Raw genomic sequence first — 70,793 nt, 5'->3', positions numbered from 1 at the left:
ACTTACTTACATTCTTCAACTTTTCCTAAGAATTGTATTAAAATGGGGCAGCTAGGTGGTGCACATGGGGCAGCTAGGTGGCACAGTAGATAGAGCACCGGCCCTGGATTCAGGATGACCTGAGTTCAAATCTGGCCTCAGACACATAACACTTACTAGCTGTGTGACCCTGGGCAAGTCACTTAACCCCATTGCCTAACAAAAAAACCCAAAATGAATTGTATTAAAGGCTGTCATATGTTTTACTAAAATCTGAGCAACTTCCCACTCAGCTCTTGTCCTCATAGTAGTACTCACAGCTTGGGTCCCCTAGTGGGCCAGTGACCATTCCTAGATTAAAGGGTGCATTCTGTGAGTCTGCATTCCTAAAAATATAGCTCATAAGACCTACCATTCTTCTACCTTTAATAGTCAGCTAATAGACACATCCAGTACAAAATAAAGCTATTTTCTAAGATGACATGGTAAGAGTATAGTAGCTATACAACATTTCCTCATAAACCATAAACTCTCACAAATCCATACAGTGTCAATGAGAAGAGACAGTTCATTTAAGTGCCGTCTAAGTTAGAGTACACTGGTAGAGAGATTCACATATTGGGAGCACATGTGTAGGAAACATGTGGCCAGTGTACCCCTCTGGTACTGAAGGACCCCAACATCTCTTTGCACCACTTCTCCCTGGCCACTGCATCTTGGTGTTAGTTAGATGCAATGGCTACAGCTGAGTGAGTAATTCCGTTGCAAGGTACCATGGTCAGTAGTGGGGAAAGATGAGTAAATTTCCTTTCCCCTCCCCTTCATTGCCTTTTGGTAGCGTTGGAGGGTGGGGAGAACAGGAGGAAAGTGGAGACCACTCCCCACAGTCCTACTCCCTGCCTCAGGTGTGATGTTGTGGATGGAGTGCTGGACTTAGAGTCAGAAAGACCTGAGTTCAAATCCTGTTTCAAATGCTTATTAGCTATGTGAACATGAGAAAGTAATTTAATCTCTCTCAGCTTCAGTCTCTTCTTATGCAAAGTGGGTATAATAATAGCACCTACCTTATAGGGCTGTTGCAAGGATTAAATCAAATAACATATGTAAAATGTTTCAAAAACCTTAAAATTCTATGTGTTAGTTGTCATCATCATTGTAGTCATTGCTGGCATCATCATCATGTCCCAGAGCCAGCAATAATGGAAAGCTGCCCTTTCAATTTAATTAGGGAAATGCCTTCAGATTTCTTACTTCATTTAACACATTAACACCTTGTTAATGCTATCTATGAATCTGTTTATGATTTCCTTTGACCTCCTTTGGTTCCATTTCTGTGTGCCCCACCCTACTGTGGACTCTGGTGTTATCTACTTCTTGCATTGATAATTTATTTTATGCATCTCTAGAGAATCACTCATTTATTTTAAGTCCTCAAGTTTAACCCTTAGTTTAACACCATGTAGAATAATCTCTGATCATTTTCTTGATTTATTTTATCGTTGTTATCTCATCTTTCTTATTTCTAGCATTGGTAATTTGGATCTATTCTTTTTTTTATTAGATTATATCATTATGCACCAATTTTTTTAGTATTTAGGGAAAAAAACCCAGCTCTTTAATTCATATACTGTTTCTGTCTTCAGTATTGATCTGTGTTCTTATCTTGGCTACTTCTGTTTTTCTATTTTCTCTCGATTTGGGGGGGGCGCCTTGTTTGGCCGGGTTTTTGGCTTGTTTTGGATTAGTTCAGGAACTTCTCTGTCACTTTCTTGTTCTCATTCCAATGCTTCTAGCTTTCTAGTTCCTTTATCACCTTACTTGGCCTAGGAACTCCTGACTTCTCTAAAGCTTCCTCCAACTACACCTATCCCAGGACCTCAGGGTTATACAGGTCTTCATCCGGAGAAGTGAGTCTGGCTCTGTATAGCCCCTTTTGTCTTTGTCCAAGCTATCTATCTCTCCATCTTTCAACCCCCTTGGGGTCCCTTTTAAAATGCCAGGCCTAAGGATGAAGCTCAGTTTTTGAACTAGCCATGAATGTCATGATCAGTATGGTGTCAGGAAAGTAATAAGGACTCAGGATTACAATAATAGTAGCTGACATTATATAATATGTTAAAACTTAAAAGGCACTTTACATACATAATCATATTTGAGCCTCAAATTACAACCTGGTAAGGCAAATTCCACAGGTATTATTGTCCTCATTGTACAGATGAGGAATCTAAAGCTCAGAGAGGTTAATGACTTGTCCAGAGTCACACATCTGGTAAGTGTCAGAGGCTAAATTTGAACCCAGGTCTTCCTGACTTCAAGTCTAGTATTCAATTAACATGTAAAATTTCCTTATCAATGAAATTTTACACATGGCAGATTCTTCCTAAAATAAACAACACAGTGAAATCTTATAAGCCTGAAAACACACATCAAGAAATACAATATGTAAGTGTATTTCTGTCTGAATATTGAATAGGGAAAAGAATAAATCCTGCTGTATTGGTACAGCTCAGCAATTTACCAGGAGGCTGCATTAACTCTCCTGCAATGTTCTTTGAGATATTTCCCAAAGGAGTTCAGACAGCTGTTCTTTCCCAATTCTATTTAATTTCAGCCATTCATTTCCCACAGAATCCTTTAGCCTTTTTGTTAATCTTAGTATTCCTTTCATTAATGTCATCAGTCTCAGAGTCATCATTACAAAGATGTCTCTAGCTGCACTTTTCTCACTTTTCAACTTGTGTTACTATGTGGGTAACCACCCTATATCTGTAGAAGGTACATGTATACCTTTAAGGAACGCCATTAGTTGTCCATACCTTGTCAAAGAGTTGATCTTGTCCTAAGAATTCCTCACCTTATTCAGAAGACAGTAGAAGGAGATAGGGTACCTCTTTAGTCATATCTGGGTATACCTACCACATACTCATTATATAATATATTCTAACTATTGAATTATGATCTTTAAATGTAGCATGTGACATCTCTGTTTTTCTATATTTTCCTCTATCTTCTGTAATGCTTAGCAGCAATGATCAATTTTTGTGTAAATTCTACTTACTTACACAGAAGTGCTGTGGCCTTGGAACAGGAATACCCAGGCAGAAGTCCTGCTTCTGTCATAGACAGGACTGTGTGACCCTGGGAAACTCTAAGACATTAAATTGCAGAGAAGATGCTGATTTCTGCTGATTGGTAAAGGAAGTTTCTTCATCCTGTAGTTCTGTATACTAATGAAACCACAGATCCAGTCCTTCTCTTCTTCCGAACTTCAAGTTCAGTGTACTTTCCACTGCACCATGATAGCTCTATCTTCAAATACTTATCTTTTTTTTTTTCGCATAGAGGGTTATCATTATTCAAAGATTCCTTTGTAATGCATAGTTCCTTTTTTGATATGATCAATGTGAGAATGTTTTTCTTGACTATGCATATTTTTATGAAGGTTTTGTTGGGTTTTTTCCTTTCTCAATGGTGCAGGGGGGGAAAGGAAGAGAAAAAAATATATTTTTTAATTTTAAAAAAAGTTTAACTTGGGGGGGGCAGTTAGATTGCGCAGTGGATAGAGCACCAGCCCTGGAGTCAGGAGGACCTGAGTTCAAATCCAGCCTCAGACACATGATACTCACTAGCTATGGGACCCTGGGCAAGTCACTTAACCACAATTGCCTTGCCCCCCCCCAAAAAAAATAAAAAGTTTAACTTTAAAAAAATGTATACATCCATAAGAAAATGTTTTAAGTCTAAATATTTTTCACATGTATAATCTCTTGCCTTTATACAGAATGCTAAGATTTTCTTGATAGATAACTCTGGGCTAATGGCCTAGGCTTCTTAATCTTGTATATGTTGTATTACTATTTTTCCAATCTGCCCTTGTCCTACTTGAGGAGTCTGCTGTAATTCTGAATAACATTCCTTGGCATGTTATTTCTGTTTTTCTTCTTGAAGGTTGTAGCATTTTATTTTCTTATTCCTATGTTAGAATTTAACTAAAATATGTCTGAATGGGGTGAATCTTGGATTTTTCCTCCTCAGGGTCCTGTGGATTCTTTCTTTTTGTATTGTTATTGCATTTTTTATTCATTCTGGCAATTTTTCTTTGATGATTTCTTAGAATATTTCATTTATGTTCTTCTGTTTTTCTAAATTGTCTGCAATTTCAGTAATGCTGAGGTTGATGTATCTTGATCTTTCAAGTCTATTACCTGAATTTGCATTTTTTTTCCTTTAGATAATTCAGTGATTTTCTGGGCCCATTTGCCCCCCAGATGAACTACATTGAAAACAACTATGTTTTTTGCTCTGAGTCTTTTAGTGGTTGAGTCTATTATTCTTTCAGACCTTTTATTATATTCTCCACATTGGTCTTTAAATAATATTTCCTCTTAGTTTTTTTAAGCATTTTTTTAGTTTCGGCTTCATTTTCTCTTTTTTTAGCCTTTTAAAATATTCTGTGTTTTTCTTTTATTTTGGAGACAGCTTGATGGTACAGTGGATTGTTTGTTGTTGTTTGTCCTTCCTGCTTAAAGAGGACCAAAATGACATCACTATGTTGGAGTCAAGGTACAGTGTGTCTAAGTGCAGCTGATCAGACCAATGTGAGCTTGGAAGGCTCTACCACAGGTTGGACACAAATAGCCTGTATGGACATTTGGGATGGAGATGTCTCTAAATCGGCACATCTCACATTTCTTTTGAGCTACTGCAATTCTGCCTTGCTCAAAGAGCACAGTGACTTCTTTGATGTGAGTATGCCAAGCTGGATAATCCTGTGCCACTAGCTCCCATGTCTCACAATCGATTCCAAAGTTCTTCAGAGAGACCTTGAGAGTATCTTTATAATGCTTCTTCTGACCACCATGTGAGCACCTTCCTTGTATGATTTCTCTGTAAAATAGTCCTTTAGGCAAATGGATTTTTAGCATTTGAACAACGTGGCTAGCTCATCTAAGTTGCACTCTCTGAAGTAGAGTTTGAAAGCTTGGCTGTTCAGCTCGAGAAAGGACCTCAGTGTCCAGTACCTTATCTTCTGGATGATCTTCAGAATCTTCCTAAAACAATTCATATAGAAGCGGTTCCATTTTCTGGCATGGCACTAGTAGATTGCCCAGGTTTCACAGGCATACAACTATGAGATCAGCACAAAACCTTCAGTTTGGTAGGCAACCTAACACCTCTTCTCTCTCATACATTCTTTCAGAGCCTCCCAAACACTGAGCTAGCTCTGGCAAAACATGTGTCAACCTCATCATCTATGTGTACAACCCTGGAAAAATAAGAGTGCTATTAGACCTAGAATCAGGAAGATCTAAATTCGAATGTGGCCTCAGACACTTACTAGCTGGACAAGTCACTTAACCTTTGTTTGTCTCACTTTCCTCATTTGTAAAATAAGGACAATAATTGTATCTACCTCCAAGAATGTCATAAGGATAAAATGAGATGATATTTCTAAAGCATTTTGCAACCCCTAAATCACTATATAAATGCTAGCTCTCATTACTATTATTATTATTTGGTCTTATTATTTTCTTGCCAACATTAACCCTTACTTAATTTCTTTAAATTTACCCAGTTGAAAGGATCCCTCGGGATGTCTTGTGTTATTCCTCTTTCATTTGAGTTCTTTCTGGAACTTTTGCTGGTTCATTGCTCTGTAGTATTGTGTTTATCAGTACTTTTCTTCAGTTTGCTCATTTTCTATTTGTGGTACCATTTGTTTTTCAGTTTTCATGTGTGAATTTTGGGGGCTCTTTTCCTTCTCTTTGTTGTTGTTTGAGGGTGATGTTCCAGAAGCCCATTTACCTTCAAACTTCTCACTCCACCATCTTGACTAAAAATAACTTCAATGAAAAAAAAAAAACTGGGGGCGGAGCCAAGATGGCAGAGTGAAAGCAGTGACTTGCTTGAGATCTCTCCCAAAACCCTCCAAATACCTTTAAAAAATGGCTCTACACAAATTCTAAAGCAGCAGAACCCACAAAAAGACAGAGTGAAACAAATTTCCAGCCCAAGATAATCTGGATGATTGACCAGAAAGGTATACCACGCTGGGCTGGGAGAGGAGTGCAGTGCAGCGTGGGTGCGCAGGCCACAGTGAACCTGGAGCAGGCCTCAGAGGACTTAATCACAGGCAGCTGTGGTGGTTTCCTGACTCCTCAATCCACGAATGCCAAAAACAACTTAGAAGGTCAGTGGGAAAAGTCTGTTTCTGCAGTGCTGAGAGAGGAACGCGGGGTCTCAAATCCAGTTCCCTGAGAGCGCGGCCCTGGGGGAGGCAGCTGCATCCTGAGCTTCTGGCCCATAGACTGAGGGGGAATCCAGTGGCTGATCAGAGAGGGACTGCAGGGATCTCTTTGCCAGTGCTGAGGCAGGAATCTCTTGCTTTGCCTGTGCTTGGATCTGGGTCACAGTTCTGGGTGGCAGTCCTGGGGTGGTGGACCTTGTAGTGGCTGTGGAGAAGAAACTCTCCTCACAGTTATAGGACAGAAAGGAGTACTTGTGGTAACTAATAGACCAGAGCACAGGCCAGGAAAGGAGTAAACACCTCGCCCCTTACCATACCACCTTGGAAGAACTGAAAATTTACAGGTCCCTACAAGTATCTCTGAAAACAGCTGTGGAAACCCCCCAAGCTTGGGACAGTACATTCTCCACATTGGAAGCAGACTCTTACCTTAACAAAGAGTTTAAAACTCAACTAATTGGCCAGGATCATGAGCAAGCAGCACAAAAGGAGTCAGACTATATTACCTTACTTTGGTGACAAAGAAGATCAAAATATACAACCAGAAGAAGACAACAAAGTCAAAGCTCCTACATCCAAAGCCTCCAAGAAAAATATGAATCAGTCCCAGGCCTTGGAAGAGCTCAAAAAGCTTCTTGAGAAGCAAGTAAGAGAGTAAGGGAAGTAGAGGAAAAACTGGGAAGAGAAATGAGAGTGATGCAAAAAAATCATGAAAAACAAGTCAACAGCTTGCTAAAGGAGACTCAAAAAAATACTGAAGAAAATAACATCTTAAAAAATAGCCTAACCCCAAATGGCAAAAGAGGTCCAAAAAGCCAATGAGGAGAAGATTGCCCTAAAAAGCAAAATTGGCCAAATGGAAAAGGAAGTCCAAAAGATTACTGAAGAAAATACTTCCTTAAAAATTAGAATAGAGCAATTGGAAGATAGTGACTTTATGAGAAATCACAACACAGTAGAGCAAATCCAAAAGAATGAAAAATTAGAAAACAATGTGAAATATCTCATTGGAAAAACAACTGACCTGGAAAATAGATCCAGGAGAGAAAATTTTAAAATTATTGAACTGTCTGAAAGCCATGATCAAAAACAGAGCCTAGACATCATCTTTCAAGAAATTATCAAGGAAAACTGGCCTGATATATTAGAACCAGAGGGCAAAATACAAATTGAAAGAATCCACCAATCTCCTCCTGAAAGAGATCCCCAAAGGAAAACTCTTAGGAATATTGTAGCCAAATTCCAGAGTTCCCAGTTCAAGGAGAAAATATTACAAGCTGCCAGAAAGAAACAATTCAAGTACTGTGGAAACACAATCAGGATAACACAAGATTTAGCAGCTTCTACATTAAAGGACTAGAGGGCATGGAACATAATATTCCAGAGGGCAAAGGAGATAGGATTACAACCAAGAATCACCTACCCAGCAAAACTGAGTATAATCCTTCAGGTGAAAAAATCAACATTCAGTGAAATAGAGCACTTTCAAGCATTCTTGATGAAAAGACCAGAGCTGAATAGAAAATTTGACTTTCAAATATAAGACTCAAGTGGAACATGAAGAGGTAAACAGGAAAGAGAAATCATAAGAGACTTATTAAGGTTGAACTGTTTACATTCCTGCATGGAAAGATGATATTTATAATTCATGAGGCCTTTATCAGTATTAGGGTAGTTGGAGGAAAAAAATTATATGTATTTATGTATATACATAGATAGATAGAGGGCACAGGGTGAGTTGAAGATTAAGGGGTCATATCTGGAGAATAAAATTAAGGAATGAGAGAGGATTATACTAGGAGAAGAAGAAAGGGAGAGGTAGAATGGGGTAAATTATCTCAAAAAAAAAACCAAAGAAAAGACTCTTACAGTGAAGGGGAAATGGGGGAAGGTGAGAGAGAATGAGTGAATCTTATTCTCATAGGATTTGGCTTATGGAGGGAATAACATACACATTCAATTGGGTATGGAAATCTCTCCTACCCTGCAGGAAAATAAGGGGACAAGGGGACAAGAGAGCAGGGGGATGATAGAGAGGAGGGCAGATTGGGAAAGGGGGTAATCAGAAGCAAATACTTCTGAAGAGGGACAGGGTCAAAAGAAAGAATAGAATAAATGGGAGGGCAGGATAGGATTAAGGGAAATAGAGTTAGTTTTTCACAACATGTCTACTATGGAAGTGTTTTGCATAACTGCACATGTATAACCTATATTGAGTTGCTTGCCTTTTCAGTGAGGGTGGGTGGGGAGGGAGGAAGGGAGAAAATTTGAAACCTAAAGTTTTAAAAACATATGTTTAAAAGTTGTTTTACTCTTTCTCAGACAAGAACAAGTAAATAAAAATATAGGTATTAATACATTAAAAAAGAAAATTCTAAATATAAATAAATAAATAAATAAATAAATAAATAAATTAAAAGAAAATAAATAACTTCAATGATATTTCTGTGAGAACATTTACCATTTCAAGGAAAACTGACAGCGTCTGCTTGAGGATCATAGTTCTATAGCCAGTTCATTGGTCTGCTCTTTAGGACTCTGACCGTTTAGACACTAGACTCTGCCTAGCTGCCTAGACCTATATTATCTCCCTTAACTGGCTTCCTCAAACTTGACCTCTGGTCTGCCTAGAACTATGGCAGCTTCTACAAAGATGTTAGACCCTCCTGGTGATACCTGTCCTAATGATTAACGGTGGGCCTGCAAAGCTAGGCTGAGGAGTTTTAACTGTATCTTATAGGCCATAGGAACATCTGCTGGGGCTTTCTCTTTGTCAAAAGCAAAGCACTGAGAAATTAATGATTTGCCTTAATGATGATGTCGCCTTTCAAAAAGTAAAGGAAGCAACAAAAATAAACTGTCCATCCGTACCTGTTTCTCAACAAGAAGCAGAAAATGCCCACTGAAGTAGAAATTATAAGAACCTTGGGAAAAGTGACTATTCTATTACAGAGATCATGATAGGGAAGAAGAAGGAAGCCAGGCATAGTCTTCAGATTTGGGAAGAATAGATTTCAGGGAAAGAATTAGCCTGAAAGCCTAATATTCTGCAAGGAAGTCAGCCCAGGAGGGATGGTAAATGTTCAAAAATGAAAGCCTGAAACAAAGATGATTCCATTTCTGGGGCCACCTACACTGAAGAGGACATAAGCACCGTTGCCACTACCCCCCAACAATGATCCTTAGACCTTAGATGTAATTCCAAAGGAGGACAGAGGAGTGACATGGCTTTGAGTTGCTGGGACTGTAGGTATCCTTAATCTCCTGACCCTCCTGACTGCCACTGCTATTATTCCTCTATCCCATGCTCTGTGCTTCTGAGCACCCTGATAATTTTTCCTATAATTCTCTCCAGCTATCATCTAATATTTCTTCTTTTGACTCTAAGACACTTAGAAAGAGTCATTTATGCTCCCTCCTCCACTTCCTCACCTCAGTCCCTTGTAATCTGATTTCCATTCCCACCACTCTAATGAAATCATTCTTTCCAAAGTTATCAGTGATCCTAGAATTGTGAAACCTGGTTGCCTTTTCTTGCTCTTCATTCCTCTTGACCACCCTAGTTAGGACTTTACTAAGCACTCTTTTCTTCCTGGATGCCATTTCCTTTTTTGGCCCTTGTGATAACATACCATTCTTCTGAATCTCCTTCACTTGAAGAACAGCTGTTAATCCTGGGACTTTTTCTCCTTTCTCTTTACACTCTTTTCCTTGGAGAATCTCATTTGCCATCATGTTTATATAATTCTGTACAGAGGAGTCTTAAATCTGTATATCTAAATCTAATCTTTCTCCTGAATTCTAGGACTGAATCTTCATTTGCCTATTGGATATCAACGCCTGGATGTCTGTTGGACATCTCAAACTCAATTTGTCTAAAATGAACTCGTCTACCCCCTTAATTTCTCCCCTCCTCCAAATTACTCACATTAGTCCCCAACCATGGGTCTTGGGCTAAGCTGACTTTCTCCCTAGTTGTTCCAGAGACTGGAAATAAATCAGAACTTCAGTCATTGGGTAGCAATCAGAGATAGTCTTTTTAAGGAGGTACCAGGAGCAGGTCCATATTATATAGGGGGAGATGTATGCTCTTTGAGTTGATTGGAGAACTCCCCTGATCAGCCTACCTTCTGGGGGGTATCTAAAAGTCTAAGACATTTGGCATACCCATATGAGAAACTGAATTTATATCCAAAACTTTCAAAGATGTTTTTCTCTATAATGTTATTGTTATATAGATTGTTCTCATAGTTCTGCTCTCTTCTCTCTGTATCATTTTGTTGAAGTCTTCCCAGTTTCCTCTGAAACTACCTATTTCATCATCTTATAGCGCAATAATATTCCATTATTTTTATATATCACAATTGTTTTAGCCCCTTTAGTTTCCAATTTTGGACTACCATGGAAAAAGCTGCTGTAAATATTTTTGTACATATAGGTCCTCTTACTTTCTTTGATTTCTTTGAGGTATAGGCCTAGTAGTGTTAGAACTGGGTCAAAGTTAGTAAAGGGTACAGTTTAGTAGATTTTTGGACATAATTCCAAATTGCTCTCCAGAATGGCTAGATCAATTCACACCAAAAGTGTAGTAGTGTACCTGTTTTCCCATAACCCTGCCAATATTTGTCATTTTCCCCCTTTGTCATATCTGTGAGTCTGATAGGTATATGATAGAATCTCAAAGTTGCTTTAATTTGTATTTTTTCTAATTATTTGTTAGATTATTTTTCCACATATTTTTTGATAGCTTGGATAGCTTTCTTTTGAAAATACCTGTAACGGCCCTTAGTCTTATAAATTTGAATCAGTTCCTTATATATCTTGGCTATAAGACCTTAATAAGAGAAACTTGCTGCAAAGAATTTCCCCCAGTTACCTCTTTCCTTTTTAACTTTCACTATTAGATTTGTGTAAAAACTTTAAAAATCTTATATATCAAAATTGTCCATTTTACTGTATGTGATCCTTTCTATCTCTTCTTTAGTCATGAATTCTTCCCATCTTCATAAATCCAAAAGACAATTTCTTCTTTTTTCCTCTAATTTGTTTATAATGGAACCTTTTATAACTAGGTCATATATCCATTTGGACTGCTGTCCAGTTTTCCCAGCAGTTTTTGTCAAATAGTGAATCCTTTCTCCAGTAATTAGGATATGTGGATTTATCAAACACTGTGCTACTGTGTTTGTTTGCTTCTATATGTTGTTGACCTAATCTGTTCCACTGATCAACCTCTTTTTTTAAACACCACCAAATCATTTTTATAATTATTGTTTTATATTACAGTTTGAAATCTGGTACTGATAGATACCTCCTCCTAACTTCATTTCCACTTTTTTCATTATTACCCTTGAGATTCTTTACCATTTTTTCCTTCATGTGAATTTCATTATTTTTTTAAGCTCTATAAAATATTTCTCTGGTAGTTTGGTACAGCACTGAATAAGTAAATTAATTGAGGTAGTATTGTCATTTTTATTATTTTGGCTCAACCTACCTATAAGTAATAAATGTTCATAAAATTATTTACAACTGTCTTTATTTCTGCAAAGAATGTTTCGTAGTTGGATTCATATAGTTTCTGGGTGAACATTGGTAGCATATACTCCCAAATATTTTATAGTTTTTTTTGGTAGCATACACTCCTAAATATTTTAGTTTCTCCAGGTTGCTTTCCAGAATGGTTGTATTAATTCATAGGTCCACTAGCAATGCAATAGTGTGCCTTTCTGTAAACAACTGAGGAGGAATATTTGTCAATGTTGAAGGTTTTGTAGAGGGATATAGTGGAAAGAATGCTGAAGATCCGGGCATCATGACTTCCAGTACCAGCTCTGACATTTAGCTATATTATCTTGGAAAAGTACAAATTGGTCAGGTCTTCCCCAGGCCCACACCCCGTTGTGTCTGGCAAAATGATCTCTTGGGGAAATCCTTTTCCATCTAGAACTAAACCTGATGGAGGCCCAGGTGTTTTACCTGGGCTTTTATCGCCACCTGCTGGCAAGAGCATTGTGGTGCTAAAAACAAGTTGGAAATTGAGGAAAAGCAGCATCGATTGAGAGTTTAATCAGAGATTAAATTAAGTAGAGACTTAATGTCTGGGAAATGGGAAAATTTAGAGGAGAGGGAAAGATTGGGTGTACAAGTGCTAGAATTGTAGACCTTTGAAACTAGAAGGAGACCAAGAGATCATCTAGTCTAATTCCATATTTTAAATTTACAGTTGAGTCTCAAAGAAGAAAAGAAATTTGTCCAAAGTCACACAGCCAATTAATTAGTGGCAAAGCAAAAACTTGCAACTCTTTGCCAATGAAACTATTCTCCCTCTTTCTTCCTTACTGGAGGAAGGCATATATGATGTTAGAGTCAAAAAGGGGTCCTTAAAAACTGTCTAGGAAGCCTTTCATTTGACCAAGAAAGAAACTAAGACTAATTTTTCACGTTTTTAGAGTTCCCTGTGTCAGATGCTGAGCAAGATACTGCAACATTCTGATGCCCATCATGAAGCACTCCTTTAAGGGTAAGCTAAGCTCAGACTTGAAGGATGAGATACCCAGAGCTTCCCTCTCCAGAGCTATGTATCACCTATGCCCAGCTAATTATAACACAAAGAAGGCCAAAAGTGTGGATGAACATGGAAGAAACTGAATGCCTGGGTCTAGGCTGGCCTTTCTCTCCCCATCCTACCCCCTTGATCTGACTTATAACTAGGTGAGGATGAAGTTGCCAGAGAAACATAAGGAAAGTCAAATGTAGTGGTAGATATCTGTAATTCCAGCTATCTAGGAGAGGCTGAGGTTGGTGGATCTCTCGAGCTTGGGCATTCTGAGATACAGTGTCCTAAGCTGAGGGGATGTCCACACAATTTGGCATAGTGAGTCCCTAGGATTGGGGTGCCACTAAGCTGCTCAAAGAAGGGTGATGTGACCCAGGATCAGAAAAAGAGCAAGTAAAAGCTACATGCCAATTAGAGAGGGATTGGAATACCCATAGCCCTTGTACTTCTGACCTGGGGGAAATAGGGAGACCTGATATTAATAAGCAGACATAAATAAATAAATCTATATTTTTAAAAGAGGAAATATAAGGAGGAATCAGAGTTTCAATGGAGAAAAGAGGTGGGTAATTAAGTGCAATTATATAGAGGCTAGCTGGCAATTGACTTCCTACTTGAAAACTAGGCAGAGGAAAGTATGATGATGGTGTGAGGGCTTGGAAGGAGTATGTTAGTGGCTAATCAAAGGTGGCTGAGAGAGATAGCGTAACCACACGCAGCACAGCAACAAGCTGGGTGTTTATTGAACAGGCAAGTTGCCACAAAAGTTAGCCAAGAAAGATGTCAACAAGAACTGCAAAATGCTGAGTATCTGGTTTTCAGCAAGGAAGTATGGTGAGGTAAATGTGGTAGTGACCTTCTGGGGATGTGCTTTGCTTGTTGTCCTGCCAGAATCATGTGACAATGTTTGTTAAAAAAAAAAAAAAGTAAAAGTAGCTTTCCATCACAGAGCAGAAAGTGAAGGGGCTAGCTAGAATCTATCCACCCTTCAGGTTGTCAGAAAGAATGAAGTCTTCCATGAAGGAATGGAAGAAAAGTTTCAAGGAGGAGAGAGAAGAAACATCAGCTAAGGAGTCAGAGGGAATCTTAACCTGTATCCCAACCAGCATGTTAGGCAGCAGAAGAATTTATGACAGGAATAAGGGGAAAGTTGATTACTGAACATTTGTAGTTAAGTAACACATTCGGGGCTGTTACCGCAGAGATTGTACTAGAAATGCTAGCTGTGCACTCAGTGCAACCACCGAGGCTAAGATGCGACAAAGTATGGACTTGACTCTGCTGCTTATTTTGTGCTTGTGCTTATTTTGGCCTAACAATTAACACCAAAAAAACCAAAAGTTCTCCACCAGCCAGCACTACACCATCCATATATAGAACCATTGTTACAGCAAATGGGGGAACTGTGAATGTTGTGGATAAATTCATTTACCCTGGCAGTATCTGGGATGTATACATACATGATGAGGTTGACATATGCATTGCCAGAGCTAGCTTGGTATTTGGGAGGCTCTGAAAGAATGTGTGGGAGAGAAGAGGTGTTAGACTGCCTACTATACATGTCTATAGAGACGTTGTGCTGACCTGACTGTCATATGCCTGTGAAACCTGGGCAGTCCACCAGTGCCATGTCAGGAAACTGACTTGTCTTAGAAAGATTGTGAAGATCACCTTAAATACCTTTCTCAAGCTGAATGGCCAAGCATTCAAACTCAACTTCAGAGAGTTCAACTCAGATGGGCTGGCCACATTGTTCAAATCCAAACATACATTTGCCTAAAAGACTATTTTTTCTTTTTTTTTCTTTTAAATACCATTTTATTTTTTCCAATTACATGTAAAGATACATTTTTACCATTTATAAAATTTTGAGTTCCAAATTTTCTACCTCCCTCTTTCCCCTCTTTCCTCCCTAAGATGGTAATCAATTTCATATAGCTCTTATTTATATGTGTATATATATAATATACATATACATAATCATGTAAAACATATCTACATATTAGTCATGTTGTGAAAGAGGAAAGAGAACAAAAGGAAAAAACTATGAAAAAAAAAGTAAAAATAGTATGCTTCAGTCTGCATTCAGACTCCATCAATTCTTTAGCTGTGGATAGCATTTTCCTTCATGAATCTTTTGGAACTGTCTTGGATTGTTACATTCCTGGGCAGAGTTAAGTCAATCATAGTTGATCGCACAATGTTTCTGTTATTGTGTATGATGTTCTCCTGGTTCTGCTTACTCTACTTTGCATCAGTTCATGTAAGTCTTTCCAGGTTTTTCTGAAATACGCCTGCTTGTCATTTCCTCTAGCACAATAGTATTCCATTCCATTCATATGCCACAACTAGTTCAGCCACTCCCCAACTGATGAGCATCCCCTCAATTTCCAGTTCTTTGCTACCACAAAAAGAGCAGCTAAAATTTTTTTGTACATGTCAGTTCTTTTCCATTTTTTGTGATCTCTTTGGGATATAGACCTAGTAGTGGTTTTGCTGGATCAGAGGGTATGCACAGTTTGATTGCCCAAATTGCTCTCCAGAATGGTTGGATCAGTTCACAATCCCACCAACAGTGCATTAGTGTCCCAGTTCTCCCACATCTTCTCCAATATTTATCATTTTCCTTTTCTGTCATATTAACCAATCTGATAGATGTGAGGTGGTACCTCAGAATTGTTTGCATTTCTCTAATCAATAGTGATTTAGAGCATTTTTCATATGACTATACATAGCTTTGATTACTTCATTGAAAACTGCCTGTTCATATCCCTTGACCACTTATCAACTGGGAAATGACTCATTCTTACAAATTTTACTCTGTTCTTTATATATTTGAGAAATGAGGCCTTTATCACAGATACTTGCTGTAAAAATTGTTTCCTAGCTTTCTGCTTTCCTTCTAATCTTAGCTGCACTTGTTTTGTTTATGCAAAAACTTTTTAATTCAATATAATCAAATCAATATAATTCAATATAATCATATCTCTCGTTTAGTCGTAAATTCTTCCCTTTCCATAGATCTGACAGGTAAACTATTTATTGCTCTCCTACTTTGCTTATGTATCACCCTTTATGTTTAAATCATGTACCCATTTTGACCTTATCTTGGTATGCAGATGTTGGTTTATACCTAGTTTCTGCCATACTGTTTTCCAGTTTTCCCAGCAATGTTTGTCAAACAGTGAGTTCTTATCCCAGAAGCTGGTCTCTTTGGGTTTAACAAATACTAGATTACTATGATCATTTACTACTGTGTCTGGTGTGCCTAGTCTATTCCACTGGTCCATCACTCTGTTTCTTAGTACCATATAGTTTTGTGACTGCTGCCCTAAAAGACTATTTTACAAAGAACTCACACAAAGCAAGCACTCACATAGAATTCTGAAGAAGTCATACAAGGACACTCTCAAGGTCTCACTGAAGAATTTTGGAACTGATTGTGAGGCATGGGAGACACTGACACAGGACCACCCACCATGGTGTGCATGTATCAAAGAAGGCATTGTGCTCTATGAGCAAAGCAGAATTGCAGTAGCTCAAAAGAAACATGAGATCCACAAATTTAGCAACATCTCTACTCTAAATGTTCACATGGGCTATTTGTGCCTGACCTGTGATAGAGCCTTCCAAATCCTATCGGTCTGATCAGCCACAGTGGGACACACTTGACCCCAACGTAGTAATGTCATTTTTGTCTTCTCTGAGAACAAAGGACAGCAACCAACCATAAATGCTAGCAATAGCAATAAGAGAAGAAAAAGAAATTGAAAGAATCGGAATAGGCAACAAGGTAATAAAACTATCTCTTTTTGCAGACAATATGATGGTAGACTTGGAAAATCCTAGAGATACAACTAAAAATTAGTTGAAACAATTAATAATTTTAGCAAAGTAGCAGGATATAAAATAAACCCATGTAAGTCATCAGCAGTTCTATATATCACCAACAAAGCCCTGTAAGAAAAGAGAATAAAAGATTTTTCTATTAAAATAACTATAGACGATATAAAATGCCTGGCAGTATATATGCCAAGACAAACCCAAGAACTATATGAACATAATTATAAAATGCTTTTTATACAAATAAAGTCAGATTTAAATAATTGGAAAAATATTAAGTATTCTTGGGTGGGCTGAGCCAAAATATAACAAAAAGTAATGATTCTGCCTAAACTAATCTACTCATTCAGTCTCACACTAATTAAATTACCAAAAAGTATTTTATTGAGCTAGAAAAAATAATAACAGAATTCATTTGGAAGAACAAAATGTCAAGAATGTCAAAGGAATGAATGAAAAAATGTAAAGAGATCTAGCAATACTAGATCTTAAACAGTATAAGGTAGTAATTATCAAAACTATGCGGTACTGGATAAGAAACAGAAAGGTGGATCAGTGGAATATAGTAGACCACAATACACAGTGGTAAATGATTATAGTAACTTTGTGTTTGATAAACGTAAAGATCTAAGCTTTTGGGATAAGAACTCACTATTTGGTAAAAATGACTGGGAAAACTGGAAAGCAGTCTGGCAGAAAGTATAGACCAATATCTTACACCAAGATAAGGTCAAAATGGATACATGACCTAGACATAAAAGGAGATAGCATAAGTAAACCAGAAGAGTATGGAATATATTGTCTATCAGATTTGTGGATTGGAGAAGAATTTATGAATAAATTAGAGATAGAAGGCATTACAGGATATAAAATGAATAATTTTGATTACATTAAATTAAAAAGGTTTTGTATAATTAAAACCAATGTAGCCAGGATTAGAAAGAAAGCAGAAAATTGGGGGGAAATTTTTATAGACAGTTTCTTAGATAAAAGCCTCATATCTCAAATATATAAAGAACGGAGTCAAATTTAAAAGAATATGAGTCGTTCTCCAGTTGGTAAATGGTCAAAGGATATGAACAGGAAATTTTTGGGAGAAGAAATCAAAGCTATCTACAGTCATATGAAAAATGCTCTAAATCATTATTGATTGGAGAAATGCAAATTAAAACAACTTTGAGGTACAATCTCACACCTGTCAGATTGCCTAATATGACAGAAAGGGAAAATGATGGAGGGGATGTGGAAAAATTAGGACACTGTTCACTGTTGGTGAAACAATGAACTGATCCAACCATTTTGGAGAGCAGTTTGGAATTACATGCAAAAAATTATAAAATGGTATATACCCTTTGACCCAGCAATACCACTATTAGGTCTGTTTCTCAAGGGGACCAGAGAAAAAGGAAAAGAACCTATATGTTCTAACATAGTTATAGCAGTTCTCTTTGTGGTGGCAAAGAACTGGAAATTGAGGGGATGCCCATTAGTTGAGGAATGGCTGAATAAGTTGTGGTGTATGATTATGATGCTACCATGCTTTAGGAAATGATGAGCAGGTTGGTTTTAGAAAATAATGGAAAGACTTGCATGAAATAATGTGGAGTGAAACAAGCAGAACCAAGAGAACTCTGTATACAGTAACAATAATATTGTTCAAAGACTTACTGTGAATGACTAATCTATTCTGAGTAATACAAGCATTGAAATCAACTACGAAGGACTTATGAAGGAAAATGCTGTCCACCTCCAAAGAAGAACTGATTTATGGGAGTACGTATTATATGGTTCCATATGTGTGTGTGTGTGTGTGTGTGTGTGCGCTCACAGGTGTGCATGCATATGTGTAAATGTTGGCTTTCTCTAATGCAGGGTTGGCAGGGAGGGAGGGAGACAACACAGAACTCAAAATGTAATAAAAACCAAAATTTTTAAAAAAGAAAGATCATGGTAGATATAAAAGATTGCTCCAAATCATTTATAATAGGAAAAATACAAATCAAAACATCATGCCTAGCAAATTGGCAAAGATGACAAAAGATTAAATAGTTAATATTGGAGGGAAATACTGTTTGTGGATTAGAACAATCATTACGAGGGGCAGTTAGGTGGCACAGTGGGTAGAGCTCCGGCCTTGGAATCAGGAGGGCCTGAGTTCAAATCCAGCCTCAAACACGCAACACCTACTAGCTATGTGACCCTGGGCAAGTCACTTAACCCTGACTGCCTAGCAAAAAAGAAAAATATAAGAACATTATGTAAAGTGATATGTAACTATGCTAAAAATGAATTGAAATATCTATTATACCCTTTGACCCAGAGATCCCCACTGCTAGGCATCTATCTCAAGAACATCAAAGATGGAAAGAAATGTCACATTTATACCAAAATATTCATAGCACTTTTATAGTAGAAAAAAAAATGAGAGCAGAGTAAATGCCCATAAATAGTGGAATGGATAATCAAATTTTGGCATATGAAGGTAATGGAATATTTAGGAGATGAATTCAAATCCTTCCTCATTTTATGGTATGCATATCAGATTAAAAGTTGTGACTGCCAAAATAATTATGAGGCCCTGATTAGGAAAATTCCTAACATTTAGGCACAGGTTTTGCTGTCTGTTCTCATTTAAATTCTTGTTTAGCCCCTGGCCTCTTAATGTTTGAGGCAAAATGAGGATACAGGAAACATTTAGGTAAAACAAGCAAGTAGAGCACATTACATTGTCTGTTGCTGGATTGGCAGGAGAAGCAGAAGTTGGGAAAAGAACAGGCCCTTTTTAAATAACTTCCCTCAGTCCTTGAAGAGATGGGTATAACATGCAACTTCAGCCTGAGTCTCATGCTCTGATATCTGGAGGGGCCTAATGGCCCTCTTTGCTTTCTCACTTCTCTGACCTATTTCAACACTCCTTTCATTTTCTCCTTTCAGCTGTGGTCCTGGTGCCACGTATTCTTTCTGAGTTAGTTCCTTAGGTCCTGGGCAAGGCTAAGGACACTTGTCTCCCCAGTGCTTAGCTTTTGAAGTACCCACTCTTTCCTTTCAATCTCTGTCTCAAAGAGTGTTTCAGAACTCTTAGACATGACTCAAGTCTGCCTTCTGTCTCAAAGATATGAAGAGTCCCAAATAACTCTCAGAGCTAAGAAGAAATGCTTGTCCCTTTGAACTATAAATCATAGGATGCCAATCAGTTTTTAAACCTCTATTAAAGAAAGAACAAAAGGAAAAAAACTGAATACTTTATAATTATAATGACTAAGCTTAGCTCCAGAAAAGACCTAAGAAAATGTAGCTCTCTCCCCTCTTTGCAGAAGTGAGGGGCTATATGTGTGGATTAATGAAGGTACAACTAGACACGGTTGACATGTTGATTGGTTATACTGAAATGCTTTTTTCCCCTTTCTTTTTTGACCTTTGAAGGAATCTCCTGAAAGGTAGAAGAAAAAGAGGAACATATAGAGAAATGAAAGTGATATAAAAATAATATCTATCAATGAAAATAATATTTTTATTTTAGAAGAAAGAGAACAGAGACCCATTTGGGACTTCCAGGTCACATGAGCAACAAGATAGAGGACTAGACATTTTGTTTGATCACCCCTAACTCTCAAACCTCTCCAAAACAGAAATTATGCACCAAAGATAAAATCATCTTCAGTTGTATCCATGGTCTAGAATCTAAAGGAAGTTTGAAAAAAAAAAGTATAAAAACCCCATGAACTCGTCCTCACTGAACATGAGCTCATTTAGTACCACTCCCTCACCAACTAGATGTTAGCAACAAGGCTACACTAATAAACCAAGGCTGGGACATAGGCCTACAATGAAACCCACCCGTATACCAAAGATCTCAGGAGGAAGAAAAGTCAAAGACCTTGAACATTAAGTAAATAAATCAATAGGGAAAACATTAATAACAGGAGGAAATATGACCTCCAGATCTAATAAACAAGTTTAAGTATATATGAATAAATACTACAAAACAAAAGAAAATGATCCAATCCTTGATAAGATGGAGGACCCTGTGAAATTTGAGAACATGCAACCATAATGTGTTGTTCCTGAGTGGTTTAAAAGAGAAATGATAATTATGAGAACAAAAATTGTAGCCTGCACAGCAAAAATAATAGGCAGAATACAAAAAGTGGAATCTGTGACAGCAAGTCTCACCAGAGAAACAAAAGTGAGAACAATGGATTGGGAATACAAATGTGGACAATCTAGAAGAGAAGCAAAAAGCAAGAATATTAAAAGAAAATACACTCACCATGCAAGCATAACATATGAATCTTGAGCACAGGATGCATAGAGACAACCTAAGGATCATAGGTCTCCCAGAAAAACACGACAAGACAAAAACCCTTTACACTATAATTCAGAAAATAATAGATGAAAGCTGCCTAGAACTGCTAAATATAGAAAATGAAATACCAACTGAAAGAATTCACAGATTACTTCTGGAAAAAAAAACCAAAAACAACAAAAAACAAAGCTACAAAGTCCAAGGCACATTGGGGTTAAATTTAACAATTCAATTCAGAATCAAGAAGTTATTCTTGAAGTGATCAGGAGAAAGATCCTCAAATACAAAGGAAAGGAAATTTGAGTAACACAAGACTATTCTGCACACACCCAAAATATAGTAGGGAATGGAATAAGGTGTTCCAAAGAGCTTAGTTTAGGATGCAGCCTGGAGTGATCTACCCTGCAAATCTGAGCTTAACCATATGTGAAAAAAGATGGATATTCAATAATAAAGGGTTGTTTGAAAGATTTTGAGAAAGAAAACCAGATCTGAAGAGATTATTTCTTGAACACCCCAAACAACAGAAATGCAGGAAAAGTGACTAAATGCATCAGCCCAGGACGGCAAAAGTAACAGAGTAACGACAGAGACCATTAAGAGAGTTCTTTCTAAATGTACACAGAGAGACAGAGGTGAAGGCAGAAGTCCAGTGGAGATAACCAGGAGGATGCAGGCATGGGGCATTATATGGAAAGGACCAGGTGACACTCTGCCTACAGGTTAATCAGTGTTTTTGTTTTATTGTGGTGGTACATTACAGTTTAGGAGAGTGCATGGAAGGGAGAGAGGGCAACAAGGGGTAGACAGGGATGTGTGATCCTCAGGAAAAACGGAGGGATAGCAGTGAGAGGAAGGTGACCCCTGTGATATCAGAAAGAGAAGAGAATACAGAAGAGAGTGGGTGAGGAGGAGGAGGGAAGGGTTAAAAAAGGGGGAGATGGAAGAAGGAGGCTTTACTCTGGTGGTGGGAGAGGGTTGTACTGATGAATGCTCCTATGGGTGAAGAGAGATGGTCTGTGAAGGGAGTTGGGGACTTTGCACTGGGGATGGCCTGGGGAATTTGGTGCTTGAAAAGTCTATTCATCCTACCTCAGGAGGGAGAGAGTTGGAACTCCTAGGGGCAACTGGCATCTGGGGCAATGGGAGAGCATGGGTAAAGGTAACCAAGGAAGGGCTACATAATCAGGAATGTCGTGGGGAAGGGCCCTACCATAGGGCAGTATCCTCTGCAATAATTGGCATTGTTCTGGGAGTAAGGCACAATGGAAAATCCGTGGGGCAAATTCTACAAGAGCAGAAACTGCCTACAGGAAAAAGTCTAGAATAGATACCTTGGAAGCTTTGATTAAGTGAAGAGTACAGAGAAGAGAGACCAGATAATTATAGGGATCATAAATCAGAGAACAAGGCTCTAGAGTAGACAGAGAGGATAGATAATGAAGAGAGTGAGAGAAATCCTTTTTGGAAAGGGATGCAAAAAAAATGAAGTTAAAAAAACAAACAGGATAGTTGAAGGGAAGGAGAGGAAGGGGGAACTGTTTGAAAGGAAAAAAGGGGGGGAGAATTTTATATGACTGCATAAAAGCAGGAAAGAAAAAGGAATTAATAAGCAAAACCTTAAAGAGAAAAGGATAAACTCAAGGAGGATTCAGGGGGAAGAGAGACAGTGGAAATAAGGTCACATTAAAAATGATTAAGGCAGGGGGAAGTGAGGTGGCAGAACTTAAAAGACTTGCTCAAGGTCATTCAGCTGGTTTGTCCAGGGTTCTTTTTTTTTAATTTTCTTTTATTTTTTTTTTAAATTTTATTAATTTATTTTGATTTATCAACAATCACTTCCATATGCTTTTGGGTTGAAAATTTTTCTCCCCCTTCCTCCCCCCCACCCTCCCCAAGACGGCGCACAATCTGATATAGGCTTTACATTTACATGCCCATTAAACATATTTTCACATTAGTGAAGTTGTAAGTAAAAATTAAAACCAATAGGAGGAACCATCAGAAAGAGGAAACAAAACTCAACAGAAGGTAAAAATAAGTGATAGCAATTCGACTTCCATAGTTCTTTCTTTGGATGTGGACAGCATTTTTCATCCCGAGCGAGGCCTCTGGAGATGTCTTAGATCCTTGTAATACTGAGAAGGGTTCAGTTTAATAATATTAGTCATCGCATAACATGGCTGTTATTGTGTACAAAGTCCTCTTGGTTCTGCTCACTTCACACAGCATCAGACCATATAGGTCTTTCCAGGTTTTTCTGAAGTCAGCCTGTTCATCATTTCTTGTAGCACAATAGCATTCCATTGTCCAGGGTTCTTAATGCAACATTTAATTCAAGTAGATAGTGAGCACCTGTGAGCTAAGCACTGCATTTTGGAGAGGAGGCTGCATTAAGCACCTTAAGTTGAGTGTGTTCTTTTTCCTCTTGGTATTCCTGGCACCTACCACGGTGCCTGGCAAATGGTATCAATCAATCAACCGACAAGCATTTAGTAAGCCTACTATATGCTGAGCGCTGTGCTAGGTGCAGGGGGTACAAAGACAAAAGAGAAAACAAGAAGTTTGTCAAGACAGTACACACATGTACACACACACACACAATTGGTGCAAGATGCCTGCTCCCTAGCTTTCATCGTAAACTTTTTTTCTAGTTAGCATGTCCGGTAGGTAGTTGATGATACTGGGGAGTGAGACTCAGGTCAGAAACAGGGCCTTCTATCTAGAGCTGGGCGTCATCTGCATAAAGATGATAACAAAACCCATGTGAGCTGATGAAGTCACAGGAAGAGAAAGTCAAGAAAGAGCCCAGGGCAGAGCCTGGGGAGACACTCACAGCCGAGGGTGAGATGGATGAAGGTCCAGGAAAGGGGACCAAGAAGCAGCAGGCAGACAGGTGAGAGAAAAGGAGAGGAGAGACCGGAGAGGGGTGGGGGGGAGAGACGGAGACAGAGAGGAGACAGAGAAACTCAGGGAGAAGAGAGTAGGGAGACCCAGAGAGGAGACACAGACCCGAGGAGAGCAAACAGAGACACACACAGTGTGAGACAGAGAGAAAAGAGCCACAGAGGAGCCAGAGAGAGACAGCAAACAGAGAGGGTACGGAGAGAGAGGAGACATACACAGAGAGGAGGCAAACACAGAAAGAGGAGACAGACAGACAGACAGGAGATGAAGAGAAGACAGAGGAGGGACAGCGAAGAGAGACACATAGAGGAGGGACCCAGACGGGAGAGAAGACAGAGAAGAGAGACGGGGAGGAGCAGAGAGGAGAGTCTCAGACACAGACTCAGGATGGAGCCAGAGACAGGAAGGGTCGCAGGAAGACCGAGCGTCCGAGGCCGCAGAGGTCAAGAAGGCTGAGGACGGAGAGAAGACGCCCGGCTCCGACCCGAGGCGCTCTGGACCGAGCAATTTCGGTTTGACCGAAGAGGCCTGAGAGGGAACGATTGTTCAACTGAAGTGAACTGAATGGAAAGGAATTGAAGAATGGAGGAGATGACGGCCATCTCCGAGGGCCGGCAGGGTGGTCTGGGAGAGGTCCCGAGAGAAAGCGTCTCTGGGGAACGAACCCCAGCCGGCTTCCCTTAGGGCCTTGGGCTCCCCAGCCCATAACCCTCCCGAGTAGGCTCGGAGCTACACTCAATTGGCAGGGACCTATAGGATCGAGGCCTCGCCGCCTCGCTCCTCCCTCCCTCTCCGCCTGCCCCTCCTCCCTCTCCCACGCCAGCCCAGTCCGAGGCCTGCACTTTTTGTCCCACGGCAGCCACCGTAGTGGGCGTTGGTGCTTCCTTGGGATGGGGAGACGGAGTGAAGGAAGGAAGGCGGGTTCAGCGAAGCGGGATAGGGATTGGGCCAGGCTCGCGGGGGTGGGCGGAGCCTAGAGGGAGAGGTCAAAGGGCAGTAAATAGTGGTGATGTCAGGCGGGCAAGATGGCGGAAGGGTGAGATCCCTATCCCGGCGCCGGGGCCCAGGGGCGGGCGGGGAGGCTGAGACGGAGGGCGGTGTGTGGAGGCCGGAGGGGGCCAGTTCGTGGCCTCTGGAGGCGAGACGGAGCCGGGCGAGGGGCACCCGGAGGAAGGAGAAGGAGAGAGAGATTAGGGGGGAAGTCATAGCTGGGTTTAACGCCTCCCGTGTGCCCCGCCCACCCCAGGTCCAGGCTCTGCCTGTCCTCCCCCTTTTCCTACAGTATTCCTGTTCCCCCTACCCCTGGAGATATTCATGCCCCCCAACTATTCCTGTCCCCCCAAGGCAGGAGATATTCACCTTCCAACAATTCTTGCCCCCCCCAAGCCCAGGGGAGCTTCAACCCCTCCCCCCAACTATTTTTACCTTCCTCTAAGTCCTGGAGATATTCTTACGTCCCAATATTCCTGATATCCCAGTTCAAGGGCCATTCCCCTCTCAGTACTCCTGTCACCTTAGCTTCAGGAACTATTCATCCCCCCAGTATTCCTGCCTTCCCGTAACCAGAGTATGTCTACCACCCTAGTATTCCTTTCCTCTCCAATTCCAGGAAATTCCTACCCTCAGGTATTCTCCTATTTCTGACCCCATTCCCCAAGTCCATGGAATGTCCACCCCTTGCTAAATCTGTGGAATGGTCGCCCCCCATTTCTATTTCCCTTACCAAGTCCATAGATTCCCCGCCCAGGTGTTCCTGTCCCCCACCAAGACCCATGGAATGTTCACCCCTACGATGTATCTATTTCCCTCTTCCCACACTGTTCCTCTTTCCCAGGCATGGCATATGGAATGTTCCTCTCCTTCGTGTTCTTGTTCTCCCCCTCCAGTGACAGTTCACAAGAACATTTACACCTACAATCAGACTAATTTCTCCCTTAACCAATTCCTGTCTCCCTGTTCCCACTCCAGCTGTTTCCCCCACACTCTGTTTTTGTTTGCCCACACTCCCCCTAAACATCCCCCCTGCCTTACAAATATGAACATCAGGCCCAGGAATGTTTTCCAGGCACCCAGCACCCACAAGCAGCCCCGTACATAACTACTCTCTGGAAACTGCTTCAGTGCCTTTGGAGTGGGGTAGGAAGGGATGGGGTGGGAATTTACTTCTCAAACTTCCTGTTTCCTCCACAGGGAGGATGGAGGCTGGTGGAGAAGCTGGCTGCAGCAGAGCTACCAGGTTGTCAAAGAGAAGGTAAATGGGGACCAGGGTTCCTCATCCTTTCTAGGCCATAATTGTGGAGAGACTTGGACACTCCCTTCTCTATAGGTAGGAAATTCTGGCCTAGTTATATGACATTTGTAGCAGATGTTTATCTAGTGTTTTGAATCCAAAATCTTTCTTGATCCCCACAACAATCCTGTCAGGCAATGTAAGCATTGTTGGCCCCATTTTACAGAAGAAGGAGTCTGAGAAAAGAAGTGACCTGCATATGATAATGTGACTGGTAAATGGCAGGTCTTATGATTCTGCTATGCCAAAGGTAATTAGGTATATGACCATTTCCCTTTTCTGGGCCTCAGTTTCCTCATCTGTAAAATAAGGGGGTAGACTAGGTGTGTGTGTGTGTGGTGGCATCTTCAAGCTCTGACAGTGTGTAATTCTATAAATTATGCAGGGCCCAGTATGATGACCATGTAGTTAGAGAAACAGCATAAAAGTATACTGTGGTGTGTGCCCAACACCCGGTGTTTGACAGAGAAAACAGTAAATACTGCAGGAGGGGAAGATGATGAAGTACTGGGCCAATCATCAAAGGCCTCTTTGAAGAGGTAGAGCTTGAGCTTGTCCTTGAACTTTGGGTGGGCTTCAGATTGGGAAAGAGAAATAAATAAGAGCATTCTAGGCAGGGACATAGCGTGAGCAAAGACAAAAAATCAGCAATACGGCTGGCATGGTCCTGGAATGGTCGGTGGGCCACTCTTTTTGTAGTGGACCACTTTGGTAAAAGAATAGCAGGGAGCAAAGGTTGGATAGGTAGAATTAAAGGATTTAGAGATGGGATTAGACCTTGTAGATCAGCTAGTCTACTGTCTCATTTTACAGAAGCCTAAGGAAGGAAAGAGACTTGCCCAAAGTCACATGACAGGTAGGAAATAGCAGAGCTGAGATGTGAACCTACTTCTCTGACCAGCTGCCTAATGGGACGTAGGTGATTCAGTGGAGTGGATAAGGAAGACCAGAGCTCAGATCTGGCCTCAGACACTTGACTAGCTGTGGGATCCCGGGCAAGTCGCTTAAAGTCTCAGTTTCCTCAATTTAAAATGGGGATTATAGGGGGCAGCTAGGTGGTGCAGTGGATAGAGTACCAGCCCTGGATTCAGGAGGACCTGAATTCAAATCTGGCCTCAAGATACATAACACTTACTAGCTGTGTGACCCTGGGCAAATTACTTAACCCCCATTTCCCAACCAAAAACAAACAAATAAATAAATGAATGAATGAATAAGTAAGCAAGCAAGCAAATAAATAAATAAATAGAAATAGGGATTATAATAGCATCTACCTCACAGGATTGTAATGAGGATCAAATGAGATAATATTTGTAAAGTACCTGGCATATAGTAGGAGCTACATAAATGCTTATTTCCACTTATTGGCACTGCCATGTTATGCTTGGGATGCCAAGTGGTTCAATAATGTGTATACTAATGCCATTCCAAGATAATTTGTCAAAACTGACTTCTGAGTTGACTATGAAGCTAATTACTGTTTACCTAGGCAGGAGACAGGTAAGACCAGTTTTGTTTCTCCAGAACAGGTTTTACTTCCTGGGAGCCTGTAACTCTTAGTTTGATTAAGTCTTGGGAGCATTTGTAATTGGTAAAGCGACCTTTGGCATTGATCCAGACACAGTCCCTGATCCTGTCCTGAGCTATTCCTGTTGGCTCTGGAGGAATGAATGATAGGATTTAACTTATAACAGGGGCCTCTGAGGTGCTTCCTTCCCACTTAAGGGCATTTCCGGAGATTGAATGTGAAAAGCTGTAGGTCATTTCATCCAGCAGCAGGCTAGGGCCTCCTGTAGGAGTAGCACTGTTGGGTTGGTTATTAGCATCTGATGCTATCTCATTTCCCCTGTCCTGAGCACTGTGGGGAGAACAGAGGGAAGACAAGACCTGGTTCTTGTCCTCTGCCCTTGAGGAAGGAGACACCAGGTCCATTTGGGGAGACAGAACGTATCCAGAGGGAAGAGGTCCTAGAAAACAAAGTAAGAACAGAGTGAAAAAAATAAATGAGTAAATAAAAACAAAACAAAACAAAAAATAGAATAGGCTGGATTTGGACAAGAAGATCTCCAGAATCCTTCTGATCTGTGAAACTAATGTAAATTATTATAGCCTTACCTAATTACATACATAATTCCTAAGGGAATGATGGAATAACAGAAATAAGTAGAACTTGTTAGAATTAGTCCTAGAAGGCTTCATGGAGGTTGAGTACATGGAATCTGATTCGAAAAGGAAATATGTAGAAAGAGCTGAAAGGGAGAGCTAGGAGATGAGAGCCTGAGGCATGGCTAAAGGGAAGCCAGAGGCCAGTGTGATGTAGTGGGCAGACTCCCTGGGCTCCTTCCTGGCACTTAGCTTTGCCTGAATAATGTGTGACTTCCTACTAGTCACTTCTTAACAAGCCTGTCCCCTGGCTTTGTGCCCGTGAAGATAATCTTTGCTGTGCCTGCATCGTAATGCTCTTACTCAAATTCTCCAGTGAAGCTGGTTTTATCAATCTGGATATTCCCTCCAGTGATACAACACCCCTCCCTCCTCACCGCCTATCCAGTTGCCCGTCCTATATGACCTTTATGTGTGTCCTTCCATAATAGGACTATTTTAAGGATCAAAATAAAATCATGTATGTGGTTTGATTAGAGCATTGTTTCTGAGGTGGGGTGTTGGATGGTAGAGAGACCTGAGATTCCTGATTGTAGGAATTTGGATTTTGATATGAGCCTAGAATTGTAATCTTTGGAAAATTGCCTGTGATGTCTAAGTTCTAGATTGGAGTTTGGTTAGTGAGCTCAGTATTCAGATGCAGCAGGGCCTGGAGTGTAGCCATTTGGGCTTTGGGGGGAGGAGGATGGAAACAGGGTTGAGGGGAAAGGGAGAGAAAAGTGGAGAGAAAGACCTAAAAGCATAAGAGATGCAGAGGTTGACCCTTGGTTTCCCACTCCCCCCAGTCCACAGAAGCCCTGGAATTCATGAAACGGGACCTAACTGAATTCAGCCAGGTGGTACAGCATGACACAGCGTGTACCATCGCAGCCACTGCCAGTGTGGTCAAAGAAAAGCTGACTGTGAGTATCTTCTTTGTGGGCAGAGCCAACTGCCCACCTCCCACCTGCTGACCCCAAGTGCTTGGGGGAACTCATCGCTCTGTGACCTCAGGACCTGAGACTTCAGGACATTATTTGTTTCCTTGAAGCCATTTGCTTGTTCTCACCCTACTTCATTGTGGCCATATGCCCCTGACTGCTCCTGTTTAACCACACGCCTTTCTCTAGGAAGTGCTTGGTCTTGTTGATAAGATGTTGGGTGTTTGTTTGTTTGTAAGCGAAATCAGTATGGTGTGGAGGAGGACAGTTGGAGAGGCCTGGAAATGTACCTCCACCCCTCCCCCCAAGCAGCTGTGACCACCATTGACCTGGCTTGCCTTGAAGGTGAACCAGTTGCTTGTGATTGGCTAGTTGGAGGCTCTTTCACAAACCCCTTGTCCAACTCTGAGCCATGCATTTCCCATCCCTTGTTCTCTTATGCCCTTTTCTTTCCAGTCTTCGCAGTCCCAGGGTCATCACCAAGCCCCAGCCAGGAGGGGTGACTAGTTCTGAATTGGCTTCCAGTACTCTCACTCCTTCTGTGCCTCCCACACCCAGTTGCGATGTGAGTTTGAACCAAAACACCTCTTTTCCTCCATTGACTTCTCTGCAGACTGAAGGTTCTTCAGGAGCGACAGAGAAGATGAAGAAAGGACTATCTGACTTTCTTGGAGTGATCTCAGACACGTTTGCCCCTTCCCCTGACAAAACCATTGATTGTGACGTCATCACCCTGATGGGCACACCTTCAGGAACCACGGAACTTTATGATAGTGCCAAGGTACGTGTCACATGTGCCCGGGGAACCCCATAGTCAGAGACCCGTCCATACGGAGCCCTGCAGCTAGGCTGTGGGGAGAGAGAGACTGTAGGGAGAGAGACGCAGGAGAAACAAACAGCTGTCTCCCTTTCGGTGTGCCCATAGAAGATGGGGACATCTGACAGCTCTGATGGTGATGGTGATGCCTCCCATTCCCGTGGCCTTTCAAGATTTACAACATGCTTTCCTTACAACCACCCTCAAAGGCAAGGAATAAAGGAATTAATATCCATTTTGCAGATGAAGAAATGACATCTGCCAGAGGTTTAATGACTTGCCAAAGATGGAGACATTGTTACTGACCTTAGGGAGTTCCTGATACGATAGGAAAACAGGCTATACCCTGAAAAAGACCCCAGTGATAGTAATCACTGCTAGCATTTCTATCTTACTTTGGTTTATAAACCGCTTCATGTGAGTGATCTCATTGAATCCCCAGAGCAGCAGTGGGAGGGAGGTACTCCTACCTCAGTGTATTGGTGATGGCTCAGGGGTCAGCCCTCCCTCCATCAAGGAAGACCACAGCTCATCCTGGGCATTTCCTGTCCTCCATGGCTTCCTGTGGATCTTCCCCAGAGGACACACCCAACATGCCAGGGTCCCTCCTCCAGACCAGAGGTTGGCAGACTATAGCTAGCTGGATTTAGCCCATGAGCTAAGAATGTTTTTACATGTTTAAATTCAGCAAAACCATTCTTAGCTCCCTGGCTGCACAGAAACAGGTGGCCATCAGTTGTAGGTTGCCAAGTACTTATTTAACTGATAAGGAAACTGAGTCTCAGAGAAATGAAATGGGTTCCCCAAGGCCACATAGCTGGCAAGCAGGGGGCCTGGATTCACCTTAACATGCCAGATAGGAGTCCGCTTCTTCTTCTCTTACATTAAGCTGTCTCTCCTTCATCCCCTGTATCTAGTCACTCTCATGGTCGCCCCTCCAGTAGAAGCCCTGAAGACCACTTCTCTGGGCGATTGTAATAACCTGCCACTTGATGTTCCTGCCGCTAAACTCTTCCGTTTTGTCCGCACGTACGAGTCGAGTTGTCTCCTTAAAACGCTGACCCCATTTCCTACCAAAAAAATCTAGCATCCTCATGCTGCCTTCAAGACCTTCTGTTATCTAGTCCCAATCCACCTGTCTGACAGTATCACTCATCTCCCAAGAGAAGGCTTCTGCTCTAACCAAGCTGGCCTTTGGAATTCCTTGTTGTATCTCAGCTCTGAGCTTTGGCCCAGGCTGTCTCGCCCTACCACACCCCATCCCACGGCCCTGCTCTGTCTGTGCTGCAAAGCTGGCCTCGCCTTCGGGGCCCAAGCCAAGGCCTACCCCTGCCAGAGCCGCCACTGCCCTTTCCCTTTTCTGACTACAAAGCAGCTGGTTTGGGCCCTTTCAGCTCATGCTGTGTCACGTTGCTACTCGGCAGTCTCAGTCATGCTGCTCCTGACCCGGCGAGACCATAAACAATAGGTGGCAGGAACTGTGTCCTACCAAGAGGTAGCGTGTTGTATGTAGAAGGAGCCCTAGACTTGGGAATCAAGAGCCCTGCTTCTAGCTGCCCGGGTTGGGCAAGTCACTGTTCTCTGGGCCTCAGTGGCTTCCACTCTAAAGTAAGAGGGCTAGAGTGTCCCTTCCAGCTCATAGAGGCGATGGCTCTTTGAGTCTGTGCTTCCGTCTCCCAGTTTCCCCTACAGTGGAAGGCCCTCAACATCTAGGGACTAAAGGAGCAGCTGAATGCAGCTTTGGGGAATTGGTTAAGTTTTCATTTGCATACTAATCACAGAGAAAAAGCTTTGAATAATTCAGAATTGCACAGATGTAGTTTGGCAGTGTGTTTTTTCTTTATTTATTGTTAGCGTGTTTCATAGAGCCATATGTTTAAACCTGGAAGAGACTTTTAGAAGTGAGGAAACTGAGGCAGACAGCCCAGGTTCACACAGCTAGTAAATATCTGAGTCAGTATCTGAATTTGGGTCTTTGTGACACGGATGCTGTGTCATCTGGCTGCCTCCTGGCGACTTTTTAGAATAAAATACTTCCTGCACTGATCGTGATTCCAGTAGCTCTTCATTCCTTGAAAGATAAAAATCCAAATCCTTTATCCTGCCGTTCAGGTTCGATTCAGTTTCTGAGGACATACTGGGACAGACAACCTGGTAGCATGCTAGGACCAGAGCTCCTTCACCAGGGGTGGGGCACCTGCGGCCTCAAGGCCACATGTGGCCTTCTAGGTCCTCGGGTGCAGCCTTTTGACCAAATCCAAGTTTTGCAGAATAAATCCTTTTATTAAGGGGATTTGTTCTGTGAGGTTTGGATGCAGTCTGGAGTCTATAGGCTAAACCAAATCAAGGGCAGTGGCTCTGGCCCATTGCTGTGTATATGTTTCCATCCCCTCCCCTGCTCAGTGCGTTATTAGGCAGTCAGTGACTTGAGGACGTAACTTGTGGGAGTGATGGCTCTCCAGCTTGTCACTAAAAATTCCCCAAGGCTCATGTACTTGAAAATCAGTCCTTAAGGGGCAGCTAGGTGGCATAGTGGATAGAGCTCTGGCCTGGGAGTCAGGAGGACCTGAGTTCAAATTCAGCCTCAGACACTTGACACTTACTAGCTGTGTGACCCTAGGCAAGTCACTTAACCTCAATTGCCTCATCAGAAAAAAAGAAAAAAAAATCAGTCCTAAGTCGCTCCCCGTCTTCAGCTTAACCTCTCTGAGGCTTACTTTCTTCATTTGTAACATAGGGATAATAATTCTGGTGTAACCCATGTAAAGACTTTCATTACTTCAAAGCTGTATGATTTCACTGGTGTGGGGTCTCCTGATGCAGATCACAGAGCCTCCATACCTTGGTCAAGGATCTTCGTGAATCTCTGGCTGAGTGAGATTCAGCCCCTGCTGACCAGTTTATCCTTTGATGGCTGCCCGAGCCTGTGACCAGACCCTTCCTGAAGCCTGGGCGGCCTCATGGCACTGCCTCCTGAGCCAGTCAGAGGCACGCAGGTTCTCAACTTGGATGATGGGCTGGGCTTGAGCAGCTTGGGCTGGCTCCTGGGCAGCCTTCAGAACCGGTCGAGGCCATTATCCAGGTGCTGTCAGATGTGCTGCCTATCACACAGCGCAAAGTGCCTTTCCACAGCAGCCTTGGGAGATGAGCAATGGGGGCAGCACTATTCCCATCCCCATTTCTCAGATAAGGGAGCTGAGGCTCCAAGAGGTGAAGGGACTTACCCAAGGTGCTGCCCGGACTCAAGGCCTTCCAGCCCCCAGGGGAAAAGGGCGGATCTGCCTCACTCCACAGCCTTCCACGCTGACCTGGGGCCTCCCTTGGGAGCCAGGGAAAGCCTGCCAGAACTCTCTCGTGTACTTGGTGAAGAATGGAGTATATGCCTCCTGAATGATGGGCTTCCAGAGGGAGCAGGAGGCAGACAGGCCCAGTGATTGGGGGACTGCTTCCTCCACAGGCGGGGCCCTGGGGAGGTGGGAGGGATCAGCCCGCTCCCCTCAGAGGCCTGTCTCACACTCTGTCTCTGTGCTTCTTTGTGTGTCTTGTGCCAGGCTCGTCTGTACAGCCTGCAGTCAGACCCAGCGACGTACTGCAATGAGCCCGATGGTAAGTGAAATGTGAGGGGGGCATGGAAGCCACAGGCTCTCCCATGCCCTAGCCTGTGGGGGTGTATAGGGATGGAGGAGCCAGGGTGCCGGATGGACTGGCTTCCTGTGCCATGCCGGTGACCAGCTTTGCTGCTGCCAGTAGTGTTTTGTGGCCCTGCTCACTGCCCTGGAGCCCTCCATCAGAGAGTCCAGAAGGGACCCAGAGCAGTGGGGCAGGGTGAAAAGAGCAGTGAACCTCAGTTTGGATCCTTGCTCAGTCTTTTGCTATCCTTGTGACCTTTTACAAGTCATTTACCTTCTCTGGGCCTCAGTTTGCTCATTTCTAAGAATGTAGACTAGATGACCTCTCAGGTGCTGGTGCCTTCTCACTCCTATAACCCTAGAGGTCATGTGAGCCAGCCCCCTCGTTTTGTAGAGGCGGGAATCCCCATTAAAGCACCACCCCCTTCAGGAAACTGACTGCATTTCCTTCTCTTCCTGTTTCGCCCCTACCTCCATGAACAATAAAGCCCTTTTTTGACCTCTTCTAGCCTCCTTTGTTTGCAGCTCTCTGATATACTTAGCATCTAATCCTATGTAATGTCTGAGTCTGTCTCCTTACTTTACTGAAGGAGATCTTTAGTAAAGTATATGCTCTATGAGGACACAAACTCTTCCCAAACTTTGTATCTTCCCCAATCCTTGGCACAGTTTTCTACACCTAGAGGGCACTTAGTTACATTTGTCATGTCATGTTGTGTTATATCATCCTGTGCTGTATATCTGTCCCTTTGCAGGGCCTCCAGAGCTGTTTGACACCTGGCTATCTCAGTTCCATTTGGAGGAAAAGAAGGAAGAGATCTCCAGTCTGCTCATCAGCAGCCCCTCCATCCGGGCTCTCTATACCAAGATGGTGAGGAGCCCTTTGGGCTAGGACTGAGCATGGCCAGCCCAATGTTAGAGGCTCCTGGGCAGTTACTAGCAGAGCTAGCTGATCAGGTGTCAGGGAACCAGGGGGGCAAGGGGTGACTCAAACCAAAGTGCAGAACCATTATGAGCAAGATTGAGTCTCTTGCCTTTCATCCATTCAGCAAACATTCAGCCCCTGTGTCCAGAGAGACTTGTTCTAGGTGTCAGGGGAGTCACAAAACGCAGGCCAGATACAGACCCTCTTCTCCTGGAGCTCACAATCTAGTACAGGGACCTATGGTTCACAGTATTGGGTGAGTGCATTCAGGAGTGTAAAACACAGTGAAGTCCCAGAGCGGCAGTGAAGAGGGGGGATCAAGGAAGGCTTCATGGAGAAGGCAGCGTTTGAATTGGGCTTCAAACATCCTGCAGGCATTCAAAGGTGAGGAGGAAAGTATAGGGCATGTTGTGGGGAGAGTGAATCATCCAGTTTTAGCTCCATTGCCCATCTTTGACATCAATGTTTTATGCCCCCTGAGTGCACTTTTACATGAGGTAAAGCTGGAAGTGGAACAATAAGCATATGTTGAAAGCTAAGGTGTGCTGTACTTTAGAGGAACTTAAATATCAGATGTGGGGTTTTGAACTTGACTCCCTGAGAACTAGGGTGCCAATGAAGGTGTGTGAGCGGAGGGGTAACACAGTCTGGTATTTATGACAATGCCTGATTGGGAGCAAAAGGATTCCTCCAAGGGCCCGATGAAATTTTTTCTCTCCAAACAAAATGTTTGAGGGGTTCCACATTGTTTTAAACCTTGCTGGCAGGTACTGCTTGGTACAGACCAATTGGTAAGCCCTAAAGAATCTTGGCACTTCTTGAAGGCAGCCTCTTCCCCTGTGGTATACACAGACTTTCACATTTCTCCAGGTCCCAGCAGCTGTTTCCCACTCAGAATTTTGGCACCGATACTTCTACAGGCTCCACCACTTAGAACAGGTATGCCTGTCCCTGCCTGCAAAGGGTGGTGGACAGAGTGTTGATGGGGTAGGGGGAGTGGAAGAAGGGGCTTGGGGGAAAGCATCTTGACCCCATCTGTCTCTTCTTTTTCTCTAGGAAGAGGCCCGGAGGGATGCTCTGAAGCAACGAGCAGAACAAAGTGTTTCTGAGGAACCAGGCTGGGAGGAAGAGGAAGGTAAGTGAGGAAGGGCTGTTTGGCCAAATGTGCCACCTATCCGTAGTCACACAGACTGCTAGGAATTTTGCTATACTGAGGTTCTGTCATTCATTCATTCATTCATTCATGAATATACCAGTGGTGTGAAGAGCGGTGAGTTATATATAAATTTTAGATGAGGTGTGATCCCTAGCCTCAAGGGGCTTACATTTCAATAGGAGACAAGTATATATGTGATGAGACACTACATGATAAATGTATTTTTGAGGTGCCAAGTGCTGTTTGAGGTCTGAGGGCCAAATCTGTTACTGACTTCCTGGAGGAAACTGCGTTGGAGTTTGGCTTTAAAGAATATATAGCAATTAGCAGGTGAAGAAGAGAATGAACAGCTTCTCAGGAAGCTCTACTAGAAGAAGTATTATTAGAACAGTTGTTACCTCTGATGTCTGCCGTAATCCATGCTGGGCTTGTGTTAGGCATATGTTGGGACCCTCTTCTGTCACAACGTTAACCCCTTTTTTCCCCTTTCCCCATTCCCCCACAGAGGGACTCTCAGTAACATCTCAACTGAATGTGCAGTCCCAAGAAGAGGAAAAAGCTGCTATGCCGGGCTCTGCCCCAACTTCTGAGGTCTGGCCAGCCATCCTCAGAGTCCTTCTGAGGAGAGTTTGGGAATTGTGGCTCCACCCTCAGCAGAGGTCACCCCATCGGAGAGTAGCGAGAGTGTCTCACTTGTGACCCAGGTCGTCAATCCCGCTTTTACACCTGAAGCCCCAGCACTGGTGCAGACAGCCTCTTCTAAGGACCTCTCCCAAAAGCTTTTGGAAGCGACATTGGAAGACCAGGTTCCCCCAGCTGATGCAGGAGAGACGGGCCCACCTCCTGTGGAACGGCCCAAGCCTTCAATCCCCAGTGGGCGTCCGAGCAGCTCTGAACCCAAGCCAGGGATCAGAGTAGAGACTCTGAGAGAGGAGGGACCAACAGACTTACGGGTGTTTGAATTGAACTCGGACAGTGGAAAGTCCACACCTTCCAACAATGGCAAGAAAGGTGGGTCTTAAAGGCTGGAGCCTAGGAGGGAGTTGGCGGGGCAGAGGGAGTTGGGAGTGTCCTTGAAACATACAGACCCATCCTCCTTTATTCTGGTCAGGTTCTTAGGGGCAGATCCCAGCTGCCTCTTTCTTACTGACTTTTGGCCAGTTCTCACTGACCCTGGGCTGGAAGCAGTGATTTGGGAGCACTTGTAATGGCAGTGTTATCAACTGAGGTGACACCATTGTAATGCTGGTATTAAAGGATAAGGTGAAGAAAGAAAAGGACTTAGCCAGGAGTCGCCAGATCTCATGGTGTATTCATCTGGTGCTAAACAGTCCATGTAGGGGATCCGAGTCAGAACCAGGAGCTTCCAGGGCAGCTGAGAAGGCCAAAGTCTGTCTGTCTGTCTGTCTGTCTATCTGTCTTTCTCTCCCGACACACACACACACACACACACACACACACACACACACACGAGAGTTAATGTGTGTATTATTCTAAATGGTACCCTTTAGTCTCTCATCACTCCCTAGTAGTACAACAGAAGTTAAATCCCTGTCAGCTCTAAATCCTAACATGCTAAGTTCATAGAAGGAAGAGATAATGTGGGAGTGAGAGTAATCATAACTCACATTTTGATAGCAATATAAGAATAATTGGGGAAGAATTCCTGGAGGGGTGAGGCTTGAGCTTTAAGAGTAGTGTAATTTGTCGAGAAGGGCCAAAGGTATTCTAGGCCAGAGGAATGTCCTGAGACAGAGAAACTGGGGTGGGGTGGGGAAGGGGATGCTGAAGGCCACATGTGGTAGAACAGTGAAACTGTCCAGGAAAGCCGATAGCAAGCTAGAGGGGAAAGGACACTAGCCTAGGAGACAGAAGGCCAGGGCTCCAGCCACATATCTGGCACTGACTTAATAGGGGACTAGTCCCCTTTATAAGTCTGTTTTCTTTTGTGGAAACTGAGAGTGTTGAGCTGTGGATCATAGGACTTCAGACTTGGGAGTGACCTTGATAACTATCTTAGCCACTCCTGGCTGAAAAAGGCTTTCCCTACAGCATACACAAGTGGTCATCCATGCATGATTGAAGACCTCGTATGAGGTTCCCTAAGCAGCCCAGCCCAGCCCAGCCTACTTTTGGATCAGTCTTAGAATTAAGTTCTTTGAACCTCAGTTTTCCACTTTGCAATTTCTTTTCATAGTTCCTAGTCTACCTCCTAATGGGATAATGTATTATAAGCACTTTGCAGACTTTAAAGCCCTATGTAAATGCCTAGTGATCGTTATTTTTAGTATTGTTGTTATTATTATTACCTTCTGGGAGGTGATGGTCCTTCAGATATTTGAAGACAGCTATCATGTCTGCAGAAGAGATCTTCTCTTCCTCAAGCTAAACATCCTGAAGGAATGAACTTGTGGCAGCTAGGTGGTGCAGTGGATAGAGCACCTGCCCTGGAGTCAGAAGGACCTGAGTTCAAATCCAGACTTAGACACTTAACTAGCTGCATGACCCTGGGCAAGTCACTTAACCCTGATTTCCTCAAAAAAAAAGAAAGGAAATTAACTCAAGGCACCCCACCTTGGCTACTCCTTCTGGTTGCTTTTCTTTCTGAAACGTGGCCGGAACAGAATACAGAATTATAGATATGGCTGCCTAGGGCAGAGTGAAGGGGGCAAGGGGATTACCCCCTTCCTCATTCCTGAGATGAGCCTTCTTGGCCACCTTCCTTCTCAGAGCTTTGTGAAGTTCTGGGAGCCTTGGCAGGCGTTCAGGCAGTAAGCATTTAGGTGTCTTCTGTGTGCCAGGAACTGTGCTATGTGCTGGGGATACAATGACATGCAAAAAGAATGAGAATCCCTGCCATCAGGGAGCTTCTATTTGGGGGTGGGGGGGTGGGCAGGGAGACTTGGTGGGTCTGGCTGAGTCAGCAGCACAGCCAGGATGGGGAGGAAGCAAGGCCAGCCTGGGCCCATCCCCTTACTGCAGGGTGGACGCCAGGGAGCAGTTAGAAAGGAAGCGGGAGTCAGGGCCAGATTTTGGAAAGCTTTGACTGCCAGGCTAAGAAGCCTGGCTGCTAGAGAGCAAAGGCTTGACTTGTTTCTATGGGCATTCGAAGAAGAGTGTTCTTGGGGTTGCTGACGGGAGATCGGAGGCAAGGAGAACATGAGATGATGATGAAGGTAGGCTCAGTGGTAGTGTGGGAGTGGGAAGGAGAGTTCTCTGAGGTTGTTTTGGAGAGATGTGGGCAGGAAGGGCGGAGTTGGAGGTGGTGACACGGTGGAGCCATTTGAAATGGCTTAGCCTGAGCCCTCTCCATCCCAAGCCTCAGCAGGCACTCAGAAACTGGCCCCTCAGACAGGATGGCTGGGTCTTCTCCTGCATCTCGGCATCAGCTCATTGACTGCGTCACTGACTCAGGGTGTCCCCATAGGGAAGCCACTTCAGTTTCTTCTGTAGAATAGGTGTGAGGAGATCTGCCTTTTTAATTGCAACCCCATCCCCATGCGCACAAGAGTGTAGCAGCTGCTGGGTGGCACCAGAGGACACAGCACTGGGCCTGGAGTCAGGAAGACCTAAGCAAATTTGGCTTCAGACCCTTACTAGCTGTGTGACCCTGAGTAGGTCACATCTGCCTGCCTCAGTTTCCTCATCTCTACAATGGGGATAATAATAGCACTTACCTCCCAGGGTCGTTGTGAACATCAGATGACACATTTGTAAACAGATCAGCACAGTGCCCGACACTTAGTGTGGGTCCTATAGAAATGCTTATTCCCTTTCCCCCACTAAGAGTGTGTTGTTTCCCTAGCCTACCCTTATTTCTGTCTCGAGGCTCATGAGATTACTGCCTTTACTTATTCCCCTGTGGATTGTGTGAGTGATGAGGCAGATTGACACCATGGATTTGGTGTCAGGAGATCTGGATCTGAATTCTGATGACCATTTGCTAACATTAAGCAAATTAATTCACTTCTCAGAGGTTCAGTTTTTTATCAGAAAAACCAGAGTCTTGAAGTTAATGAAGGTTCTGTCTAGCCCTGAGTCTTTGATGATCCTGTGATAAAGACCTCTCAAAATCCTTTCCAGCTCTGATATTCAACAAACATTAAGTAACGTCTGTGTGTGAGGCCTAGTGGATACAAACATAGCAAACACCTGCCCAGCTCTTAGGGAACCTGCAGTCTGATGAAAGACCAGTGCCCAGGTGACTCTAATTGAAGGGAGTGTAACTAGAGACTGAAGCAAACTACTTGGAGAAATTGCTCAAGGGAGAGAGGCTGCCTTCACTTTTGAGTGGGGAGATGGCATCGTGGCTGGGCCTGGGAGGGAAGGCAGAGGAAAGTCCATTGGAGGCAGAGTGAGAACTCGGGCAGGACAGAGCTGATTTGGCTAGAACACAGAGGGCACCAAGAGAGGATAGAACTGCACGGGGAAGCTGCAGCCACCTCCTGGGGAGCCTTGAAGGCAGGTCAGGAGGTGAGGCTTTATTCAGCAGATAACAAGGAGCCGAAGGGGTGCTGAGCAAAGGATCAGTGTATTTGGAAGATTCCTCTGCAGTAATGTGAAGGATAGATGGAGGAAGGGCCCAGAAAATAAGTTCTTTGAGGGCAGGCACCGTGCTTTTTAGCTTGGTATCTTAAGCACAAGGCCTTGGCTGTCAAAGCAAAAACCCACTTCCCACTTCCTCATATCCATCGTCCTCTTCAGCCCTGTCTTTCTCTGGGCCCTTTTTTCTTCTGCCCTTACCTTCCATGACACCCTGTGGAATTTCCCTTCTCTCATTAGAAACTTCCCTTTATCCTAGACTTTTCCTCTTCATCCTAGACCTTTTCCTTTCATGTGACTTACATTTTGCAATCCTGGAAAGCTGGTTCTTTTCAGAAGACACTAAATCCCTGACCACCCTCAGCTGCATATGTGCTTCTTGTCTCACGTGCACCCAGACAGATGAGGGACACACGGCCACTCTATCTGTGTCAGAGAGTGGCTGCGTGCCAGTCTGTTGGCATAACGTGCCAGATTTGTGTTACGTAATTGTAACTGGGCCCCCACTGCTCCTTGGTAATCTTTTTGTCCTGCCTCGATTCACTCACTCCCGAAGGTGGATTCTCCAGACCTTTTCTCTTCTCCTCAAGACCCTCATTTGGTCCATTCTCTTTGCTCCCTGCAGGCCTCAACTCCTGCCTTGCTGACACAACGGAAGCACCAGCTTGACATTTCTTCCCATTTCCCACTGCCATGTCTTTTTTCAGGCTCTTCTCTTACCTGAAATGCTCTCCCGCTTCCCCTCTGGCCCTTAGACTCCTAAGCTCCTTTGAGGGGTTCAGATGCCTCCTCTTCCTCAGAGCCTTTCCCCTTAGCCGTTTGTGCTCTCTCTCACCCCTCCTCAAGTGGTCAGTGGTTTATTTAGTTGTAGTAAGTTGTTGTCTCACCTTCTGTAAAAGGGAAGGATCCTGGGGGGCAGGGACTGCTTTTCACTTTGTCTTTGTGTCTCCTGCCTAACACAGAGACTGGCACATAGTGGGCAGATTAGTAAATGCTTGTTTGAATTAATGGACTCCCCTTTTCTCTGCCTTTTCTTCCCCACTGAAGACCTCAGAGCCTCTTGACCTTGTTCAGCTCTCTTCTTTCTGGGATTCAGCCAAGGCTGGTACTTGGGCCCTTGATCCTGTTTCCTTGGAGTCTCTCATCTTTAATCTCTCCCTATTTCCTGACACTTTCCCTGCTGGCTGCAAACACATCTAAGTCTCCCCTGTCCATTCAGAATCCTTAAACTGCTGGCTTTTTTTCCTTTTACTGCCAGACTCCTAGGGGAAAAAAAAGAAAACCACCTCCCCTTGTAGCCACTTGTTCAGCTCCTGCTCACTCTTTCTCAACCCCTGGCCTCCAGCCCTACTCTTCACCTGAAAGTGCTCTCTCCAGAGTTACCAGTGATCATGATGATTATTGAATGCAGTGGCCTTTTCTCAATTCTCCTTCTGTTTGGCCTTGGTGTATCTCTTGATAGCAGGCATCTATTAAACACTTACTATGTGCCCGGCACTGTGTTAAGCACTGAGGATATAAAGACAAAAACAATCCCTCCCCTCCAGTAGGTCACATTCTTTTTTGTTGTTGTTGTTAGGCAGTGGGGTTAAGTGACCTGCCCAGGGTCACCCAGCTACTAAATGTTATGTGTCTGAGGCCGGACTTGAACTCGGGTCCTCCTGAGTCCAGCACCGGTGCTCTATCCACTGCGCCATCTAGCTGCCCCTGTAGGTCCCATTCTTAAGAGGCAGGCCTGTGTGACTTGATGAAAGGTAATCCCAGAGGAAAGACACTAATAATACCCAGCACTTCTATAGTACTTTAATATTTGCATAGTGCTGCACAAATACCTCATTGGATCTTCACAACACCTCTGGGAAGGAGGTGCTATCATTATCTCCATTTTGCAGCTTTCTGATGCTGGTGACTTGCCCAGGGTCACACAGCTAGTAACCATCGGAGGCAGGATTTGACCTTGGGTCTTCCTGATTCCAAAGTCCCCTGTGCCCCTGGTAGCTAGGGGAAACCAGGAAAGGCTTCTTCCAGAATATGGAATTTGAGCTGCCTTGGGCAGGGAAGCCAGGAGTTAGGGGGTAAGGCATGGGGACACGTGAAAAGGCATGGAGTCCAGTCATAGTGTACTTTTGGAGGAATGGCAAGAAGGCCTGTATGGTCTCCTATGGATTGTAGAGAATGGAGAGAGACGACATCTAAGAAGACAAGAAGAGTAGGAAGAGGCCAGCTTATAGGGCTTTAAGTGTCAAATGGAAGAGTTTATATTTTATCCTGGAGGTAGGGAGTCATTGGAACTGACTGAGTGGTATGGCCAGCCCCATACTTTAGAAAAATCGCTCTTGAAGCTAAGTGAAGAATGGATTGGCATGAGGAAAGACTTAAGACAGGGAAACCAATTAGAAAGCTATTATGATAATCCAGGAAAGAGATGATAAGGGCCTGAACTTTTGTGAAGACTCAATAGAGAGAAGGGGGTGTTGGAAAGGTGGAAATGATCCAGATCTTATCTTGGACATGTTGAGTTTGAGATGCCTATTGGATATCCACTTTGAGCTGTCCAGAAAGGCTAACACGGGACCCCCCAAAGCTCAGGATGTAGGCTGGAGAGAGGGGAGGAACCAGGGGAGAGCAGCGTCCCAAGCACCCCTCTCCTCCTGGATGGTCTCTGCCTTGTAGTATTATTCTCCTGGTTATTGTCTTACCTCTCTGAGTGCTCCTCAGTCTCCTGGAATGACTCACCCGCCACCTCCTGCCCACTAATCATAGGTGTTCTCCAAGGTTGTGCCCTGGGCTCTCCTCTTTCTCTCTCCTTTCTCTTAGTGACTCTATCCTCTCCAGTGGACTTCATTATCATCTCTTTACAGATGACTCCCAGATCTCCTAAATGCAGCCAGAGTGATAGCCCTGCATCACCTGCTGGACATTTCCTTGGTGTCCCACTAGTATTGGAAACTCAGAATGTCCCAAAACAGAGCTCGCTCTCTTCTCCCACTCAGCCTGTCCTCCTGCATCTTCCTCCAGAAACGACCCTCCTCCTCCTCCCCCAGCTTCACATCCCAGCAGTCAGTCCAAACCCTTCACTCCCCTTGCTCCCTGTAACATTCAGCTGCCAACCCCCTTGTCAGTTCTGTCTCCATGCCCTCTCTGTAATCCATGCCCATCCGGTCGCTGTTTGTCTTCTGATTTTGCTTCTTGCCTGGACTGCTGCAGTAGCCTGACAACTGGTGTCTGCCTCCCTACCATTCATCTCCATAGCTGCCAAAGTCATCTCAAAGCATGATCCTGCCGCAAGCTTGGAGTCAGAGGATCAGCTGTGAGGCTAGAAGGGATCCAGGAGGTCATCGAGTCCAGCTTCCTTATTCAAAAATGATGGAGCTGTGGCCTAGTCGTGGAGCTGAGGAAATGTCAGAGGCAGGATTGGAACCCATGTCCTCTGACTCCAGAGCAAATGCTTGTTCCATTAAAGGACTTAGATTTTAATCCTGGCTTTGCTACTTACTACCTGTAGGACTTTGGCAACTTACTTACTTAACTTCTCTGGCCCTCAGTTTCCTAATTGACAAATGAAGAATCCCTTCATCTTTGGGACCCTTTTCAGCTCTGCATCTGTGATCACCCTTCTGTTCAAAAACATGTACTAGCTGGCTCCCTGTTGCCTCTGGAATAACATTCGAAGCCTGCCATTGTCTGACTCCTGCTCGCTTCTCCATCTTTTTTTTTTTTCACGTGACCTCCCTTCACATCACATTCAACTCAGATGACAATCTGTGGTCACCCAAGCATGGTGTCATTGCACCTTCCATCTCATGGCTTTATGTGGCTGTCTTCCTGCCTGCAGTGCATGTCCTCCTCACTTTGACTTCTTAGAAGCCCTAAATTCTAAGTGATTCCTCTTTTTTTTTTTTAAAGGCAATTACAGTTAAGTGACTTGCCCAGGGTCACACAGCTAGTGTTAAGTGTTTGGCCTGAGGCTGGATTTGAACTCTGGTCCTCCTGGCTTCAGGGCTGGTGCTGTAACCACTGCACCACCTAGCTGCCCCACCTAGCTGCCCCTAAGTGATTCCTCTTGCTCCAAGGTTTTTCTTATCTTCCTCACTCCCAAGTGAATTCTTTGCTAGTCCCTGAAATTGCTACAACTTTATCCATATTCAGATTACCTTGTATTTACTTTTAAATGTTCATTTTATGTGTTTTCCAATAGAATGTAACCCCCTTGAGGGCAGGACTGGTTTGGGGTTTTGTCTTTGTACAACCAATGCCTAGCACCATGATTTATGCTTAATAGGTATTTTCACATGTTTTGAGTTATATGGACTGGAGGCTGGAGGATTCGTTAGGAGGGTGTTATGGTTGAGGCCATAGAGGACATGAACATTCCAAGCCATTCTGCCATTCCCCGTGTGAGGACAACCCCCAAATCTCCTGCTTCCTGTAGAATCTCCTATACATAGCCTGCAGGCCCTGCCAGTCGTGCAGCTGTAAATGTGAGAAGATGGCATAGCTAGCCCACCCAGGGCAAAAGTCAGACTCCTGATAAAGAGAGCCAGGCTACCAGGCACATGTCGTGGAATGCAGAGAATGCTGGGGAGGAATCAAGAGGTTTCCCCCTACTCCCTACCTGTTCCCCCCGGCCCCTTCCTGGCAGGTGGGAAGTCCAGCCTCGAGACTGACTTGCTCTGTGATCCTTTTCTGGATCCCCCTCATCTCTTAGTACCTTCCCTGTATAGTCAAATCATGTAGCAGGTAAATGCTTTGCAAACCTTAAAGCATTAGGTAAATGCTAACTATTACGATTACAATAATAGGTTTAGATCTGTAACTTCAGCTCCAGACCTTCCCATATTCTTATCACATATTTCCAACTGCCTGCTAGGCATATGGAATCTGGAGAAGAGAAGGCTGTGGTAAGATAAAAGTATTTGAAGGGATGTCATGGGGAAGAGAGATGAGACGTGTTCTGGTTGGCTCCAGAAACCAGGACTAGGAGCACATGAAGGAAGCTGGACAGAGGTGAGTTTCAGTCTGGTGTAAAGAACAGTTAGAGGTGTCCAGAGTGAGATAGTGAGTGCCCCATCACTGTCCTTGTCAGGGATATCACATGGGCTGGACTAGATACGAGATGGTCTCTGAGTTTTTTTCCTCCTCTGATGAAATGGGCCCCACGATCCCTTTTTAGCCCCACATCTCTGATTCTACATGTATCTTGCACAGGAGTGAGTGATCTTACCTATATATTTGATGCTTGGTATTTAGAACTGCAAAGCACCTTAGCGACCATGTTGTCTAAAAGTGTTGTTGATTGTCAGACACTATCTGATGTCCCCAATCCCCCTCCCCCCGATATAGGTGGTCAGAAAGAATAACATTGAGAATGATAACTGAGGTATAGCACTCCAAAATTTGCAAAAGGCTTTGCATCCATTATGTCATTTGAGGCTCACGCCCACCCTGTGAGATAAGTGCTACAGATGCTGTCATTCCCATTTTGCAAACCAAGAAATAGGCTGAGACAGATTGTGTAATTTACCCCAGGTCACATTTCTGGTAATTATCTGAGGTGGGATTCAGAGCCAGGTTCTCCTGACTCCAAGCTCAGTGCACTAGCCGCTCTGCTAGCTTCCTCTTTGAGCCCCTGGGACCCTTACTACAGAGATGGAAGGACGGCCTCTGACCCATTGGCTGGGAGCAGCTAAGGGATGCATCCCCCCGGAGATCTCACAGTCCTGGAAGTCTCCAGTTGAAAGGGATAGGTTCTAGGAAATGGAGACGTTTGTGGCTGTGCTGGGGTCGTGGGGCAAATTTGAGCTCCCTTTTGGATGTGCTTTAGCCCCAAGCCTTCTCCATGCCTTTGGTTTGGTCCTAGGTTCCAGTACTGACATCAGTGAAGACTGGGAGAAGGACTTTGATCTGGACATGACTGAGGAGGAGGTGCAGCTAGCTCTGTCCAAAGTTGACGGATCTGGAGAGGTGAGGCTGTGCTAGCTGGGGAAGGGCCCTCCAGGAAAAGCCCCCCATCTCCTCTTCCAGTGTCTGAGGTGTTTTGGCAGCAGCTTCCTCTTCTCCCTTCCCTGCCCCCAACACTGACTGTCCTGGGGCTAAGAGAACATGAGACATCTCCTTATCCATCACTAGGAAGGCAGCTACAATGCTGAAGGCCACCCGTGAGTCAGCCACCCTCCTCTCCCCAGGAGGCATTAGTCCCTTCATTGGGTCATTCAGTGAGCAGCCGTCTGTGCCCAGCAGGAAGGAAGAGCACTGAGCTTTCCCTCACTCATCCCAGGGAGGTGAACGTGGTTGACACCGGGAGATCAATAAGAAGGAAAGGGTAGTCAATCTAGTGGGGCTCTGTGGCAGAAGGATACATAGGAGAGGGACCGTCCAGTATCAGGCAGACAGAGTCAGCTGATAGACCTAAGTCAGGCAACTCTGTGTCCCCCACGCTCCCAGTGAGAATGTTACCACCCCATGGGGTCAGCCATGCTTGCTGATCTTTAGTTGTCCCTGGTTTCTTCAGATGCCAGTGTAAGCCAAGAGGGCCCATAGGCGTGCTCATCAGCCCTTTGGCAGTTGGGTGATTTGGGGAAAGCTTGGAGTTGAAAAGTAAATACAAATGTCTGTTTTTTTGATCTTCCCCTCCCTCACTCTCATTTGCAGCTGGAAGATGTGGAGTGGGAGGACTGGGAATGAGGCAGGAGGGCTTGGAGAGAACAGCTCCTCCACACAGGCCTCCACCTCCCTTCTCAGCCTGGTCCTGGACGGCACCATGGACGCCCGTCTGTCACCCAATGCTGTCTGTTCCATCTTCTGAGTACACCCAATGCCCCTCTCCTGGAGAGAAGTCTCTTCAAGGCCAGACAGTGTCATGTGACCTGTGCCAATTCTTGGATTGGGGGGAGGGGAATCCTACCACCACCACCTTTGAAGAGCCCTATTTCTCTGCTGTAAATCCACTGCCCTCAGGCAGTACCTGCAGTGGCCTCCTGTCCATCTACCTGCTTGTGTATGTGGAAGCTAAACCTAGCCCCAGTGGTGCCCTTTGCTCACCTGTTGTCCCCTCCGTGTCCTGTCTTTCAGCTAAAAGAAGGGAGGGAACAGCTTGTGAAAGCCCCTTTCCTGCCTTAGCACCATTTCCTTCTTTTCTCCCTTGTGTCTTTCCCCACCCTACCATAGGTGGCCTTCTTTGTCTGACTCTACTGGCTGGGGGAGTGAAGGATGACATACATTCACTTGTCCTCTGGGGAATGTCGGGGCTTCCTGTCCCTTAGTGAAAGACTGTTCATTTGTGGAAATGTCCATGTCTTAGGGGACTCCTCTTCCTTTGCCAGGCCTTTTCTTCTCTGTTCATAAGGCTCACGTGATCTTTGTCTTTCAGTTCTAAGTAGGCACCTACTGTAGTAGTGATTGGGGACCAAATGCTGCCCACCACCATCATCACCACAATCCTGGTATTTCACACCACCCCCTCTGCCAGTGCCTCTGTGATAGCACCTGCTTCTCAAACATTCAAGGAACTGAGACCAGCACAGGCTTTTCTGTCTGTGAGGACATGCTCTTCTTGCATTTCTTGCTCTGTTCTCTCCTTTGGCCACTCTGAGCCAGGAGGAGCAGCCTTCGAGCCCTTCTCTTGTTCCTTGGGGGGGGGGGAACCTTCTCCAGTCCTTTTCCTTGGAGTCTAGGAAATACACCATGTGGAATGTAACTGCTTCACAAGCAGGATAGAAGGTACAGTGACAGTCCCTGAGAACCCTCTTCCAGCCTTCATTGGGTGAGCCATGAGACACCCCCCACCCCCACTGCTTCTCCTTGGGGCAGGCTCACACTCATCTACACCTGCCTCCTGACAACATTTGGCCAGTGTGGATTTCCCCCCTTTCTTAAATGTCCATGGTTCTGGGGAGATAAAGAAGAACTGTCTTCAGTCTCTCTTTGCCGCTTTCTCTGGGTGGGGAGGGGTTTGCCAGGGTTCCTGAACGCCCTCAGGCTGCTCCCTGCTGCTGTCCTGTGGACTCAAGTACATAGGCCAGTGTGTTGGACAGCCATTTTAAAAGGGTCTTGAGGTCACGGGGTAAGGGGAGGGTGGCAGTCAGTCATGTTCATCAAGAAAGTCAAGCTGGGGAAAATGCTGAATCTTTCTCCAGGGGTGGGAGGGTGGTGATTTTTTCTTTGTAATGTTTAGTTTAACCTTTTTGGTTGTTTGTGCAATATTATATATTTTAAATTATAATGCACCTCCCCAGAGCATTTTGTAGCTGGGAAAAAGAAAAAAAAGATTCTAACAGCTGTTAGTTTTGTAATTTAAAAACCCCACAAAGAAACTTTGTCCTGAACCTTTTGCAGACTTGCAGTTAACAGCTATTAAAGACATTCGAGTTAGCCAGAGGTGTCTGGGGCTTTGTTCTTGTCCCCCCCTTAGTGGTCCTGGTGGGGGGAGGTGTCTGGCCTGGTCTGGGCTGCAGCCCCTTTGGGGTGGGGCCCAGCCCAAGAGCAGCATTCCATTGTGGCCACTGGTTGGAGCAGAGCCCCCATCACCCCGGCACTCGGTTAGGGGCTGAGAGAAAGGAACTGCTGCAAGCTAGCTAGTACCCTGAACTGGGGCCCTGCCTGAAGGGGACAGTGGCCTACCAGGCCCAAGAGGCAGGCACCTGGCCCTCGCTGAGACAAGGAGTCAAGAGGCCTTTTCTGCATTATTCCCAATGCTTCTGCTTTTATTTGGAAAGTTGCAACAACGGCGTAGATGCAATAGTTCTGGTAACTTTTCTCCTCCTCCTCCTCCTCCTCCCCCAGGTGTGTGCTTCTGGGGTCTATTTTAATTTACTTTAGTTAAACACCTGTAGTATAAAAATTCACATCGGGCATGATAAATGGGAGGTCTGAATGAAGCCCTTGGTTCCATGAAGGTCTTTTAAGGGAAAAGAGAGAGGGGGTGGGGATGAGTTTTATAGGATAAGCAAACGTAAAGTGTAAAATATATATCACCATTTTAGAAGCAGACTTTGGGTTTTCTTTCTCCCCTGCTTTATTGGGGAGGACTTGCTATTGCTTTTATCAAGTGTTTGCTAGCCATGGATGCCAACTAACTTCTTCGATTGAAGGCCGGAGGATCATGTCTGGTTCTAGGAGCCTCTTGAGCAGGTCCTGGCATTCAGCCGAGATGCCCAGGTGCCCAGGGAAGGACACCCCCTTCTGCTGCTGCCACAGCATCTTGGGGATATCTGTGTCATCAAAAGGCAGGCTGGCGCACAGCATGACATAGAGGACCACGCCCATGCTCCAGACATCGCCCTTCTTGCTGTCGTGGGGGATGCCCTGCAGCACCTCTGGGGCAGCATAGGCTGTGCTGCCACAGAAGGTCTGGCTCAGCTCCCGCCGTGTCTTGGGCAGTACCTTGGCAAAGCCGAAGTCAGTCAGCTTTAGGTTATAGCCCTGCAGCAGGGCGTTCTCACACTTCAGGTCTCGGTGGGCCACGCCACAGCCGTGGCAGTAGCGGATGGCCTCCACCAGCTGGCGGAAGAGGGCCTTGGCCCGGCTCTCAGGCAGAGGCCCGCCGTGCAGCACGCAGTCAAAGACGTCTCCCCCCTCGGCCAGCTCCATCACCAAGCAGGTCTTACCATCGGCTGACTCCAGCATCTCGTACACCTGGATGATGTTCTTGTGATCCAGGCTGCGAACGATCTGGAGCTCGCGCGGCAGGAACCTCTGGATGAATTCTGTGGGGAAGGAGATAGAAGAATAAGGGATGAGCAGTGAGACAGGATGTGGAAATGTGATCCCAACTTCATAGGCCCTCGTCACCGCTCGTCTTTCCCTGGTTCTCACTGCTGCTGCTTTCCAAAGCCCTCTCACATGTACATCAGTGGGGAGGACAGGAGGTATACAACCTCTCTAAGCCTCAAGTGTCATAGTCTGCAAAATGGGAGCTTCTTATAACTGAAATTTTATGCATCCAGGAAAGCAGCATGGAGCCGATAGTCCTGAAGTGGCCCCAACTGCCCTAGATTTTTGGGTGTTGACAAACTACTGCCCCTCTCTGGGAGTCTGTTCATCTCATCAGTAAAATCGGGAGGTCCAGCTGTAACCATCTATGAGTCCCTGCACTTCCTACCTTACAGGGTGGTTAGGAGGATCAGCCTGGAGGGACCTTGGCCCCGGAAAGCACTTTAGAACCGGCATGTAAGGCCCTATATAAATGTAAAGTGGTGGCATTAGCTCAATGTTATAGATGGGGAAACTTGAAGGAGACAATAGACTGAACCCAAGGTTATACACACACACATTTATCGTTTCTTCTGGACCAAGTGCCCAGTCCGATTCTTTTCCATTAAACTGGCCTTGTCCTCTCCCTCCCATTTACTGCTTCCTCGGGCCTCGGGTACCTCTGCTTCTAGGACCCTTTGGAGCACAGGGCCCCTTGGCCCCATGCTGGACACACCTGATCGGATGCACTAAGGGTCGAGAGGAGCTGCCACCCTGGAAGAGCAAGTTACCACGCCCGGTAACCCCGGAGCCTCCGGCCAACGCGTGCTTGAGCGGAAGAGCTGCACAAAAGGAGCCAGTCCCCCCACGCTGCCCTCATCCTACGTGGTGCACGTCCTTCCTCCCCTCCCCCAAGGGGAGGGCCCGCCCCGCCCCGCCCCGCCCTGTCCTGTAGGGCAGGAAGCCGCGCTTCCAGGCCCCTCTCACCTTCTGGCCCTCCCATCTTGTCTATAATTTTAACTGCCACTTTTCTTTGATGTTTTTTGGAAAATGCTTCCTTCACTTTTGAATAGGTCCCTTCCCCAATGGTCTTGCCCAGCTGGTATCCACTGGAGAGCAGAAAGTCCTCCATGCTGTCTCTCCTCCTTCCTTCCCCGTCACCGCCTCAGCTCATCCTGCCTCTGCGAGGCAGCTCTACTCCACCATCGCCCTCGGCCCGCGCCTCTCCCCTCCAGGACTTCATCCGCAGCCGCCCCCAGCGCTAGAACATTCTCCGTCCGGACACAGCCGCGGGTGGGGGAGGGGGCGGGGGCCGGACATTTTTAAGCTCGGGCCCCGATTATGATGTAAACTGATGTGGCACAAGTGACCCGCGGTGCTGCCCCCGGCTACCAAAATGGGCAGTGTCCCCCTCCCCCGCCCCCTCGGGCCCCGCATTGTCACCATCGCCCGGCCGCGGAGAGCTGCGGCTGGGCCAGCCCGTGCCTCGGTGGGCGCCTGCAAGAGCAAGATCGCGGGCTGCGGCCGTCCAGCCGGGGCCCGAAGCCGAGCGGAGTCCAGCCGCGCCGAGCCGTGCCGTGGGAACGCCTATGCCCGATCTAGAGGCCGCTCGGCGCCCCTGCAGTGTGCACAGTCCTGGGCCGGCTGCCCCCGGTGCCCCGCGTCCCTCCCGCCACGACCCGCCGCGGCCCGGCCGAAGTGGCGGCCAGACCCGCGCCGTCCCGCCCGAGCAGTGAGGGTTCCCCGGAGAGAGGAACGGGCCCGGGGCGGGCCGCGGCCCCCAGCTACTGTGAGGTCAGCGCGCCCGCCCCGTGGGTCACAATGCAGCCCGCGCCCTCGACGGTTCGGTCCCGCCGCGCGCCCCGCCCCGCTGCCCCAGACACCTGCCCGGCTACCCCTGGACCAGAGCGTCCTACCGCGGCCAGGGCTCAGGCAGCTGTTTCCCGCCTGGGACCGGCTCCGGCCTCCAGCAGGTGAGAATCCCGGGCCGGAGCGGGCGGGGACGAGCGCGGGGCGGCAGCCCGACGGCCGGGCCGGGGCTGAGCGCAGCGTTGCTCCCCGCAGAGCTTCCCAGGGCCCGGACATGAGCGCCCAGGAGCCCCCGCAAGGTCGGAGATTCCCCATTGAGGCCGGAGACTCCCCCGGCCTGGCCGCAGCCCCCGAGCCCCAGGACAGCGCGGAGCCCGTTGCTACGGAGCACACCCCGGTCAGGTGAGGGATGCAGAGGCGGCCCGAGCCCGGGGCGCCTGTGGCTCGCTCCCCTCCCCCGCCCATCATCGCATAGGACTTAGAACTGCAGGGGAAGGGGGAGATCATTTAGGTCCACCCGTGCCCCGGCCCCTATTTGGCAGATGGGAAAACTGAGACCGGGGAAGGGCTGGGCACGGACCCGGGATTCGAACTTGGAGTTCCGGACTCCAAGTGCAGCCGTACTTGACTCTTTCCTAGGCCTGGAGGTTCTAACCTCCAACTTCTACACCTCCCCACTTTCCTCGCCCCCCACCCCCAGCAGGCCGCTGCGACGCTGCCCTGGCTGCCACTGCCTGACGCTGCTGCACGTGCCCATCGACGTCTACCTGGCAATGAGCGGAAGCCCCCGGGCCCGCGCCACTTGAGTGCGCCTGCGCGACGGTTCCGAGGGGGCCGGGCGGGGGCCGGGCGGGGGCCGGGCCGGCCGCGGGGTCACCGCGCTGAGGTCGCGCGCGCCGAGCACGAGACAATGATGCACATTTTAAAATAAAAGAATGATGCACATTTTAATAAAAGCACAGCTTACACTGTTCTTTACACTCCGGGCTGGCTGCGTGTGTGTGTGCGTCTGTCCGTCCTTCAGCCCTGCCACCCGCCCCTGAAATTCAACGCAATGCCATGCAGCAAACATTTAGTAAGCACTCACTGTGTGCAGGGCTTAGCGCTGGGCGAGGAGTATGCCGAGCAAACGTGTGAAACGATCCCTAAAGGAGCTTACCAACCAAAGCGGGGTGGGCATGAGGGACGACACCGGGGGTGCCCTAGAGAAACAAACCCTGGGGTCATTGGAGGGAGGAGAGAGCGCTAGCAACGAGGGATGGTTATCAGGGAAGGCTTCCTAGCAGTGGTAGCACCGGAGGTGACCTGGTGCCCCCCCCCTTAGAATAGCGGTTGTCAAATATGGGGGGAGGGTGCCCTTAGAATCTCTGAGTCCCTTTCAGGGGGTCTGAGAGTCAAAACTATTTTCATAGTGCTACCAAAATTTAATTTCTCAAAAAGGTCAATATTGATAACTGTAACACACATAAACAAAAGCTGGGATGAGGGGAAAGGCCCACAGTAATTTTCAAGAGTGTAAAATTTGGGTCCAGGATGTCTATCTAGGAACATAAAGACTCTGAGAGAAGGAAGGAAGAAAGAGGATTCCAAGCCTGGGAGGCAGCCTGGAGGAAAGCTTGGAAGGAGGGGTAGATGCTGAGGAGCCAGTGAGTGGGGAGGTAAGGGAGATGTAATATGAAACAAAGTAGATGACAGTCTTTGCTCTTTTTCTCCTTCCTTCCCTCTAAAACCTTTTCTCATTCCCTTTTTCTCTTCTTTCCCTCCTTTATTTCTTCTGGTTTTCTTCCCGACGCCAGAACTTGGTTCTGATTCTTAGTAAAATTCTAGAACCTGTTCACTAAGAAAAGGAAGTGGTCAGTCATTGCAAAGAACCAGACTGCAATGCTGGTCTGACTAACCTCATTTCCCTTTTTGACCAAGCTATTGATTGGACTGGCAGAACCAGAGAAATGCTACAGATAAATAGCATAGCATTTGGCAAAGTCCTCGTGGACTAGATGGTAATCGAATGGAGTGGCCATCAATGATTTGACATCAAACCATTTTGACATCAACAGGAAGGTCTCTAGTGGTTGACTAGTGGAGTGTTTAAGGAATCTGCTTGAGGCTGTGCTCCTTTAAATTTTAATGACCTAGATAAAGGCTTATCACATTTTCAGAGGGCGGAAAAAACAATCCACTGGATGATAGATGCATGATCCAAAAATACATTGACAGGTTAGAACACTGGGCAGTCATACTTGTATCAAAAGGTGGGGAGTATATATTGAGAAAACAATGTAAGTTTTTCATGTAAAGCAATGTGGCTGGCATGAATCTATTTGTAACTTTAAAAAAATGATGGTGGGGTGGCTCAGTGGATAGAGCACCAGCCCTGCATTCAGGAAGACCTGAGTTCAAACCCGGCCTCAGACACATAAAACACTTACTAGCTGTGTGACCCTGGGCAAGTCACTTAACTCCATTGCCTAGCCAAAAAAAAAAAATGGTGGTGGTGACAGTCAGTGAGATGAATGCAAAGTTCTACACTGAGGTTCAAAAAATCAATGTCACAGGTAATGATAATAGTAAGAGCTTAGGTTTATCTACTAATACTTTAAAGTTTACAAGGTTCTTTAGACCTCTTCTCTCATTTGATCCTCACGACAATCTTCTGGTGTGTTATTATTTTCTCTCCATTTTATTGATGAGGAAAATAAAGCTTAGAGAAGTTAAGTTAAAACTTTCCCAGTGTCATGCCAAGATATGAGAAGAACAATGAAAGATATAACTGTCTTCCAGGTATTTGAAGGGCTCTCTTGAGGCAGAATTGGGACCAACAGGTGGAAATTGAAAAGCTATAAACGATGTAGGTATCTAACTCAATATAATCATAACAATTAGAACTACCCCCCAAATAAAATAAATTTCTATGCAAAAATATTTATAGCAGTACTTTTTGTTGTGGCAAAGAACTGGAAATGGGTGCCTGCCAGTTAGAGAAATTATAAAGGGGGTGGTTTCTGAGAAACCTGGTAAAATTTGTATGAACTGATGCAGAGTGAAATGAATGGAACCAGGAGAACAGTGTATCCAATAACAACGATACTGTAAGGATAAGTAACTTTGAAAGACTAAAAAACTCTGATCAATGCCATGGCCAACCATGATTCCAAATTCTAGAACACCAATGCTGAAGCATGTCTAACGTAGAATTTGTTTTGCTCAACTATTCATATTTGTTACAAGGGTTTTGTTTGTTTTTCTTCAGTGGTGAGGGGAGATGAGAGAGAGAGAAAGACAGAGAGAAAGAGAGGAGAGAGAGAGACGGAGAGAGGAGAGGGAGAGAAGAGAGAGAGAGAGGAGAGAGAGAGAGAGAGAGAGAGAGAGAGAGAGAGAGAAGAGAGAGAGAGAGAGAGAGACGTAATTGGGAGGAAAATTACAAGAAAATGAAATGGGTTGCCTTGGGAGGGATTTCCCCATCTAGAGGGAGAGGTCTTCAAACAAAGGCTGAATCATCCTTTGTCAGAGATGTCAAAAGAGGGATTCCTCTTTAAATAAAGGTTCGGCTTGATCACTTCTAAGATCCCTTTCACTATGAGGTTCAGTGACTATCTCCCTCTTCATTCTACCTCCTTTCAACCTTTTTACCCATTTTCTATCTTCTCATCTTACCTGTTTCTTCTCTCCTTTTTCCATTCCCACCTTCTCTTCCAAGTCCTTCATTCATGCATGTATTAAGTCCTGGGCAATGGAGATAGAGGCAAAGACAATCCCTACCCTAAGATTCCCTTTTCCTCTTTCTTCTTTTCCCCTCCCCTATCTCCTCCCATCTCTTCTGCCTCTTCTCTTCCATTCCCCTTTTCCCTCCTCTCCATCTTCTCCCTTTTTCTAATATCTCACTCTCCAAATTTCTCTCCTCTCTTCACCTTGCCCTAGATTCAGGTGAACTCTTCTGTCTTTTAGCCCTTCCCCTCTGTTTCCCAGGGTTGGGCTGTGGAGTTGTCTGCCCTAGTACTTGTGTTCCAAGATGGGGCTAGACATTTGGAAGTGCCCAGAGGAGTAGGGGGGGGAGACCTAGGAGGGGAGAAATATCCCCTGTGACCGCAGTGGGGCGATAGGGAGCCAGGGAGCTCTGTCCTATGGGTCAAACCAGCCTGGTGACGTCATAGCCCCAGGGGATTCCCTCCCCAACTCCCCTCCCCCACCACCTACAAACTTCCCAGCAATTTGGCCAGGGGCCAGAAGGGGGGGGATGTTGGGGTGAGAGAGGACCTAGACCAATCAACTGAAGGAATTGGGAACCTGGCCCAAGAAAGGGGCTGGCCAGGGTGATCCCCGGCTGTGGAAACTCCCCTCTCCCCAGACCTGACTTGGAATCTTAAGGACTTAAAGATATGATAATCACACAATCACGATCTTCCAGAACCCAAAAACCATCCCTCCCCCTCCAAGAGTAAAAGGTGAGTGCTTAGCATCAGTGCCAGAGGAATTGAGGTGTCCTTGTAGCCCAGTCCAGCCCAGCCCCTGATCTGGACCTAAGTGTTCTCCTCTGGAGAATGGGGAGATGTTCTGAATGACCCCCAACCACCTCAGCCCTAGAAACCTCAGCTCTTCCCTTCCCCTCCTGTTCCCCCGACACAAACATGTCCACTTTCTCTTTCATGTTCTCACTGCCTTTGTTTCTCCCTGTCCCCTAGTCCTCCCTAGTTAGAACCCCTCCCCCTGCTCTTTTCTGACTAGAGACCCCCATTTCTAAATGGGGGGCTGCACAGATGGAGGCCCAGTTACCATGGTAACAGCAAGGAAAGGGGTTTCTGTGTCGCCATAGCAACTTCAGACGTCAGACCTGTGCCCTTTCCTATCACCCACTGAAGGGAGGTAGGAGGGAGGGGGTGGAAATGGAGGAAGGGGGTTTTAGGAGAAGGGGAAACAGGCTACCTCTTCTCCACTCATTCCCAGCCCTGTGCAGCTGGGGGTCAGACCCAGATTTTTCTTTCTAACTCCTCAAGGCTGTAGGAACCTATATATACTTCCTCTCCCCTACCATCCTAGGGGGTCCCTAGGTTCCTGCTTCCATATTTGTTCAATGAACCCAAGGGACAGTTTGGCATAGAAAGAGATGCCCTCCCATCCCCACTTTGGGAGATTTCAAGGTTTCCCTGCGTTCGGGTCAGGGGTCTCAGGGTTTGGGTTCTTAAGGCCAAAAGGTCTTAATTAACAAGAACCATAGATCTGGGGAGTCTGAAAGCTTTAGGGTTGAAGAATCCAGTGTCTAGGGTCTCAGGGTCCAGGAATTTCAGGGTTGGGGTATGTCATGATTGGGCTGGGCGTCTCCGAGTCCAGAGGTCTCAGACTCTGGGGTTCCCAGGTTTAACGGGGCTCTGTCTGGATGTCTTATAGTTGGATTGTAGTTCAGTCATGTCTGACCCTTTGACCCCCTTTGGGGTTTTCTTGGCAAAGATGCTAGAGTGGTTTGCCATTTCCTTCTCCAGCTCATTTGACAGATAAGGACTGAGGAAAACAGGGTCACCCAGCTAGTAAGTGTCTGAGGCCAGATTTGAACTCAGGAAGATGAGTCTTCCTGACTCCAGGTCCAGTACTCTATCCACTACACCACCTAGCTGCCTTTTATAGTTTGTAGAGTAGCTGCTTGACATTATAAAGGGTCTCAGAATCTTGAGTAGTGCCAGGGTTAGATAGTCTCAGATTTTGGAAGATCTCAGGACATAAGTATGGTACAGTTAAAGAGTATCAGGAGATGGAAATAATAGAAATTTGGGAGTCTCAGGGGTAGGGGTCTCTGTGTCATGGGTGTTGGGTTGAGTGGTCACAGGGCTGATGGTCTCAAAGTCTGAACATTTCAGGACTAGAGGTTTCAAGGCTAGGGGAGAGTCTGAAAGGACTGGGTTGGAAGTTTTTAGGGTTGGGTTACCAGGCTCAGGAGTGTTCAGAATTGGGGGTCTCAGGATCTAGGGTTCCTAGGATCAGAATATCTCAGAGTGAAGGGTGTCAGGGTTGAAGTACTCAAGCTGGTTGGGGAGATTGCAGGGGTCTCAGGAACAGAGATTCTCAGAGATGTCACTTAGAGCAGAATGTGGGGAATTTCCAGTGTCTAAGGAAACCCAGGAGCTTCTCTCCATGAAATGCCATTGTTATCTGGAGCCTCAGGCTTAACTTCCCCTTCCTCATCAGCCCTGTTTCCTCCTCCCACACCAGGGCCTCACTATACAGCCTTCTACCTTCCTAAGCCTCCACCTCCCCTTCTAGAAAGTGGGGAAGGGAAGAGAGGGGGTAAGAGCCAGCATCTGGCTGATGGTTGGGCTGGATAACTAGAGGTGCCAATTATTCTAGCTTCCGAATTTTATGGGACATTTCTGAATTATTTCTAGAGACAGATCTTCATGAACCTTTAGGATTCATACGTAGAGATGGATAAAATTAGTCAGTCACCAAGCATTTAATGAATGCTTACTTCATAAGTATCCCTGTGGCTAATCTCTTAAAGTGAAATTTACCCCCCCCATCACCTAAGGATTTCAGAACCCCTAAAGATCTCCTCTTACCCCCAAAGACCCAGGCACGCTGGTTCCTTCCTGATCAAGGAAGCTGGGCACCCCAGAGTGAGCTCCATCCTACCTAGTCCTCTTTGCCTTGAACCCCTGTCCTGCTATCCATACTCTCTTCCTTCCCTACCATCTCAGAAGTGTTCTGATCCCCTCCCCCAACCCTCCTCCCTTCCTACTCTCTATCAATGATTTTCCTGTCCTTGGGCACTTCCTCATCTGCCTTAAAACAAGCTTAGTTCCTTCCCTAGCCTAAAAACTAAAGGAAAGAGGCAGAGAGGATGTGATAAGGGGCTGGGGATATGAGCTTCACAGCCCCTTCTAGCTACCACCCTGGCTTTCTCCTCCCAGGACCATCAGCTTTCCTCTCCTCTCCTCCCACTTGCTCAGCCTCCCAGTTTACCTCGTGTCCTCACCACTTCACTTCTTCATGGATACCTGTTGTTATCGCTGTCTCTTTTGCCAAACTTTTTTTTTTAGACTCTGTGTCCTTTAAATGGCTATGCCACCAAGGTTCTGTCCCCAGTCCTCTGTTCTTAGCCCTTGGCTCTCTTTCCACTCAGAGGTCTCACCTCTGCTGTGGTTACAGCTCTTACCTGTACAACATGATCTCTGATCCTCACCTCTTTCCCCAACCTCTGTCCCACATTTTCAACGGGCTCCTGGACATATCCCCCTGCACCTCCTTCTAGCATGTATGATTCATCCTGTCCAAATCTGACTTTATCTTCCTCAGGGAGCCTCTCTCCCCATCCCCACCCCACCTTTCCATCCACTGCTTCCGCGGGCTCCCAGTCACCCAGACTTGCCACCTCCTGGTGACCTTTGTCTCTCCTTGCCCTGGCTCCCCTATCCATTCAGTTACCAAGTCCCTTAAAAGTCAATTTTAATAAGGGAAAGCAAGCCAAAAGAACGCTTCCACAATGACTGCAACATTGTAAATAAAGTTAAAGTGGAGGGGATACAAAATCTTGGTCAAATACAAAGGTCAACATCAGTGCCAACTGTACATACCATGATGGGAATGTCCTTCCATTCCATTCTTTTTTTTTCTCCAAGAAATGTATTTCATAATGGATTTTGTTGCGTGTTTTATTGTTGAGAAGTATCTGTTTTGTCAAAAATGTATCAATAAAATTTTAAGTCTCTTTGTCCATCTGTCGCCCTCCTTTCCCATAGCTACCCATCTTGGTTTTCTGAGGGTTCAGAAAAACAAGCCAGTAGTGCCAACATGGGTTCCCTAGGAAGTAATGCCAAACTCATCTCTCTTTTTTAAAAGCAGTTATTAAACTAGCAGATGAGGAGAATTCCATAAACAGATTCTGGTACGATAGATTTCCATAGACATTATGATAGAATTCCATAAACAGATTTCAGTATGGCATTTCATTGATTACTTAATAATATCCTTAAGGACAAGATTGAGAGCTTTGGAGTAGATGATAGTATAATTAGATGAATCTGTGATTGAGCAACTATGGACCAAGAGCAATGATTAATGGACTGACCCCAAACCCCAAAGGGGAGACCTCTAGTGCAGAAACCTCCCCCCTCTTCCTCATCAGTCCTAGATATGGATCTGTTCAACACTATACACGTTATTTATTTGTGACTTGGAAGACAGCATAGGTGGCATATTTGTTAAATTTGTGGATGACAGGACACTGGAAAGCATTTTTCAAATGATAGAATAAAGACTCAAAACAATTTTGACGTTTGGGATAATGAATCAAAACTAAAATGATATCCACAGGTTCAAGTGTAAAATTTTGCATTTGGTTGGAACAAATAGAGGAGGGACATTGTAGGCAATGTGGACCATGCCATATCAATTAAGAGATCAATTAGAGGCAGCTAGGTGGCACAATGGATAGAGCACCTGCCCTGGAGTCAGGAGGACCTGAGTTCAAATCCAGCCTCAGACACTGGATACTTATTAGCTGTGTGACTCTAGGTAAGTCACTTAACCATTGTAAGCTTCAGTTTCCTCATCTGTAAAATGGGGGAGGGGTGTTTAGAGTTGATGACTTCTAAGTTGAAGACCTTCTAACGTCTTCTCCTGGCTAAAAGGAGCTAGGAACACCAATGAGGGTAGAAGTTACAGAGCAGCAGAGTTCAGCTTAATACCAAGGAAAACTGCCTAGCCAGGACAGCCATCCCAAAGTGAATGGGGTTATTTTGTGAGTATCTTGATTCCTAATTTAGAGGCAGCTAGGTGACTCAGTGGATGAAGTGCTGAGCCTAGAGTCACAAAGACCTGAGTTCAAATTTGTCCTCAGATACTTACTACCTGGGTGACTCTGTCACAAGTCACTTAATCTCAATTTGCCTCACAACTGTAAAATGGGGATAATAACAGCAACTATCTCCCAGGGTGGTTGTGAGGATCAAATGAGATGGCATTGTTAAGGTGCTTAGCACAGAGCCTGGCACACAGCAGGTGCTATAATAATGCTTATTTTCTTCCTAGAGATGTTCAGGTTTGGAAGTTTTTGAAGCGATTCTGCCTCAAATAGGAGCTGGTCCCTGTAGCCGCCCTGCAAGGACCCTTCCAGTCCCAATTCTCAGATTTACTGAATGCAAGGGCCTTTTCCACCACGAGCAGCATTCTGTGCTTGGCATCTGTGATGGGTACTTCACTCTGAGTTCAGTGGTGAAGGGAGGTATTCTATCATAACTCCAATTACCCAGTGGGCTTCCCAGGAGAGCTGGCTTCTTTCTGTCCGTCCCTTGGTGCACACACACACACATGCACATGCACAGAGGAGCCAATCACATGGCTGCGCACACATTGGATAGGATTGATAACATATCTTCCGTCATAATCAATATATTTTGTTTGACTTCTTATTGGTTAGAAGATGGGGGAAGTGGGCGGGATTAGTGAGTAGGGCTAGAGATGCCAGGCTAGAGATTCCCCGTGGGGGGAGGGGGAGCACCAATAGAGTAATCACAGAATGAGTACAGAAGGAAAAATATGTTCAGAAGGGAAAACAAATGGGGCACTTTGGTTGTTACAACTTAATAAATTTAATCTACTTAAAAAACTGTACCTAACAGAAGTTTACCGTCTCATATTCAACTCTCTGTTTTGTTCTTGGCATATTGAAATATTTATATTTGTTAAGGATCAAGTTCATTATTAAAAAAATGTTTTGTTTTGTTTTTAAAGAAACATTTGCTGACTTGAAATGGAGTGGCCAGTCTTTCCCCTGATCAGAGGGACATTGTGTTCAGTGATAGGGCCAAGCCAGAGAGACATGGTTCTGAAAAAGGCCTGGCTCTGCACATCCCTACCTTTCTGGGTACAGGAAGAGCAATGATGATGATGTCTGACTTTTCCATTCATTCATTCATTCATTCCTTCACTCAGTAGCCATTTATCCAGCCAAGTTCCTGCTGTGTGTTGGGCCCTAGGGGATGCACGGAGTTTAGATAAGACCTGGTCACTGCCTCATTGAGCTCCCAGTCTGGGGTGGGAGGCCAGGGGTTTGAGATGCAAAGTATCATGCTAGTGAGGGCTGAGGAACAAGATCTTTACCGACTAGGGAATCAGGAAAGGCTTCCTGGAAGAGGTAGAATTTGCACTGAGCTTTAAGAAACAGGGAGGAATTCAGCAGAGGAAGCAGATAGAGTCTGCCACTTTAGTAGAGCAGGGAGTAATATAATCACAGACATCAATGACAGAGAAAAGTTTTACAAAGTACTGTGTACATCTTGTCCCATGTGAGCCTCAAAATAGACTAGTTGGGGTACAGATAGAGAACTAGGTGGCTAAAAGACTGGCCTCAGAGCCAGGAAGACCTGGGGATTAATCTTTCCACAGAGAAATTAACAGTTGTGTGACCCTGAGCAAATGACTTAGCCTCTCAGCCTCAGTTTCCTCATCTGTAACATGGGATAATGATTATACCTGTAGGTGTAAGTTGTAGGCCCCAGGATCATGCAAGATAACATATATACAAGTGCTTTGCAAACCTTAAAGAGCCATATAAATATGGCTATATTTATATGAATAATATTATTGCTAGCTATTGTTAGCACTAAATATTAGTAGTATTAATATTGTTAGTAATATATATTATCACCCCCATTTTAGAAATGAAGAAACTGAGGCCCAGAGGGGTTTCAATGACTTGCCAGTGGTCACATAGTAGTAAATGGCAGAGGCAGGATTCAAACCCAGATCTCTCTCAAACCTCCAAATCCAGTATTCCTTCTCCCTACACCCTTATTCCGGGGCCAGCCCATAGAGGGTTTTTAATGCCAGACTAAGGCATTTCAACTTACTCGACTAGCAATGAGGAGGCACAGAAGAGTGTTGAACAAGCAGTCCACATAGAAACGTGGCAGGCTTTGAAGTTCTTTCTCCACAACCATTCCATGGGGACCAGTGGCAGGGATAGTTAAGTGCCCCAAACCTTGGACTCCTCCAAACTCGGTCCCTCCCACCCACAACTTCAGAGTCTTATCTCTCACAGTCATTCACCCAATAGAGCCCATCTGTGGCCAAGCTTTGTCATTACTTACTGTCACGTCTCTTTCGTATGTCCCCTTCTCTCTATCAAATGAGGAATTTGAAAAGCCCTTAGCAGAGATCGGGACACACAGTTAGGCACTATATAAATGCTTACTCCTATATGCCCTTCCCCTTTCCCCCCACTACTAACCCAGGGACCAACCTGGGGCCACCCTCAGCGCCTCTCTCCGGGACTATCACAATAGCCTCCAGAGCCCCCTCCCCACTTCGATCCATCCCCTGTTCAGCTGCCACCCTACTCCCCCCAACACACACTCAATGATCTCCATCCGTATCATCTCTAGCATCAAATATCAAATCCTCTGCTAGGCATTTAGAGCCCCACAACACAGACCCTTCCTACCATGTTTTTTACCTTTCCAGCTTTCTCCTATCTGACTCCCCCCTCCCCCCCAATACTTTACAAATCGGCCACTTGCTGTTCCTGGAACAAGTCACTCTAACTCAGTCTCTATTTGGTTGTTCCCGTCCCTAGAATGTCCTCCCTACATATGCATCCCCAGGGCTTCCTGGCCTCCCTGATCCTTCAGGCTCAGCTCAGATCCCACTTTCTGCAGGAAGTCTTTCTCATCTCCCAACCCCCTCCCATCTCCTTCCTTCCCTAGGAGACCACCTTCCATCTGCCCAGTCTATATCTTACACATAGTGTGTATTTATGTCATCTCCTTCAATAGACTGTGATGTGAGCTCCTTGAGGCTAGGGACCTCATTTTCCCCTTATAATCCCAGGCTCTCTTAGCCCAGTGCCTGGCACACATAACAAGTAAGCACTTCATAAATGTTTGTTGACTGAATAAATCGCCCCTGGTTGTTACATAGCCAGACCCTCCTGGCTCAGAATCCAGTGGTCGGCAACTCTGCCATTTATGTTCATCAATGCAGCTGGGGGTAGAGGAGGGTTGTGGGGGTTGGAGTGCTAAAGATACATTCTCAGGTCTTGAGGGACAGTTTAGGGGACAAGAGACAGCTGCACAGTAGTGCCCCCTTCCCTTCCCCCCCATGAGTCACTGGGGGGAAATAGCAAAGACAGGTTGAATCTGAAACGGAGATGGGGCAGCTGCTACTGGTGGGGAGGGGTCAGGGCCCTCATGTTTCCCCAGGGGCCCCCCAGGGTGGGTCAGGCAGCACCCAGACCTGAGCCAAAGCCTCCAGACCCCTTCCTCAGACTCAGAAGAGTGTTTTGTGTCACCCTTATAGATGAGTGTGCAAGAGGGATGAGGGGGGCCGCTAGGTGGCACAGTGGATAGAGCACTAGCCCTGGATTCAGGAGGACCTGAATTCAAATTTGACCTCAGACACATAATACTTACTAGCTGTGTGACCTTGGGCAAGTCACTTGACCTCATTGCCTAACCAAAAAAACAAACAAACAAAGCAAGAGGGATGAGGAAGGTTCCAGCCAATGTGGAGAGAGAGAGAACCCAAGTTCCCCCTTCCCCTGCTTTAGGGTTTCATGACTTTTTCATGGTCTCCCTGTCTCCAGTCCTATAGGTTACCAGCATAGCCCAGGGTCAGTCACTGGGTGCACCATTTCTTGCTCCCCAGCCCCCTGCCTTTTTCCTTCTATCTCTGTGATTCTTCTGTCATTGTCTGTCCCTGTGTCCCCCACTTGTCTCTGCCACCTCTAGGAACCCTTTTTCTGAGACTCCTTTCTATGTCTCTCTCTCTATGCTCCTCCTCCCCTTCTCCTTGGTTCTGTCCTTGTCCTTGCTTGCCCTGGGATGGCGGAAAAGTCGGAGCTGGACCAGAGCAAGTGACACCCCCACCCCCCCCCCCCCGCCAAGGGACGGGCCATCTTTTTGAAGAGGCTGATGGGGGCTTATCTGCCAGGAATGAGGGCTAGGGGAAGGATCTGTAAAAGGAGCAGGGACAGCTCCCTCCCTTTCTCCCTCCTTAGTTCTGCTGACGCTTTGGGCTAAAAACACCCTGGGGGGCCGCTGGGGGAGTATCATCTTCCCCAGCCCAAGAAAAAAGGGGCCATGCAGGCGAGGCTGCATGCAGACACGGGGGCCAGAGATACCATGATCTTCCCAGAGGCCACACAGTTTGTGGTCAATTATTTGCTGAACAGGTGAGGGAAGGCGAGGAAGGGGAAGTGCAGGGGGCCTAGAGATACTGGATGAGCATCCGAGAGGCTTTGAAAGAAAGGCTCCTGGATTTGGAGTGTGAGACCTGAAGCTAATGGGGAAGGGGATGCTAGTGAGAGGCTGAGGTGGGGGTGGGGGTACGGGAGGAGTACCCGATTTGGAGTCTGAGAGTTGGGGGAGAGTGACGTTATTGTGAGGGTCTAAGGGGGGATTTAGGGCGGACGCCTGATTTATGTCTGAGATTTAGGGGAGGGGTCCCTGATTTGAGGGTCAGAGATTTCGAGAAGGCGCTCAGGACTGGAAAAAAGGACTAAAGGAGCAGGGGGAGGAAGGGTCCAACGCAAAAGGGGGAGGGGTAAAGTTGGCACCAAAAAGATAGGGTCCGGGTGTGATGTGAAGGGGCTAATCCCACCTCTCACCACCTTGCCCCACCGCTAGAAGACCCCGGGCGACTCCCCGGCACCGCCTGGACCAGGAACTCTGCTTCTGGGGAGTGCGAAGGCCACCTCCTCCCGAGCCTGCCGGCCGCCGCAGCCTGGGTGACTTCTAGCTGAGACCCCAGCGCCGCTGGCTTCAGGGGGCCTCGTGGCGCTGACCCAGCCGCCGCCTCCTGCTCCTGCCCCCGGCTACTGGGGCTAGGCGACGTGCCCTCGGCGCGCTGGCCAGGATGCTTCTCCACGCGTCCCAACCTCATGTGAGCCCAGCTGGTCCGGCCGGGGAGATGCTAGGGAGGCCTGGGCCAGCTCTGCCCCGGCTGTGGCTGGGTGGGCAAGGGGCGGGGCCTCAGCTTGAGGCAGAGTCAGAGAAGGCTGGGCCGTGGGTTGGCAGTGGGTAAGGGGTCGGCTTGGGACAGGCAGAGTGGCTGGAGCCGGACAAAGGTAGATGGGGAGGGGACTTCTAGGGAGGAGTTGCGGAGGGTGTGGCCCAGGACCTGGAGGTGGAAGGAAGTTTCAGGAGAGTGGGGTGGGAAGGAATGGAGGAACAGGCCAGGTGGGGCCTTACGGAGGCCTAGTGAGGAGGCGGATGATTCCCCCGCCCCCCCCCATACGTACCCCTTATTGCAGGTGGAAGCACCGCTGGCAGTGTCTCAATCACGAATTTCTGGGCAAAAGGATGAGACACCTAATGCCCTTGTACCTGTGACACTGAAGGGGCAGAATTAAGGTGGGAACCAGAGGGGGTGAGGCTGAGTTAGGGGCGGGGTTTAATGAAGGTGGGGCTTTGGGAGGGGATTTTTAAATTGTCAGGGGCAGGACTTAAGGGGGTTGAGATTAATTGAATCATTCTGCAAATATTGAGCACCCGCTGTGTCTGCTGGGCTGGGGTGGATTTGGGGTGCAGTGAGGGAAGACACAGTCCCTACCCTCACAGAGCTTACGGGCTAGTAGGGAAAAGGACACAAGCAGAGCCCGGCAGAGCACAATATTACGCGGTACGTGCGTCAGAGTCCTCAGTGAGGTCTGAGGCGAACAGGCCTGACTGACTTAGGGGGCATCAGGTGAGACGTTCTGGAGGAGGCATCTTCAGCGTTGCGATTTAAAGAGCAGGTGGGAATAATCAGGACGGTAGGGAGGAGGCAAGTAGAGATGGTCCTTGTTGAGGATGGAGTCACTTTAGTTCAGTTCACCGGAGGAGTTTTTCTAGTGCTGGCTCAGTGGGCTAGGCTCCAGGAGTACCTCCCTCTCAAGTCTGGAGGACTCCTGGACACACATGAAAACAAATAATGCCCAAGACCACCCCCCACCTCCAACTTCACTGAGGCTTGAGTGACCTCTAGGATTGAGACCAGGGGAAGAGGATCTCAAGAAATCATGCTGCGCTGAAGCATTCCCATGTTCTTTTACACCCATGGTGGGAGGAGGCTTGGGAAGAGAGAACACCTCGGGGTTGTCCCTTCCCAGTTCTGGTTAGGCTCCCAGTAGCTTGTGTCAACCCCTGAAGGGAGAGGGAGACAGAGCTGAAGTGGGTGGGCAACTGGGTCATTATTAGCCACTTTCTAGAGCTAGCCCCTCTCTGACACCCCCCCCCGCTGGAGCCAAGATCCTAGTGTAGACCAGAGTCATGAACCTGGGATGATCCTTTGTGAGTCGTGATGATCCTGCCATGATGCCCCACTGTTGATTCTGTAACAAGTCCAAGGTGGACTCGTGATCACGTTGACCTCATGTTAGACCCATAAGGTGTCCATGTGGATCCGGGTGATGGACCTGAGATCTGTTGGTTCAGCAGTACAGCTGCCCCCTCCCTTCTCCCCACAGTCAAGCTACCAGTGTCCAACCCAGTCTTTCCTCGAAGTCCCTACCACAGACCACAGGACTGTATGCAAAGTGGGCTGGGACTGGTCTGGGACTGGGCGCTGCAAGAGGCAGTGAGTGCCTCACCCTAGAAAGACTGGCCCAGTTCCAGGCACACAGATCAGCCTGGAACTTGGAGTCAGAGGACCTTCGCTCAAAGCCAAATTATGACCTTTTTTTGCCTTCAACCAGTTCAATAACAGGAGACAGAGGCAGCAGTGAAGGGCCCAGTGATCATGGACCCTGCCCCAGAGTCCTGAGATGCTTCGGAGGTCTCCCATGAGAGATATTTCCAGAGATTTTCCAGAGGAAGCTCCTGACATCTCCTGACCTGGGGGACCTTGGATAAGTGATTAAGTAGCTCTGAGCCTCAGTTTCTTCATCTGTAATATAAGAAGATTGAACTAGATGATTTTTAAGTAGTCCCGGTTTGAAATGACTCTGGGGAAAGGGAGTGTTGCTGCCGATGCTTCTGTAAGTGTTTGTACCTTGACTTGGAATCCCACTGTAATTCTCCATGTAGTCATCATTAATCCCCACCAGCCCCTCCCCAATCCGAACACACTAGACTTGGACACTTTGAAAAAGAGGCACTTTGAAAAAAAATCTCCTCTGAGAATTTCCAATCCCTTCTACCTCCCCCAAGCCCATTCTGGCAAAGCTCCCTCCTCCTGGGCTTTGGCTCAGCCAATCCTTCCCCATCCCTGAGGCTGCTCTCAGGCTCTGGGTCTGGCCAGTCAGAGTCTCACAAGGTGACGAAGATCTAGCACTTGGATGACAAGAGGATCCAGGACTCCTGGTTGGTTAGTGGAAACATCTTCAGGCTAGAATTCCCTAGGGGCATGGTGCTCAGGCTGGAATCAGTCACATTCCCAATACACTAATGCACTCCACTCCCACCTCGGATGGAGAACATTAGATTCATCACCGTCTAGAATGTTAGAACACAGAACGGTAAGATCCAAAACACTGGATATATCCAGTCCTTTGAAGGGGAACATTGACAAGCTGAAGTATGTCCAAAGAAAGATGACTAACATGGTGAGAGGACTGGAAACCATGCCCCAGAACAGTGGTTCCCATTTGGTAGAGAACTCTTAACAATGGTTACAAGGGGTTCAGGCTAAATACTTTTTATTGGTACCTCAAAGAGCAAATCATTACAAAATACTACAACTAGTATATAAAATTACCCTGGAGGTTCACAACACATTTTTTGTTGTTGAAAGGGGTTCACAGAACAAATAACATTGGCAACCATTGCCATTGGGAAGCAGTTGAAAAAACAGGGGGTATTGAGCCCTGAAGAAGACTGCCAGGAGCCATGAAATGGATGGAAGATGCTTAGAGGCAGAGTTGGGCTTCCTAACTGTAAAAACTTCCTAACCATCTGGGTTGTTGAAAAGTAGAACAAGCTTCCTGATGAAGTTATTCAGCCTCTGCTTGGCAAGGCTGAGGTGGGGTGGGGGGCTCAGTAACAAGATCATAGATTTGGGGGTTCTTGTCCAGGTATTGGGTCAGTCTCAGTGCCCTCCGAGCCCCCAGATTCTGTGTTTCCAAACATATAATGAAAGTTGGACATCATAGACAGAAGGAACCCTAGAGATGAAGCTGGTCTAACTTTTTTTTTTTACAGAGGAGGAAACTGAGACTCAGAGAGAAGGGTCTTGCCTGAAGCCAAACAGCTTTGGGTGTTCAGAGCAGTTTCACGTTCTCTCCCTAGGCAAGTGACTAGAGCTGCCCTCCCATGGCCCCTACCCCAAAGATGAAGTCAGTGAGGCCACCATGTTGGAGTACATCCCTCCCTACGCATCTTTCCCAAGCCTTATTGGAGAGCAAGTCCTCAACTGAGTCACCTGTAGGCCATCTGTTTAGAAAGCAATAAACTGTACATTGGTTTAAGGCGAGTTGGGGAACACACATTGATTTGGGGTACTAAATTAGATATCTGCACAGCAGGATCAAAGAGTCTGGGTTTTGTCCTTCTTAAAGAATGACTCAGGTTAGAACTCAGGACACCAGAATTCTGGTCCCAAGATCTGCCACTAACCAAACTGTGTGACCCTGTGACATGTCCTGTACCTGAGTCTTGGATTTCCTGATATGGAGAAGGGGTTGGGACCCATTTAACATCAGTAGACCCTTCCCTTCATTATACCGTCATGTTCCATCCTTGGGTGTTAGGAAAAGGGTGCTATGCCTACATAACAATGAGTGGGTGAGTGCAGAGAAAGGAACAGGAGGAGATACTTCTGGGGGGGATCTCTAGGTTGTATCTGGGGGCTGGCTGTTTCTAGGGTTGCTTCTGGGTGATAGGTGGTGTATTTCTGGGGGTTTATAGGGAAGTGTTTGGGGGTTGTTTCTGAAGACGTATTTTGGAGTGTCTCTGCTGGGGTTTCTGAGGTGGGGTCTCAGTGGGGGAGGGTCTGATGGATAGTGTTTTAGGGAGATGTTAGGAGCTTCCTCTGGGAAATCTCTGGAAATATCTCTCATGGGAGACCTCCAGAGCACCTCAGGACTCTGGGGCAGGCCCACGATCACTGCTGCCTCTGCCTTCTATTATTGAACTGGTTGAAGGCAAAAAAAAAAAAATCCCCTATACTGGTGGAGGAGGTGAGGCTAGCCATGGCAATGGAAGTGTCTGGGCCAGTCTCATTGCAGGGAGACAGTCTCAGGCCATTCCTTTTGCTTCTGGAGCTGCCCAAGATCTCTAAGCTCTGGGGGAGGGGCACAGGAACCTTGGGGTAACTACGAGTCAGGAGTGTTACAGGAAGAAAGAGAGAGAGCCCTGGGAAAGAGAGACTCCAAGGAAGGGACTGCCCCAGTGGTCAGTGGAATGTCTTCCCCTTGCCCTCTCACTCCCATACCCCCTCCCCTCATACACACTCTTTCAGTTTCCCTTTTGGGGGGACTTTCCCTGAAGGGAAAATCATGATTGGAAATTTGGAAACAATCCGGATTCATTTATCACACATACACACACACACACACACACACACACACACCCCTTCCCAGCAGCTCCCAAGCTCTGAACCCTGGAGTTTAGGGGATGAGGAGTGTTGATAGGAAACTGAAAGCATTATGAGAGAGGCAGAACCGTAAGGGCTTCGAGGATCTCGGGGTAAGGTCAGAAAATGTTTACTTCCAGCTCTTCTCTGTCCCCTACAGCCTAGTGAGATCCTTAGGGAGGAGGAGTGAGAGGGACTCAACCCCTGTTTCACAGACAGACCCATACGCTGAAATCAAACAAGGAATGGTAGGATGTCAGAGCTGTCAGAGCTCCCACACCTGAGTCCCGCTGCTTCGTGTTACAGATGAGGAAACCAAAGCTCAGAGAAAAGGAGCCCAGGTCACAGAGGGTCCAGTCCCTGGGGAAAGAAGGGGACTGAGGGTACAGGGATGGGAAGATGAGGTGAGATAGAGAAGAGAGAGTGATGCCAGATTCTGACATCCCAGAGTGGGCCCCTGGTACTGCAGACGTGTACTGCAGACGTGTCTAACCGAGGCAGAAGGCAGCAGGACAATACATAATCTTTGGTCTGACT

At 45.9% G+C, this 70,793-nt stretch overlaps 3 protein-coding genes across 4 annotated transcripts; 2 read left to right on the top strand and 1 right to left on the bottom strand.

The window, feature by feature from the left end:
* Nucleotides 1-23,729: 23,729 nt before the first annotated feature.
* Nucleotides 23,730-48,657, top strand: BSDC1 (BSD domain containing 1). Its single transcript, XM_078145483.1, is given in 12 exon segments — nucleotides 23,730-23,830; nucleotides 26,032-26,092; nucleotides 29,080-29,196; nucleotides 29,828-29,995; nucleotides 33,583-33,637; nucleotides 34,416-34,531; nucleotides 35,456-35,524; nucleotides 35,642-35,720; nucleotides 36,247-36,336; nucleotides 36,339-36,752; nucleotides 46,144-46,247; nucleotides 46,935-48,657. Coding segments are annotated over 12 exon segments (1,353 nt in total). The 5' UTR covers nucleotides 23,730-23,783; the 3' UTR covers nucleotides 46,968-48,657.
* Nucleotides 48,658-49,272: 615 nt separating this feature from the next.
* TSSK3 (testis specific serine kinase 3) lies at nucleotides 49,273-51,278 on the bottom strand. Its single transcript, XM_020983510.2, has 2 exons — nucleotides 50,961-51,278; nucleotides 49,273-49,987 (listed from the first exon to the last, which is right to left on the bottom strand). The coding sequence occupies exons 1-2, from the start codon at nucleotides 51,103-51,105 to the stop codon at nucleotides 49,326-49,328; spliced, it is 807 nt and encodes a 268-aa protein (XP_020839169.1). The 5' UTR covers nucleotides 51,106-51,278; the 3' UTR covers nucleotides 49,273-49,325.
* Nucleotides 51,279-51,369: 91 nt separating this feature from the next.
* Nucleotides 51,370-52,762, top strand: FAM229A (family with sequence similarity 229 member A). 2 transcript variants are annotated; one of them, XM_020983512.2, is made up of 3 exons: nucleotides 51,706-51,946; nucleotides 52,038-52,184; nucleotides 52,486-52,762. In XM_020983512.2, the coding sequence occupies exons 1-3, from the start codon at nucleotides 51,795-51,797 to the stop codon at nucleotides 52,586-52,588; spliced, it is 402 nt and encodes a 133-aa protein (XP_020839171.1). In that variant the 5' UTR covers nucleotides 51,706-51,794; the 3' UTR covers nucleotides 52,589-52,762. The 2 variants fall into 2 exon arrangements, with proteins under 2 accessions (XP_020839170.1, XP_020839171.1); XM_020983511.2 differs by lacking the exon at nucleotides 52,486-52,762 and having other exon boundaries at nucleotides 51,370-51,946; nucleotides 52,038-52,150.
* Nucleotides 52,763-70,793: the final 18,031 nt, after the last annotated feature.

The sequence above is a fragment of the Phascolarctos cinereus genome, unplaced genomic scaffold (genome assembly GCF_003287225.1).
Source record: "Phascolarctos cinereus isolate Bilbo 61053 unplaced genomic scaffold, phaCin_HiC Scaffold_726;HRSCAF=1367, whole genome shotgun sequence".
NCBI classification, from domain to species: domain Eukaryota; kingdom Metazoa; phylum Chordata; class Mammalia; order Diprotodontia; family Phascolarctidae; genus Phascolarctos; species Phascolarctos cinereus.
This window is presented reverse-complemented; position numbering and strand designations above follow the sequence as displayed.

Coding starts and splice junctions, on each gene's coding strand:
- TSSK3 (XM_020983510.2), bottom strand. CDS start 51,105: ATGGAGGACTTTCTGCTCTCCAGTGGATACCAGCTGGGCAAGACCATT. Junction 49,988..50,960: donor CAAGATGGGAGGGCCAGAAG/GTGAGAGGGGCC, acceptor CCTTCCCCACAG/AATTCATCCAGAGGTTCCTG.
- FAM229A (XM_020983511.2), top strand. CDS start 51,370: ATGGGCAGTGTCCCCCTCCCCCGCCCCCTCGGGCCCCGCATTGTCACC. Junction 51,947..52,037: donor CCGGCTCCGGCCTCCAGCAG/GTGAGAATCCCG, acceptor TGCTCCCCGCAG/AGCTTCCCAGGGCCCGGACA.